The 72089-nt window shown below is 43.7% G+C and overlaps 1 protein-coding gene across 4 annotated transcripts; it reads left to right on the top strand.

The window, feature by feature from the left end:
• The first annotated feature begins 45701 nt into the window (after positions 1–45701).
• LOC103630463 (protein MALE DISCOVERER 2) lies at positions 45702–51535 on the top strand. 4 transcript variants are annotated; one of them, XM_008651514.4, is made up of 8 exons: positions 45702–46514; positions 46613–46748; positions 47965–48036; positions 48947–49090; positions 49173–49648; positions 50019–50209; positions 50294–50426; positions 50615–51535. In XM_008651514.4, the coding sequence occupies exons 1-8, from the start codon at positions 46424–46426 to the stop codon at positions 51175–51177; spliced, it is 1806 nt and encodes a 601-aa protein (XP_008649736.1). In that variant the 5' UTR covers positions 45702–46423; the 3' UTR covers positions 51178–51535. The 4 variants fall into 4 exon arrangements, with proteins under 4 accessions (XP_008649736.1, XP_008649735.1, XP_008649737.1 ...); XM_008651513.4 differs by having other exon boundaries at positions 45910–46514; positions 49167–49648; XM_008651515.4 differs by having other exon boundaries at positions 45911–46514; positions 49167–49183.
• The last annotated feature ends 20554 nt before the right edge of the window (positions 51536–72089 follow it).

Genomic DNA, 72089 nt, shown 5'->3' with positions numbered 1-72089 from the left:
GCGCGGTGCGCGTAACTGCCCAGCGGTTACAAGCGCTCCTCCACTTTCGCCCAAACCAGCGGGTGAAAGAGCGGACCGCCATGCAGGCGGCATGCAACCGCACCAAGGGGGCGCACCCTTTCGACTTCGACGCGTCCAGCATGGAGGCCCAGGCCCACACGTCATGTAACCGGCGCGCCGGTTACTACGTGCGAGAAACTGCACCGCCACTCGCGCTAGTGTCGCGCCTTCTCGACTGCAGAACCAGTGCCGCGACTCGAGGCGACCCTGCGCATGACCCGACAGTGCCAACCGAGCACATCGGTCACGGGTCAGTTAGCCGCGGGAGAAGGCGCGACGATCGATACGGCCAGAAGTGGGCCAGCAGTAATGGCGGTGGCAGGCGGGCGGAAGCAGCAGTCAAGTCGTCAGCAAGCTCACGTCCCCTCCTGGGACAGCGAGAGAACACTCTCCCACAGCGTGAAGACGACACGCCCGTGTTCCGTTCCTCGAACGGCTCGCGCACGCACAACGGACGCCCCGCGAACCACTCATCCCGTCGCATTAACTCTGCGGCAGGACAGGCGGCCCCTTTGGCAGGCGAAGCAGGCGACGCTTCACCTCCGCCATGATGACCGCGTCAAAAAAGGTGCGCCACGTCATTCGATTTCATATCCTTTTCCACTTCCTCTTTCTCTCTCTCGCTACAGGGACCGGGAAAGGGGATACTCCGAAAGGGATCCTTCTCCGCGAAGGAAGTGGGCCCCGAGCCCCCCTACTGATCAGAGGTTCGAAGGCTGGCCCCTCGGAAGGGTTCAACAGCCGCCTCAGAGCACTCGGGCTCCGCGCCCACTACTGGTCGGAGGTTCGAAGGCTGGCCCCTCGGAAGGGTTCAACGGCCGCCTCAGGCAACTCGGGCTCCGCGCCCACTACTGATCAGGGGTTCGTAGGCTGGCCCCCGAAGGGTTCGACAGCCGCCTCAGACGCAGAGCGAAGGATGACCCTGGGTACGTTCGATACATAACCAAGGCTCGGGCTACGCTCCTGAGGTACCCTAGGACATTTCCGAGACCGACGGGAATGATTTTGTAACAGAATCCCACCAGAGGGAGGCATCGAGCCCTCGGACCCCGTCAAAAGGGGACCGGGTCCGGCAAATCACCCGCAAGTACTTTTGGAGCGCGCCTCCGGGCCACTAGCCGACCCCTAACGAATGGGGCCCGGGCGTCCACTCGGATTACCCGTTAGCAACTCACTGGAGACACCATGTTCGGCGCAATCCGAGGGCAACATGGCGCTTCCCCCCTCCTCCTTGCGGAAAGGCGACGCAGGGGCGTATGTAAAAAGCCGAGTCTGTCCTTGACCGTCCTCTCGCTCTGTGCGGAGGCTCGGGGGCTGCTCTCGCAAACCCGGCTCCGGCCGAACCGTTGACAGCGTCAACATACCAGCCCGAGAACTTGGGACTCGACTGTGCACCCGGGCTACGGCCAGTTCGCATGAGGGAACAACCAGACCGGCCGAACCATCACAAAACACGCTAAGACCTCGAAGGAGTCAAACCACTCCTCTGAGGCCTCGAGGGCTACACCCGGCGGGTGCGCTCGCGCGCACCCACCGGAACGAAACGCAACTGAGAAAGGCCGGTCCCCTTGCAAAAAAGTGCGACAAAAGCCTCCAAGCGAGTATCAACACTCCCTTCGAGGCTCGGGGGCTACTGCCGAGGACCATAATTAGGGGTACCCCAAGACTCCTAATCTCAGCTGGTAACCCCCATCAGCACAAAGCTGCAAAGGCCTGATGGGTGCGATTAAGGTCAAGGCTCAGTCCACTCAAGGGACACGATCTCGCCTCGCCCGAGCCCAGCCTTGAGCAAGGGCAGCCGACCCCGGAGGATTCACGCCTCGCCCGAGGGCCCCCTCAAGCAATGGACACACCTTCGGCTCGCCCGAGGCCCAGTCTTCGCCGAGAAGCAACCTTGGCCACATCGCCACGCCGACCGACCGTATCGCAGGAGCATTTAATGCAAGGATCGCCTAACACCTTATCCTGACGAGCGCTCTTCAGTCGACAGAGCCGAAGTGACCGCAGTCACTTCGCCGCTCCACTGACCGACCTGACAAGAAGACAGCGCCGCCTGCGTCGCTCCGACTGCTGTGCCACTCGACAGAGTGAGGCTGACAGCAGCCAAGTCCGGCCTCGGGCGCCATAGGAAGCTCCGCCTCACCCGACCCCAGGGCTCGGCCCCCGTCTCGGCCTCAGACGATGGACTCCGCCTCGCCCGACCCCAGGGCTCGAACTCAGCCTCGGCCCCGGAAGACGATGGACTCCGCCTCGCCCGACCCCAGGGCTCGGACTCAGCCTCGGCCCCGGAAGACGACGAACTCTGCCTCGCCCGACCCCAGGGCTCGGACTCAGCCTCGGCTCCGGAAGACGACGAACTCTGCCTCGCCCGACCCCAGGGCTCGGACTCAGCCTCGGCTCTGGAAGACGACGAACTCTGCCTCGCCCGAGCCCAGGGCTCGGACTCAGCCTTGGCCTCTGACGACGGTCTCCGCCTCGCCCGACCCGGGGCTCGGACTTGAAAGGGAAATGTGCCTTTGGGCCATTTCTAAGTATTTTGGTGATTGAGTGCCAACACAAGTGCTTAAATGTGAATCTATACCCATGGATGGACAAAGTGAAAATCAAGAGTAAAGGTATGTTTCTAAGCCTTAGTACATTGTTTTGAAGACTAATGTATTGTGTCTAAGTGCTTGAAACAGGAGAAATCAAGTCAGAGAAAAGTTGGATGTGTACAGCCACAAGGCTGTTCGGTCTGGAGCACCGGACTGTCCGGTGGTGCACCGGACAGTGTCCGGTGCGCCAGGCTGCCTCGAGCGAAGTGGCCGCTCTCGGGAATTCGCCGACGGCGTACGCCTATAATTCACCGGACTGTCCGGTGTGCACCGGACTGTCCGGTGAGCCAACGGTCGGCCGGGCCAACGGTCGGCCGCGCGATCTGCGCGGGACACGTGGCCGAGCCAACGGCTAGAAGGGGGCACCGGACTGTCCGGTGTGCACCGGACATGTCCGGTGCGCCAACGGCTCCAAGTCTGCCAACGGTCGGCTTCGCTAATTAAGGAAGGAAATCGAGCACCGGACAGTGTCCGGTGTGCACCGGACTGTCCGGTGCGCCCGACGACAGAAGGCAAGGATGGCCTTCCAGATTTGTTCTCAACGGCTCCTAGCTGCCTTGGGGCTATAAAAGGGACCCCTAGGCGCATGGAGGAGCACACCAAGCAACCTTAGAGCATTCTTGATCATCCACACTCAGTCTTTGCGCATTCGTTTGTCATTCTCAGTAATTCGAGCTCCGTTCTAGTGAGAACTTTGAGATAGTCTTTTGAGCTCGAGTCTTGGCCGTGTGTGTGCGCATATTTGCTGTGGATTTGTGTGTGTTGCTTCCCTCCCTTACTCCGTATTTCTTTGTGAATCTCAAGTGTAAGGGCGAGAGACTCCAAGTTGTGGAGATTCCTCGCAAACGGGATATTGAAAGGAAAAGCATAACACTGTGGTATTCAAGTTGATCATTGGATCACTTGAGAGGAGTTGAGTGCAACTCTCGTCCGTTGGGACGCCACAACGTGGAGTAGGCAAGTTTTGTACTTGGCCGAACCACGGGATAAACCACCGTGTCTTCTCTGTGTTGATCTTTTGTGGTATTGTGTTTTGTTGAGACTCATCTCTAGCCACTTGGCGATTATTGTGCTAACACTTAACAAGTTTTTGTGGCTATAAGTTTAAGTTTCACAGGATCACCTATTCACCCCCCCTCTAGGTGCTCTCAATTGGTATCAAAGTCGTTCTCTTCAAGAAGGGACTAATCGCCCGAAGAGATGGATCCTAAGGGGAAGGGAATCGTGATCAACGACAAGGAGAAGGAGTCCTTCGTCAACGAGCCGAAGGATGACAAGCCTACTGACTCGGGCTCAGGCCACAAGCGTAAAGATGGGAAGAAGAAGAAGACAAGGCGCATCAAGGAGATCGTTTACTACGACGATAGCGATGAGTCTACTTCTTCCCAAAAGGACGACGACAACGACTACAGGAAGACGGTCAATTCGAACTTTTCATTTGATTATTCTCGTATTCCACATAGTTCAAATTTGCATTTGCTTTCCATTCCTCTTGGCAAACCTCCACACTTCGATGGGGAAGACTACGGATTTTGGAGTCACAAAATGCGTAGTCACTTATTCTCTCTCCATCCAAGCATATGGGAGATTGTAGAGAATGGAATGAAATTTGATAACTCGGATAGCCCTATGCTTATAAATGAACAAATCCATAAAAATGCACAAGCTACTACTGTTCTATTAGCATCTTTGTGTAGGGAAGAGTACAATAAGGTGAGCGGCTTGGACAACGCCAAGCAGATATGGGACACCCTCAAGATCTCTCACGAGGGGAACGACATCACCATCCTCACTAAAATGGAGTTGGTGGAGGGCGAGCTTGGACGATTCGCAATGATAAGGGGAGAGGAGCCAACCCAAACTTACAACCGGCTCAAGACCCTTATCAACAAAATAAGAAGCTACGGAAGCACGCGATGGACGGACCACGACGTCGTCCGCCTAATGCTAAGGTCCTTTACCGTTCTTGATCCTCATCTCGTAAACAATATTCGTGAGAATCCCAGGTACACGATGATGACGCCCGAGGAGGTACTCGGAAAATTCGTAAGCGGGCGGATGATGATCAAGGAGGCGAGATATGTCGACGACGCTCTAAACGGTCCAATCAATGAGCTCGAACCACCTCCTCCGGGACAAGTTGTGATCTTGGACCTATCTCCGCCCGGGTCCGGGTTCGATGTTGTCAGCCTCAAGGATCAAAATTCATGAAGAGAAAAAAAATCTTAGGCAACCCCTTAGCGAAAATACTTTCGACAGCCTCTGATTCCGTTTTTAGAGTCTTGAGCCAATTATATCAAAATTGGCTTGAGCTTTGGGGGCTTGTGAGGGATGGATATCCCCTAGGTCATCAAGACAATGACTCGCTTCATGGGCCGCCTAAAAGACCCCCGATGGCCCATCCTGGTGACACATCGTGGGCCTTGACCGGAGGTAACTGAAGTCGGTTCTGACTCCACGCGTCAGAACAATAAGGTTAATCGAATGCTGCAAGACTCGGTATGCGCACGCAGATAGGCGCGAGTTCCATTGTAAGGGCCACTGTGATACTAGAGGATCTGTCACACCCGGCTTTAAGGAACAAAGCCAGGTGCATCTCATACATGCGCCAAGAAGACAACATATATAATAACAGAGTGTATAGAGATAAATGTCATAAAACATCAGAGTATTTATTACATAGCGGAAGACTTATTACAAAATAAAAGAATAAACATAAAACGAACTAAGGATTGTTGGCGCCAATGTCAACTGAGAAACGCCACCTAGATCAGATCAAACTCCTCGCCTTGTGGCTCCTCCTGAACCACCTGCTCTTCTCCTATGGGGGGTGAGACAGCAAGGGTGAGCTCACACATGATCATCGCTCAACAAGTTGTGGGGAATAATGTGACATGAACTCACCAAAGGTGGGAGCTCATGGAGTGTAAGGCTTATCAAAGAGAATGGTTAAAGTTGAACATTGCTTTTAATGTTGGTCAAACTTTTATTAGCAATTACTAGATGTAAGTAAATACCAAACCTTAAATAAAGTAATAGAACAAATTAATAATAAACCCATGCATATGCAAATGACAAAATTGAATTTAGGTTCCATAAATTAATCATCAGAGAGTCCTGAGCTGCTCATGACCGTGAGCTTGGCTAGTATACCAGTTTTACACTCTGCAGAGGTTGAATCCTTTACCCACAAGTCATGTTACCCATCTGCCAAGGGGTCGCGACTCCCATACACCTCTACCTAGGAAGCGCGGCAGGGCAACACTACGAGGCCTTTACAAAGTTCCACTAGCTTCCGAAAACCCGCTATAGTTTATAGGAAGCTCCAATGCAGGGTTCTTGCCTGACCGACATCGCAGCAAAATCAACCAAGGACCTCCCTACACTGACCACTCCCCTACTGCCCTTGCCCCTTTTGGGTAAGGTAGTCTTCCACTAGCTTTCCTAATTAGTCAGCCAAGGGCATCCCATTAAACCCTTGTGGTGGCACGTGTTTCTCAAGTTAAGCTCTATGTTCCAATTAACATTAATGATCTTAACATGAACATAAATAGAATAACAAAAGAATTGGAACATAGATATGATAAATGATTATCCCCAAAACCATGTAAAGCAATAGCAAACTACCCAAGTGATTCAGGGGTAAACAAGGTAATGAGATAAACAATCTAGGGTAACCTATTGGGTCCCATCAAAATTAACCTATGCATGAATAAATGATATTAAAGAACATTATTGGGTAAAAAGTGGTCAAGGGCACAACATGCCTTCAATGAGCTCCTGCTCAGCTACTTCAACCTGCTGCTCACCAGGATCCTGAGCAACGGGTTCTTCTACTCACCACAATACAAACAAGCACAGTGTATATAGAGAAATTAACATCACACCAAACATGTAAACAAAATATACAGAAATATTCTACACATTAAAATAAAATCCTAGGAACATGAATCACAATTTTTGGAGTTATAGATTTTAAGTTATGAATTTTCAAAGGTTTCATGTGTTTTAAATAGGATTAAGTGAGAAATAAATTTTCTTACTGTTTTCATGACAAAACAGAGGCTCTAGGTGTTAGAGAATAAAATTACAAAATTTTAGGAACTGGAATGGAGTAATTTGGAGTTAGTATGAATTTTCTATGAATTTATAAAGTTCTAGTAATTATTTTCATGTTAGAAATCCATTTTTCTATTCATTTATTCGATTTAAACTATCTCTGGACTGGGCCTCATTTACCAGAAAGGTCAGGGGGCTCGGGGTAAGAATCCCCAGACACAGAGAACAGTCCACAACGGACGGCGGGTTGATTATAATAAAACAGAGGGTCTCTTTTGACTAATGTGCCCGCGAAGGGGTACGGTTTGATCCCGGCCGTTGGATCAAACTTGGGCGCGCCAGATTAGACTGCTGTATACGCGAATCGGTAAGCAATCTAAGCCACAGGATCCAACTCCGACGCCTACGATTTAATGAGACCAGGTTTAATCCGAGCCGTAGGATCGCAGATCTACGGTCACAGCGTGCCCGGCCAAAACGGTACGCAACACTTAATCTCAGTCGTTGGCTAGAATCGTACGGTTCCTGTTCTTTGCCCCAAATGCGACAGCTGAGGTTGGAGGCACCGCCGACCCTCACGGCGGCGAAAACCCCGGCGATGGCCACCCGGCCAAACACACGGTCGAACTCAAATTGGAACGATGCTAATCGCTATCCAGTGTACATAGAACATGTGAGACAGACTTGTACCGGAATGAATGGCGCGAAGCTCCCTGGCCGCGGCAGAGGGTGTCCCACGGCGGAGCAGGAGTTTCCGGTGAGCAATTGCCGGCAGACACACGGCGCTCACACACTACCGTAAGGTCCTACAGGTTCTAGGGGGGTAAAGGGAGTCAGCTGGAGGGGCACTTACCCAAGGTCGGCGCGTTGGTGGAGCTGCCCGCGTCACGCAGCGACCGCACGGTGGAACTCCAACCCCGGCGAGAAATGTCGCCCTCCCAGGTCACTCAGTCGCCCGGGCACGCCTTCTGCTATCCTCCTGGTGCCACGTGATGGCCACGAATCCCGCCCAGGTGCAGGACCACCCGCGCGACGTCCGAGCGAATCAAGCAACGACGGCGGCGCTTCTCCCAACCCTCTGATTTTGGAGCTTGCACGACAGCGGTGGTCTTCGGTTCCTAAGCGCGGAAGCTATGCAAGCGAGGCAGCTAGGTTTACGCCGCGAGGATCCGGCACCCTTATATGTGCGCAGGAGCCCAGTAACGCAGGTCTTCCATGCCGAAGAACTCGGCATCCGTTGCGCGAGGAAAGGGGAAGGTGCGCGCACGGCGTGCGGTTCGTTGAGGGAGGTGCTGACGTGTGGGTCCGGCGAAGCAGAGACGATGGCGCGTTCAAGTGGATTCCCAGGCGCGTGTGGTATGACTGGCCAGTGGGCCCGCCATGTCGGCACCAGCGTGGACGAGGGAGCCTGATGATGGGCCATGCGGTGGGAAAACGGAGGTTGGGCCGAAAAGGGGAGCCTGAGGCCCAGTTGGCTTCTTTTCTCTTTTTCTTTTATTTATATTTTCTGTTTTCCCCATTATTTCACCAATTGACAGATTTATACTTAGATTACATGGCGCCATAAAGAAGTTTCAAATTTGGAGATATATTTATATATTATTTATATTCTTATATCATTTCTCTCTTTCTTCCTCTTATTTTAAATTCTTGAATTTCCCTTTGATTCTTAAATTCTACTTTGGACTTGGGTATATTTCACATTATTCTATATTGTCACAAAATGCACACAAAATAAAATTCCAGCATGATGCATATTTTCGTGACTTTTATGTTATTAATTATTTGTTTTTGCATAGGGTGTTCACATGTGACGATGCATAAGGGTCAAACTCACATAAGGAGAAATTGTTTCTCTATTTATATTATTTCTAACAAATTACAAATTGGGTGTTACAAATCCTACCCCCCTTAAAAATAATCTCGTCCTCGAGATTTAAGAAGATCTAGGGAAAAGGTGGGGAAAATCTATGTGAAGCTCTTCTTCTCTCTCTCCTAGGTTGCTTCATCTTCACCGTGGTGACTCCATTGCACTTTGCACATCTTTATCACCTTGTTTCTTGTAACTCGAGTCAATGTATCCAAAATCTTGATAGGATACTCCGTGTAAGTCAAATCACCCTGAACACTGAGCTCTTCCATTGGTAACTGTTCCTCAGGGACACGGAGACACTTTTTAAGTTGAGACACATGAAATACATTGTGCACATCCGATAGACTTGCAGGTAACTCGAGTTGGTATGCCATCTCCCCAACTCGCCTAAAGATCAAGAATGGTCCAATATAATGAGGGGACAATTTGCCCTTAACTTTGAATCTCCTCATTCCACGAAGTGGTGACACCTTGAGATACACATAATCTCCTTCTTCAAATTCTAGTGGTCTCCTTCTATTATCAGCATAACTCTTTTGCCTGGTTTGAGCCACCCTCAAATTCTCTCGAATTATACGGACTTGTTCTTCTGCTTCTTGAATCAATTCAGGCCCAAAGAACTGTCTTTCTCCAGTTTGATCCCAATACAAAGGAGTTCTACATTTCCTCCCATATAAAGCTTCAAAAGGTGACATCTTCAAGCTGGCCTGGTAGCTATTATTATAAGAGAACTCAGCATAAGGTAGACTCTTATCCCAACTTCCTCCATGCTGAAGTGCACAAGCTCTCAACATATCTTCCAATACTTGATTAGTCCTTTCAGTCTGTCCATCAGTCTGAGGGTGATAAGCCGTGCTAAAATTCAACTTTGTACTCATGTTCTCATGAAAGCTTCTCCAAAATCTTGAGGTAAACTGTGAACCTCGATCAGACACGATCTTCTTCGGTACTCCATGCAAACACACAATCCGAGCCATATATAACTCTGCTAGATGAGAACCTTTATAAGTAGTCTTGACAGGAATAAAGTGAGCCACTTTAGTCAATCTATCCACAATCACCCATATAGCATCATATCCTTTCTGGGTGCGAGGCAATCCAGTAATAAAATTCATACCAATCTCTTCCCACTTCCACTCAGGTATCTTTAGTGGGTGCAGTAGTCCAACTGGCCTCTGGTGTTCAGCCTTAACTCTTTGACATACATCGCACATAACCACATGTGTAGCCACATCTCTCTTCAATCCATACCACCAATACTTCCGCTTCAATTCCTGATACATCTTGCTACTTCCAGAATGATTAGAATAATCCGAGTCATGGGCCCCCTTTAAAATAGTCTCACGAAGGCTTTCGATATCAGGAACACATATCTTGTTCTTGAACCACACAGTGAATTCCGGACCTCGACCTTTAGTAATCAGATCCCTAATCTCTTGTATCTTAGCATCACCAATTTGTCCTTCTGCGGATTTCTTGCTCCAAGGTAGGTTCCACATCAATAGTAACTCCTTCAGTGTGAGCAACTATCCCCAGGTTAAGTCTCCTAAAATCCTCAACAATCTCATCGAGTAGCTGGGCAACAACAGCTGAATGAACATGCTCCTTTTGACTCAAGGCATCTACAACCAAATTTGCCTTGCCCGGGTGATAGTGAATCTCCAAATCATAATCCTTAATAAGCTCCAACCAACGGCGTTGCCTAAGGTTGAGATCCTTCTGAGTGAATATATACTTCAAACTCTTATGATGTGTGTATACTTGACACTTGGTTCCCATAATATAATGTCTCCAAATCTTAAGCGCATGCACAACGGCTGCCAGTTCTAAGTCATGAGTGGGGTAGTTCAACTCATATTTCCGCAATTGACAATACGCGTAGGCAATCATATGTCCTTCTTGCATAAGCACACATCCAAAGCCTTAGCCACATGCATCACAATAAATGTCAAATCTCTTCTGTAGATCTGGCATAACCAACACTGGTGGTGACATCAACCTCTTCTTTAATTGATCAAAACTATCTTGGTACTTCTCGTCCCACTTGAACTCTCTTCCCTTCTCCAGAAGTGAAGTCATGGGCTTGGCAATCTTAAAGAATCCTTCAATAAATTTCTGATAATATCCTGCAAGTCCCAAGAAACTCCGAATCTCCGTAACTGTAGTGGGTATGCTCCACACCACTATCTCCTTGACTTTAGCACGATCCACTGATATCCTTCCATGATATGTTCAAGGACTGGCATCTCGTCAATCCAGAACTCGCATTTGCTAAACTTGGCGTAGAGTTGATTATCTCTTAGCTTCTGTAGCACCAATCTCAGGTGTTCCTCATGATCACTTTCACTCTTAGAATAGATAAGAATATCGTCGATAACTACTACGACGAACCTGTCCAAATACTCCATGAACACCTTATTCATCAAATTCATAAAATAAGTTGGTGCATTAGTTAATCCAAACAACATAACGGTGAACTCATATAATCCATATCGGGTTGAGAAAGTTGTCTTGGGAATATCCGATGGCCTAATCTTCATTTGGTGATAACCCGATCGGAGATCAATCTTCGAGAATACCCTTGCACCTCTCATCTGATCAAATAAATCTTCAATGCGGGGTTGGATACTTGTTCTTCATAGTGACACCATTAAGGGACCTTTAATCCACGCACATCCCTTGCAATCCATCTTTCTTTTGTACAAATAGAACCGGCGCTCCACAAGGTGAAGAATTCGAACGAATGTACCCAGCCTCTTGTAATTTCGTTAATTGCTTCTTAAGTTCCTTTAGTTCTTCTAAGGACATCCTGTATAGTCGTTTAGATATAGGAGCAGCCCAGGTAAGGGATCAATGACAAACTCAACTTCCCTATATGGTGGCATCCCTGATAACTCTTCTGTGAAGACATCCGGAAAATCTCTAACTGCATGGATGTTGTCACCCACAAACTTCTTATCTACTAAGAATGCCGCTAATCTGATGGTGGTAGTTACTGCAACTTCAACTTCAAATCTTTGTCCTTTGGAATTGGTGAGTTCTACGATTCCCTTAGCACAGTGTATATACCGCCTTTGCCTTTCTTAACCATGACATACCAAGGATCAAGTCTATAGTGCTCTCTTCTAACACTATAGGGGTAGCCCATCTGGGTTAGAAACACAGGATAAGAAAGGAAGAATTGTAGACAAGGTGAGTAATTACGAGGAATGTTGCTACGGGGGATTTATTAGCTAAGTAGATTAGTGTGTTATCCACTAAAGCTAATTCATTACCTTATGTTGGTACATGCTAAGATGTCCATATATAATATATCAATCAATCAAAGAAGCAAATCAGACATTTAACATCAGAACAATCAAACAACATTTTTAAAGAAAATAGTTTTAAATTTTGTCTTGGGTTCCCTATCTCTTAAAAAGATCATAGTGGTAGGATTCCAAGGTGTGAAATCCATCTTGTCTTAGAGTAGAAAAGATAAGATTAATCAAAGTAGAGTAGCAAAAGGTGAGACAAGATCAAGATGAGATGAGTATGGAATGAATCAAAGTAAGGTAAGTAGGAAAGGTTTGTCCATTTCTATCTAGGTTTCGTCCTACAGTCAACATTTCCTCTGATACCACTTCTGTCACACCCAGCTTTAAGGAACAAAGCCAGGTGCATCTCATACATGCGCCAAGAAGACAACATATATAATAACAGAGTGTATAGAGATAAATGTCATAAAACATCAGAGTATTTATTACATAGCGGAAGACTTATTACAAAATAAAAGAATAAACATAAAACGAACTAAGGATTGTTGGCGCCAATGTCAACTGAGAAACGCCACCTAGATCAGATCAAACTCCTCGCCTTGTGGCTCCTCCTGAACCACCTGCTCTTCTCCTGTGGGGGGGGGGGGTAAGACAGCAAGGGTGAGCTCACACATGATCATCGCTCAACAAGTTGTGGGGAATAATGTGACATGAACTCACCAAAGGTGGGAGCTCATGGAGTGTAAGGCTTATCAAAGAGAATGGTTAAAGCTGAGCATTGCTTTTAATGTTGGTCAAACTTTTATTAGCAATTACTAGATGTAAGTAAATACCAAACCTTAAATAAAGTAATAGAACAAATTAATAATAAACCCATGCATATGCAAATGACAAAATTGAATTTAGGTTCCATAAATTAATCATCAGAGAGTCCTGAGCTGCTCATGACCGTGAGCTCGGCTAGTATACCAGTTTTACACTCTGCAGAGGTTGTACCCTTTACCCACAAGTCATGTTACCCATCTGCCAAGGGGTCGCGACTCCCAAACACCTCTACCTAGGAAGCGCGGCAGGGCAACACTACGAGGCCTTTACAAAGTTCCACTAGCTTCCGAAAACCCGCTACAGTTTATAGGAAGCTCCAATGCAGGGTTCTTGCCTGACCGCCATCGCAGCAAAATCAACCAAGGACCTCCCTACACTGACCACTCCCCTACTGCCCTTGCCTCTTTCGGGTAAGGTAGTCTTCCACTAGCTTTCCTAATTAGTCAGCCAAGGGCGTCCCATTAAACCCTTGTGGTGGCACGTGTTTCTCAAGTTAAGCTCTATGTTCCAATTAACATTAATGATCTTAACATGAACATAAATAGAATAACAAAAGAATTGGAACATAGATATGATAAATGATTATCCCCAAAACCATGTAAAAAAATAGCAAACTACCCAAGTGATTCAGGGGTAAACAAGGTAATGAGATAAACAATCTAGGGTAACCTATTGGGTCCCATCAAAATTAACCTATGCATGAATAAATGATATTAAAGAACATTATTGGGTAAAAAGTGGTCAAGGGCACAACTTGCCTTCAATGAGCTCCTGCTCAGCTACTTCAACCTGCTGCTCACCAGGATCCTCAGCAACGGGTTCTTCTACTCGCCGCAATACAAACAAGCACAGTGTATATAGAGAAATTAACATCACATCAAACATGTAAACAAAATACACAGAAATATTCTACACATTAAAATAAAATCCTAGGAACAGGAATCACAATTTTTGGAGTTATAGATTTTAAGTTGTGAATTTTCAAAGGTTTCATGTGTTTTAAATAGGATTAAGTGAGAAATAAATTTTCTTACTGTTTTCATGACAAAACAGAGGCTCTAGGTGTTAGAGAATAAAATTACAAAATTTTAGGAACTGGAATGGAGTAATTTGGAGTTAGTATGAATTTTCTATGAATTTATAAAGTTCTAGTAATTATTTTCATGTTAGAAATCCATTTTTCTATTCATTTATTCGATTTAAACTATCTCTGGACTGGGCCTCATTTACCAGAAAGGTCAGGGGGCTCGGGGTAAGAATCCCCAGACACAGAGAACAGTCCACAACAGACGGTGGGTTGATTATAATAAAACAGAGGGTCTCTTTTGACTAATGTGCCCGCGAAGGGGTACGGTTGGATCCCGGCCGTTGGATCAGACTTGGGCGCGCCAGATTAGACTGCTGTATACGCGAATCGGTATGCAATCTAAGCCACAGGATCCAACTCCGACGCCTACGATTTAATGAGACCAGGTTTAATCCGAGACGTAGGATCGCAGATCTACGGTCACAGCGTGCCCGGCCAAAACGGTACGCAACACTTAATCTCAGTCGTTGGCTAGAATCGTACGGTTCCTGTTCTTTGCCCCAAACGCGACAGCTGAGGTTGGAGGCGCCGCCGACCCTCACGGCGGCGAAAACCCCGGCGATGGCCACCCGGCCAAACACACGGTCGAACTCAAATTGGAACGATGCTAATCGCTATCCAGTGTACATAGAACATGTGAGACAGACTTGTACCGGAATGAATGGCGCGAAGCTCCCTGGCCGCGGCAGAGGGTGTCCCACGGCGGAGCAGGAGTTTCCGGTGAGCAATTGCCGGCAGACACACGGCGCTCACACACTACCGTAAGGTCCTACAGGTTCTAGGGGGGTAAAGGGAGTCAGCTGGAGGGGCACTTACCCAAGGTCGGCGCGTTGGTGGAGCTGCCCGCGTCGCGCAGCGACCGCACGGCGGAACTCCAACCCCGGCGAGAAATCTCGCCCTCCCAGGTCACTCAGTCGCCCGGGCACGCCTTCTGCTATCCTCCTGGTGCCACGTGATGGCCACGAATCCCGCCCAGGTGTAGGACCACCCGCGCGACGTCCGAGCGAATCAAGCAACGACGGCGGCGCTTCTCCCAACCCTCTGATTTTGGAGCTTGCACGGCAGCGGTGGTCTTCGGTTCCTAAGCGCGGAAGCTATGCAAGCGAGGCAGCTAGGTTTACGCCGCGAGGATCCGGCACCCTTATATGTGCGCAGGAGCCCAGTAACGCAGGTCTTCCATGCCGAAGAACTCGGCATCCGTTGCGCGAGGAAAGGTGAAGGTGCGCGCACGGCGCGCGGTTCGTTGAGGGAGGTGCTGACGTGTGGGTCCGGCGAAGCAGAGACGATGGCGCGTTCAAGTGGATTCCCAGGCGCGTGCAGTATGACTGGCCAGTGGGCCCGCCATGTCGGCACCAGCGTGGACGAGGGAGCCTGGTGATGGGCCATGCGGTGGGAAAACGGAGGTTGGGCCAAAAAGGGGAGCCTGAGGCCCAGTTGGCTTCTTTTCTCTTTTTCTTTTATTTATATTTTCTGTTTTCCCCATTATTTCACCAATTCAAATTTAAATCCTAATTTAAATTCAAACTTGTGACAGATTTATACTTAGATTACATGGCGCCATAAAGAAGTTTCAAATTTGGAGATATATTTATATATTATTTATATTCTTATATCATTTCTCTCTTTCTTCCTCTTATTTTAAATTCTTGAATTTCCCTTTGATTCTTAAATTCTACTTTGGACTTGGGTATATTTCACATTATTCTATATTGTCACAAAATGCACACAAAATAAAATTCCAGCATGATGCATATTTTCGTGGCTTTTATGTTATTAATTATTTGTTTTTGCATAGGGTGTTCACATGTGACGATGCATAAGGGTCAAACTCACATAAGGAGAAATTGTTTCTCTATTTATATTATTTCTAACAAATTACAAATTGGGTGTTACAGGATCCAACACGATCGTAGCTGGTAGTGGGATAGGCTCGCATGAATGCTCTGATCTGTACAAGGATATCTCCTCAGTCAGCTATATAAGGCTTAAGGGGGAACCCCTACAAAAATGTTAGACTCCACTAGATCACGAGAGAACCTTCATCTTCTATCTTTAGCAATCACCTGTAATTCTTGAACCTAGAGCAATACAACCTCTAGAAATCCACAGGATGTAGGGTATTACACCTTACAGCAGTCTAAACCTGTATAATCCAATGTGTTCCATCGTGCACTGCATGAACCATTGAGCTAAGATCGATGTCGCCTTCCTACCAAAAGCACTGCGTGGTACGCCCTGTAGTGCATCGTTGGTACCAAACACCGACAGCAGCACTAGCACCTTCTTCATCCAGCCAGAGCTCCTTGAAGGACTCTTCTAACTCATTCTACACCACAACATGTTGTGCCCATTGTTGGCCTAGCTCCCAATCCTGGATGCAGACCAACATCTCCACTGTCTCTGCGCTCAAGTGCTATCATCGGTCCTCAAGAATCCTGCCAGACAGACAAAAAGTAGACTCCGAAGAAGTAGTTGAGGCAGGAATAGACATAATGTCTTTAGCCATAATTGAAAGAATTGGATAGGTTAGTTTATGCTCATGCCACCAATTTAAGATATCAAAATCACCCTCATAGGATGCCACATTGTCACTATCAAGGTAAACATTTAGCTCACAAAGACTAGGAAAAATAGTTTCATTTGAGTTCTTTAATTTTACATCATATAGATTAACCAAGTCTATAGAAGTTGTAAACCTAGATACTCTAACATATGTAGGGTTGTGAGCATGCTAAATGTAATCATCCCAATCATCTGTGTCGGCTTGAGGATCATATTCACAGTTTCTATAAGACCAATCGGGGTACAAAGCTGTTTCCTTTTGGTGCCTAAGCAAGTGTCTAGTGCTAGCATTAGAATTAGCACTCAACTGAGCCTTGCAAAATTTGCAAATACCAATAATGCACACCTTCTTACCATTATGGTTTTCTGTGACTTCAGTGAAGTCATCCCAAACAACAGATCAACGCTTACCAGTGCTGGAAGAAGCCAATGAATCAATTTCATGTTCATTAGAACCCACAACATCACAAACTGAAAGGGAAATGGCCTTAACCATTTTCTATAATTGATTTTGGTGCTTGACGACCATCACAAATCTTTTGGACTAACTAGCTTTCCTAGTTGATTAATTCTCAGGTGCATAAGTCCATCTATCTCAATTCTAAGTCGACTGTCTAGAATACCGTAGATTATTCCGGACAAGAGAAGCTTTTTGGAGAATTCACCTCTGCCTGGACCGTCCAAGCCCTTACGACGGACCGTCCGTGACACCAAGAGGTGGTTGGTGGCCATAAATACAACCCAAACCACCTCCATTCACTTCAATCAAGCATCCAATTCATTCACATTCAATACAAGAGCACTCACTTCATTCCAAGACACATTCAAAGCTCCCAAGCTCATCCAAGTGCCATAATTGTGACTAGTGACCATTAGTGATTAGTGCCTCGGAAAGTCTAGAGAAAGTGTGATCTTGTGTTCACTTGTTGCTCTTGTTGCTTGGTTTTTATTATTCATGTTTTTGAAAGGGAAATAGGGTCAAACCTTTTCCTAAATGATTTTGGTGGTGAAATGCCCAACACAAATAATTGGACTAACTAGTTTGCTCTAGATTATATGTTCTACAGGTGCCAAAGGTTCAGCACAAACCAATAAAAAGATTAAAGTTAGGGTTCAAAAGAAAGGAGAAAAAGAAACCGAAGTAAACCCTGGTCTGGCGCACCGGACTGTCCGGTGTGCCACCGGACAGTGTCCGGTGCACCAGGGTGGATCGACTTCAAACTCTTCACCTTCGGGTTTATGAGGCCATGCTCCGCTATAATTCACTGGACTGTCCGGTGTGCCAGCGGAGCAACGGCTCCCAAGCGCAACGGTCGCCTGACAACTGAACAGTGCGCGGACAGTTCGTGCAGAGTCAAAGCAGCGCCAGAAGGCACACCGGACAGTGAACAGCGATTGTCCGGTGCGGCATCGAACTGTCCGATGGCCCAAGCTGTTAGAGCTCCACGGTCAAAACCGTCAGAACCCTAACGGTTGGGTGACGTGGCTGGCGCACCGGATAGTGTCCGGTGCGCCCATCGACAGCAGCCCTCCCCAATGGCTGTTTTGGTGGTTGGGGCTATAAATACCCCCGAACCACCACTATTCAAGGCATCTAAGTTTTTCAGACTTCACATTCAATACAAGAGCTAGTGCAATCAATACAAGACACAATTCAATAGAATCAAATCCTCTCCAAGTCCCAAATCCACTCTAAGCAAATAGTGACTAGAGAGAGAGTTTTGCTCGTGTTCTTTGAGCTCTTGTTCTTGGATCGCTTTCTTCTTCCTCCATTCTTGTTCTCAAGACATTTGTAATCAAAGCAAGAGACACCAAGTTGTGGTGGTCCTTGTAAGGGTCTAAGTGACCCAGTTTGATTAAGGAGAAAGCTCACTCGGTCTAGGTGACCGTTTAAGAGAGGGAAAGGGTTGAAACAGACCCGGTCTTTGTGACCACCTCAATGGGGAGTAGGTTTACAAGAACCGAACGTCGGTAAAACAAATCATTGTGTCATCCGCTCTATTTCTTTGGTTGATTTGTTTTCGCCCTCTCTTTCAGACTCGGTTTTATTTCTAACGCTAACCCCGGCTTGTAGTTGTGCTTAAAGTTTGTAAATTTCAGATTTGCCTATTCACCCCCCTCTAGGCGACTTTCAATTGGTATCAAAGCCCAATACTTCATTAGAGTCTAACAACTCGAAGTGATGTCGGGAGGATCCGCCAAGAGGGAGATGGAAACGACCACAAGCCACGAGAAGGCTCCATCGAAGGAGTCCATCGCCAAAGGAAGGGAGGAGTCACCTCCCGCGTCAAGTCGCTTCAGAGTGGCAACAAGAAGAAGAAGATGAAGAAAGTGGTCTACTACGAGACTGACTCTTCGTCGCCTCCACCTCCGGCTCCGACGCTCCGTCCGTTACGTCTAAGCGCCATGAGCGTAAGAAGTTTAGTAAGATTCCCCTACACTATCCTCGCATTTCTAAACACACTCCTTTACTTTCCGTCCCATTAGGCAAACCACCGGTTTTTGACGGTGAAGATTATTGTATGTGGAGTGATAAAATGAGACATCATCTAACCTCACTCCACTCTAGCATTTGGGACATTGTTGAGTTTGGAGCGCAAGTACCATCCGTGGGGGATGAAGCATATGATTCGGACGAGCTCGCCCAAATCCGCATTTTGACTCCCAAGCCACCACTATACTCCTCGCCTCTCTATGTCGAGAGGAGTATAATAAGGTGCAAGGGTTGAAAAGTGCCAAAGAGATTTGGGACATACTCAAGACCGCGCACGAGGGAGATGAGGTGACCAAGATCACCAAACGGGAGACGATCGAGGGGGAGCTCGGTCGATTCATCCTCAACCAAGGAGAAGAGCCACAAGCAATGTACAATCGGTTCAAGACCTTGGTCAACCAAGTGCGCAACCTCGGGAGCACCAAATGGGATGACCATGAAATGGTCAAGGTTATTCTAAGATCACTCGTTTTTCGCAATCCTACGCAAGTTCAATTAATTCGTGGTGATCCTAGATATAAGCTAATGTCTCCCGAGGAGGTTATAGGAAAGTTGTGAGCTTTGAGTTGATGATCAAAGGCTCCAAACAAATCGTAGAGCAAGGCGGCACCTCCACACCCGAGGTGCAACCCATTGCATTCAAAGCGACGGAAGAAAAGAAAGAAGAGTCTACGTCAAGTAGGCTCCCCATTGACGCCTCCATGCTCAACAACGAGGAAATGGCGCTCATCATCAAGAGCTTCCGCCAAATCCTCAAGCAAAGGAGGGGGAAGGACTAGAAACCCCGCTCCAAGAAAGTGTGCTACAAGTGTGGTAAGCCCGGTCATTTCATTGCTAAATGTCCTATATCTAGTGATAGTGACAGGGGCAACGACAAGAAGGGAAGGAGGAAGGAAAAGAAGTACTACAAGAAGAAGGGCGGCGATGCCCACGTGTGTCGGGAATGGGACTCCGATGTGAGCTCCACCGACTCCTCCTTCGACGAGGATGCCGCCAACATCGTCGTCACCAAAGGCCTCCTCTTCCCCAACGTCGGCCACAAGTGTCTCATGGCAAAGGACGACAAGAAGAAGAAGGTAAAATCTAGAGCCTCCACTAAATATACAACATCTAGTGATGAGGGTAGCTCTAGCGATGATGAGGATAATTTGCTTGCTCGTTTTGCCAACCTAAACATGCAACAAAAATAAAAAATTGAATGAATTGATAGGTGCTATTCATGAGAAGGATGAACTCTTGGATACCCAAGAGGAATTTCTTATTAAGGAAAACAAAAAGCATGTTAAGATGAAAAATGCTTATGCTCAGGAATTAGAGAAATGTGAAAAATTAACTAGTGAGCTTAGCATTTGCCATGACATTATCTCCAACCTTAGAATTGAAAATGCTAATTTAATCACTAAGATTGAAAAGAAAAATGTTTGTGATGATTCAATTGCCAATCTTAAGAATGATAATGCTAGTTTAATTGCTAAGATTGACAAATTGAATGAATCAATTTCTAGCCTTAAAATTGAGAATGATAAATTAATTGCTAAGGATTTAAATGTTTGCAATGATTCTATTTTCTGTCTTAGAAATGAGAATGCTACTTTATCTGCTAAGATAGAGGAATTAAGATCTTGCAAACCCTCTACTTCTACTGTTGAACATAGGGATGGATCCGGATATTTATTCGGATGTCATTTTTTTTGGTCTTCTTTCTTCGATTGTGAACAACTAACATATAGAATTTGCTATGTAAATTTATATTCTTGTTTTTAGCATTAAGACTATTAATCTTCACAAAAAATAAACATTAAATTCATTCTATATCTTTTTAAATAATTCATATAAAATTCGGATGTCTATCCGAATACGGATTCAGATGTTTTTTCACCTTTTTGTTATAGAGAGAAAATAATGTACATAAAAAATTATACAAAAATTTATTTAAATACTTCGTAATATTCTTAATAACATTGCCAAAAATTAACTTTAAATTCTATGTATATCTATGCTAAAATATTAGATTTGTCATACAAGTCGGATGTTTTAGGAACATCCCTAGTTGAACATATTTCTATTTGCACTAGATGTAGAGATGTTAATGTTGATGCTATCCATGATCACTTAGCTTTAATTAAACAACAAAATGATCACATAGCACAACTAACTAGTAAAATCAATGAGCATGAGATAGAAAATAAAAAATTTAAATTTGCTAGGAGCATGCTCTATAATGGGAGACGCCCTAGCATTAAGGATGACATTGGCTTCCAACAGGGAGACAATGTCAAGCTTAATACCCCTAAGAGATTGTCCAATTTTGTTAAGGGCAAGGCTCCCATGGCTCAGGATAACGAGGGTTATATTTTATATCCTGCTGGTTATCCTGAGCACAAGATTAGGAGAATTCATGCTAGGAAGTCTCCATCTGTTTCCCATCATGCTTTTATGTATAAGAATGAGGCATCTAGGCCTAGGCATTCTACACATGTTAAAATGCCTAAAACGAAATCTCCTATTGTATCAAATGAGCCTAATGTTTCATTTAAGACTTTTGATGCTTCTTATGTTTTAACTAACAAATCAGGCAAAGTAGTTGCCAAATATGTTGGGGGCAAACACAAGGGCTCCAAGACTTGTGTTTGGGTACCCAAGGTGCTTGTTTCTAATGTGAAAGGACCCTAGACCGTTTGGGTACCTAAGAACAAGGCCTAAACTTGTTTTGTAGGTTTATGCATCCGGGGCTCAAGTTGGATAAATGATAGCGGGTGCACAAACCACATGATAGGGGAGAAAAGAATGTTCTCCTCCTACGAGAAAAACGAAGATCCCCAAAGAGCTATCACATTCGGGGATGGAAATCAAGGTTTGATCAAAGAACTTGGTAAAATTGCTATATCTCTTGACCATTCTTTTTCCAATGTTTTTCTTGTAGATTCTTTAGATTATAACTTGCTTTCAGTTTCTCAATTATGCAATATAGGTGTTACTGTCTTTAGAAGAAGTGATGATTCAATAGCATTTAAGGGAGTATTAGAGGGTGAACTATACTTGGTTGATTTTAATAGAGCTGAACTCGATGCTTGCTTAATTGCTAAGACTAATATGGGATGACTTTGGCATCGTCGACTAGCCCATGTTGGGATGAAGAATCTTCACAAGCTTCTAAAGGGAGAACACATTTTGGGACTAACCAATGTTCATTTTGAGAAAGACAGGATTTGTAGCGCATGTCAAGCAGGGAAGCAAGTTGGTACCCACCATCCACACAAGAACATCATGACGACTGACAGGCCGCTTGAGCTACTCCACATGGATTTATTCAGCCCGATAGCTTACATAAGCATCGGCGGGAGTAAGTATTGTCTTGTAATTGTGGATGATTATTCTCGCTTCACTTGGATATTCTTTTTGCAGGAAAAATCTCAAACCCAAGAGACCTTAAAGGGATTCTTGAGACAATCTCAAAATGATTTCGGATTAAGAATCAAGAAGATAAGAAGCGACAATGGGACAGAGTTCAAAAACTCTCAAATTGAAGGCTTTCTTGAGGAGGAGGGCATCAAGCATGAGTTCTCTTCTCCCTACACACCACAACAAAATGGTGTAGTGGAGAGGAAGAATAGAACTCTACTGGACATGGCAAGGACCATGCTTGATGAGTACAAGACTCCAGACCTGGTTTTGGGCGGAAGCAATCAACATTGCTTGCTACTCCATCAACCGGCTCTACCTTCACCGAATCCTCAAGAAGACATCATATGAACTCCTCACCGGTAAAAAGCCCAATGTTTCATATTTTAGAGTCTTTGGTAGCAAATGTTTTATTCTTGTTAAAAAAGGTAGAAAATCTAAATTTGCTCCTAAGGCTATAGAAGGCTTTTTACTTGGTTATGACTCAAACACAAGGGCATATAGAGTCTTCAACAAATCCACTGGATTAGTTGAGGTTTCTTGTGACATTGTGTTTGATGAGACTAATGGCTCTCAAGTAGAGCAAGTTGATCTTGCTGAGCTAGATGATGAAGAGGCTCCATGCGTCGCGCTAAGGAACATGTCCATTGGGGATGTGTGTCCTAAGGAATCCGAAGAGCCTCCACAAGCACAAGATCAACCATCATCTTCCATGCAAGCATCTCCACCAACCCAAGATGAGGATCAAGCTCAAGACAATGAAAAAGAAGATCAAGACAATGAGCCACCTCAAGAGGAGGATAATAATCAAGGGGGAGATGACAATGATAAAGACAAGGAAGACGAGCAAGAAGTTCAGGGTCAAAGACCGCCACACCCAAGAGTCCACCATGCGATACAACGAGATCACCCCGTGAACTCCATCCTCAGTGATATTCATAAGGGGGTAACCACTAGATCTTGTGTCACTCATTTTTGTGAACATTACTCTTTTGTGTCTTCTATTGAGCCACATAGGGTGGAAGATGCATTAAGAGATTCAGATTGGGTGTTGGCAATGCAAGAGGAACTCTACAACTTCATGAGAAATGAGGTATGGCATCTTGTTCCACATCCTAACCAAAATGTTGTAGGAACCAAGTGGGTTTTCCACAACAAGCAAGATGAGCATGGTGTGGTGACAAGGAACAAAGCCCTGAAAGGGAATTAGGCTTACACCTTTCTCCTAATTGATTTTGGTGGTTGAATTGCCCAACACAACTATTTGGACTAACTAGTTTGCTCTAGATTATGAGTTCTACAGGTGCCAAAGGTTCACAACAAACCAATAAAAAGACCGAAAAAGGATTCAAATATAACAGAGCAAAGTCAGCCGAAGTGTCCCCTGGTCTGGCGCACCGGACTGTCCGGTGCACCACCGGACAGTGTCCGGTGCACCAGGGACTCCAACTCTGAACTGCTCACCTTCAGGAATTCTGGGAGCCACTCCGCTATAATTCACCGGACTGTCCGGTGTAGCACCAGACAGTGTCCGGTGGCGCACCGGACTATCCGGTGTGCCAGCGGAGAAACGGCTACTTTAGCGCCAACGGTCACCTGCAACTGCATTCAATGCGCTACAGTGCGCGCAGAAGTCAGGCACGCGCCAGAAGGCGCACCGGACATTCTACAGGACCTGTCCGGTGCACCACCGGACTGTCCGGTGGCCCAGAAGACAGAAGCTCCAACGGTCAGAATCCAACGGCTGGGTGACGTGGCAGGCGCACCGGACAGTGTCCGGTGGCGCACCGGACTGTCCGGTGCGCCATGCGACAGCTGCCTTCACCAAACGGCTAGTTTGGTGGTTGGGGCTATAAATACCCCCAACCACCCACCATTTATTGCATCCAAGTTTTCACACTTCCTACACCTTACAAGAGCTATAGCATTCAATACAAGAGACACCAAAGAGATCAAATCCTCTTCCAAGTCCAAAGATCATTCCCAATCAAATAGTGACTAGTGAGAGAGTGACTTGTGTTCATTTGAGCTCTTGCGCTTGGATTGCTTCTTTTTCTCATTCTTTCTTGTGATCAACTCAATTGTAACCGAGGCAAGAGACACCAATCGTGTGGTGGTCCTTGCGTGGACTTTGTGTCCCGTTTGATTGAGAAGAGAAGCTCACTCGGTCTAAGTGACCGTTTGAGAGAGGGAAAGGGTTGAAAGAGACCCGGTCTTTGTGACCACCTCAACGGGGAGTAGGTTTGCAAGAACTGAACCTCGGTAAAACAAATCCTTGTGTCTCACTCTTTATTTGCTTGCAATTTGTTTTTCATCCTCTCTCTCGGACTCGTTCATATTTCTAACGCTAACCCAGCTTGTAGTTGTGCTTAAGTTTATAAATTTCAGATTCGCCCTATTCACCACCCCTCTAGGCGACTTTCAATTGGTATCAAAGCATGGTGCTTCATTAGAGCTTAACCGCTCGAAGTGATGTCGGGAGATCACGCCAAGAAGATGGTGATCGGTGGTGAGAAGACCGCTACAAGCCACGGGAAGGCTCCATCGAGGGATTCCGCCAACAAGAAGAAGGATGGATCCCCTTCACGCATTCGATCGCACAAGAGTGGCGAGAAGAAGAAGAAAATGAAGAAAGTGGTCTACTACGAGACCGACTCTTCCTCGCCCTCTACATCCGGATCCGACGCCGCGTCTGTCACTTCTAAGCGCCAAGAGCGTAAGAAGTATATTAAGATCCCCCTACGCTATCCTCGCATTCCTAAGCATACTCCATTACTTTCCGTCCCATTAGGCAAACCACCGACATTTGACCGTGAAGATTATTCTAGGTGGAGTGATATGACGAGATATCACCTAACCTCACTCCACAAAAGTATATGGGATGTTGTTGAGTTTGGTGTACAGGTACCATCCGTAGGGGATGAAGATTATGATGAGGACGAGGTGGCCCAAATCATGCACTTCAACTCCCAAGCCACCACTATACTCCCCACCTCTCTAAGTCGAGAGGAGTATAACAAGGTGCAAGGATTGAAGAGCGCCAAGAAAATTTGGGACGTACTCAAGACCGCGCACGAAGGAGACGAGATGACAAAAATCACCAAGCGGGAGACGATCGAGGGGGAGCTCGGTCGCTTCAGGCTTCGCCAAGGGGAGGAGCCACAAGAGATGTACAACCGGCTCAAGACTTTGGTGAACCAAGTGCGCAACCTCGCGAGCACCAAATGGGATGACCATGAAATGGTCAAGGTTATTCTTAGATCACTCATTTTTCTTAACCCTACGCAAGTTCAATTAATACGTGGTGATCCTAGATACACACTAATGTCTCCCGAGGAAGTAATAGGAAAATTTGTGAGCTTTGAATTGATGATCAAAGGCTCAAAGAAAATCATCGAGCAAGATGCCTCCTCCACGCCTGAAGCACAACCGGTCGCATTTAAGGCGACGGAGGAGAAGAAGGAAGAGTCTACATCAAGTAGACTCCCCATCGACGCCTCCAAGCTCGACAACGAGGAAATGACGCTCATCATCAAAAGCTTTCGCCAAATCCTCAAGCAAAGGAGGGGGAAGGACTACAAGCCCTGCTCCATGAAAGTTTGCTACAAGTGTGGTAAGCCCGATCATTTTATTGCAAAGTGTCCATTATCAAGTGATAGTGACAGGGGCGACGACAAGAAGGGAAAGAGGAGAGAAAAGAAGAGATACTACAAGAAGAAGGGCGGCGATGCCCATGTGTGCCGCGAGTGGAACTCCGACGACAGCTCCACTGACTCCTCCTCCGACAAGGACGCCGCCAACATCGCCATCACCAAGGGACTTCTCTTCCCCAATGTCGGCCACAGGTGCCTCATGGCAAAGGACGGTAAAAGGAAGAAGGTAAAATCTAGATCCTCCACTAAATATGCATCCTCTAGTGATGATGATAATTCTAGTGATGAGGAGGATAATTTGCGCACCCTTTTTGCCAACCTAAACATGCAACAAAAGGAAAAATTAAATGAATTAATTAGTGCTATTCATGAGAAGGATGAACTCTTGGACTCCCAAGAGGACTTCCTAATTAAGGAAAACAAGAAGCATGTTAAGGTTAAAAATGCTTATGCTCTAGAAATAGAAAAATGTGAAAAATTATCTAGTGAGCTAAGCACTTGCCATGATATCATTGCCAACCTTAGAAATGAGAATGGTAGATTAATTGCTAAGGTTGATTCAAATATATGTGATGATTCAATTTCCAATCTTAGAGATGATAATGCTAGTTTACTTGCTAAGATTGAAAAATTGAATTCTTCCCTTGCTAGCCTTAGGATTGAAAATGAAAAATTGATTGCTAAGGCTAAAGACTTAGATGTTTGCAATGATTCCATTTCCAATCTTAGAAGTGAAAATGACATTTTACATACTAAGATTGTTGAACTAAAATCTTGCAAACCCTCTACATCTACCGTTGAGCATGTTTCTATTTGCACTAGATGTAGAGACATTAATGTTGATGCTATTCATGATCACCTAGCTTTAATTAAGAAACAAAATGATCACATAGCTCAACTTAATGCCAAAATTAATGAGCATAACTTAGAAAATGAAAATTTTAAATTTGCTAGAAGCATGCTCTATAGTGGGAGACGCCCTGGCATCAAGGATGGCATTGGCTTCCAAAAGGGAAACGATGTCAAACTTAATGCCCCTCCTAAAAGATTGTCTAATTTTGTTAAGGGCAAGGCTCCCATGCCTCAGGATAACGAGGGTTACATTTTGTACCCTATCGGTTATCCCGAGTAGGGCTGGACGAAAAACTCGTAGCTCGTTAACTCGCTCGACTCGACTCGATAGTGGCTCGACTCGACTTGACTCGTTTATAATTTGTAACGAGTCGAGCTTGTATTTCAACTCGTTATGATAACGAGCCAACTCGAGCTGGCTCGTGAGCTGACTCGCGAGCTAAACGAGTTGGAGTAATTAGTCAAATCACAATAATCTCTGATCCAAAATAGTTAATCTTGTACTCTACTATAGTTAATCTTGTTCTTTGTTGAGTGTGGAATCTTAAGTTGCAAAGTCTATTCTTTTTTCTAAATAGATCACCTTCTTTTCTTTTGCTACATGTTTTTATATCCGTTCGTAGACACTAGACATGGTATTATCGCGTTGGCTCGCGAGCTAAACGAGCCAGCTCGAGTTAGCAAACGAGTCGAGCCGAGTTGGTTCTTTAGCTCGTTAACAAAACGAGTCGAGCCGAGCCAGCTCGTTATCTTAACGAGCCAGTTCGAGTCGAGCCGAGCCGAGCCGAGCCAACTCGATATCCACCCCTAATCCCGAGCACAAAATTAGGAGAATTCACTCTAGGAAGTCTCACTCTGGCCATAATCATGCTTTTATGTATAAGGGTGAGACATCTAGCTCTAGGCAATCAACCCGTGCTAAATTGCCTAAGAAGAAAACTCCTGTTGCATCAAATGATTCTAACATTTCATTTAAAACTTTTGATGCATCTTATGTTTTGACTAACAAATCTGGCAAAGTAGTTGCCAAGTATGTTGGGGGCAAACACAAGGGGTCAAAGACTTGTGTTTGGGTACCCAAAGTTCTTGTATCTAATGTCAAAGGACCCAAAACCGTTTGGGTACCTAAAATCAAGAACTAAATTTGTTTTGTAGGTTTATGCATCCGGGGGCTCAAGTTGGATCATCGATAGCAGGTGCACAAATCACATGACAGGGGAGAAGAAAATGTTCTCCTCCTACGAGAAAAACCAAAATCCCCAACGAGCTATCACATTCGGGGATGGAAATCAAGGTTTGGTCAAAGGATTGAGTAAAATTGCTATATCACCTGACCATTCCATTTCCAATGTTTTTCTTGTAGATTCTTTAGATTATAACTTGCTTTCAGTTTTGCAATTATGTAAAATGGGTTACAACTGTCTTTTTACGGATACAGGTGTTACTGTCTTTAGAAGAAGTAATGATTCAGTGGCATTTAAGGGAGTGTTAGAGGGTCAGCTATACTTAGTAGATTTTGATAGAGCTGAACTCGACACTTGCTTAATTGCTAAGACTAACATGGGCTGGCTCTGGCATCGCCGACTAGCACATGTTGGAATGAAGAATCTTCACAAGCTTCTAAAGGGAGAACACATTTTGGGACTAACAAATGTTCATTTTGAGAAAGACAGGGTTTGTAGCGCAGGTTAGGCAGGGAAGCAAGTTGGTGTTCATCATCCACACAAGAACACCATGACGACTGACAGGTCACTCGAGCTCCTACACATGGACCTTTTTGGCCCGATAGCTTACATAAGCATCGGCGGGAGTAAGTACTGTCTAGTTATTGTGGATGATTATTCTCGCTTCACTTGGGTATTCTTTCTGCAGGAAAAATCTCACACCCAAGAAACTTTGAAAGGATTCTTGAGACGGGCTCAAAATGAGTTCGGCTTGAGGATCAAGAAGATAAGAAGCGACAACGGGACAGAGTTCAAGAACTCACAAATCGAAGGCTTCCTTGAGGAGGAGGGCATCAAGCATGAGTTCTCTTCTCCCTACATGCCACAACAAAATGGTGTAGTGGAGAGGAAGAATCAAACTCTATTGGACATGGCAAGGACCATGCTTGATGAATACAAAACTTCAGATCGGTTTTGGGCGGAGGCGGTCAACACCGCATGCTACGCCATCAACCGGTTGTATCTACACCGAATCCTCAAGAAAACATCATACGAACTTCTAACCGGTAAAAAGCCCAATGTTTCATATTTTAGAGTCTTTGGTAGCAAATGCTTTATTCTTGTTAAGAGAGGTAGAAAATCCAAATTTGCTCCTAAGGCTGTAGAAGGCTTTTTACTAGGATATGATTCAAACACAAGGGCATATAGAGTCTTTAACAAGTCCACTGGACTAGTTGAAGTTTCTTGTGACATTGTGTTTGATGAGACTAACGGCTCTCAAGTAGAGCAAGTTGATCTTGATGAGCTAGATGATGAAGAGGCTCCATGCGTCGTGCTAAGGAACATGTCCATTGGGGATGTGTGTCCTAAGGAATCCGAAGAGTCTCCAAATGCACAAGATCAACCATCTTCCTCCATGCAAGCATCTCCACCAACTCAAGATAAGGATGAGGCTCAAGATGATGAAGGAGAAGGTCAAGAAGATGAGCCGCCTCAAGAGGAGAGCAATGATCAAGGGGGAGATGCCCATGATCAAGATAAGGAAGATGAACAAGTTCCAAAACCGCCACACCTAAGAGTCCACCAAGCAATCCAACGAGATCACCCCGTGAACACCATCCTCGGCGTTATTCAAAAGGGGTAACTACTCGATCTCGTGTTGCTCATTTATTTGAACATTACTCTTTTGTTTCCTCTATTGAGCCACACAAGGTAGAGGAAGCACTTCAAGATTCGGATTGGGTGGTGGCGATGCAAGAGGAGCTCAACAATTTCACAAGGAATGAGGTATGTCATTTAGTTCCACGTCCTAACCAAAATGTTGTAGGAACCAAGTGGGTTTTTCGCAACAAACAAGATGAGCATGGTGTGGTGACAAGGAACAAAGCCCGACTTGTGGCCAAGGGATATTCACAAGTCGAAGGTTTAGTTTTCGGTGAAACCTATGCACCCGTAGCTAGGCTAGAATCAATTCACATTTTACTTGCCTATGCTACTTACCATGGCTTCAAGCTTTACCAAATGGGCGTGAAGAGTGCCTTCCTCAATGGACCAATCAAGGAGGAGGTCTATGTTGAGCAACCTCCCGGCTTTGAAGATAGTGAGTATCCTAATCACGTTTATAAACTCTCTAAGGCGCTTTATGGGCTCAAGCAAGCCCCCAGAGCATGGTATGAATGCCTAAGAGATTTTCTTATCACTAATGGCTTCAAAGTCGGAAAGGCCGATCCTACTCTATTTACCAAAAAACTTGCAAATGATTTGTTTGTATGCCAAATTTATGTTGATGATATTATATTTGGGTATACTAACGAATCTACATGTGAAGAATTTAGTAGGATCATGACACAAAAATTCGAGATGTCTATGATGGGGGAGTTGAAGTACTTCTTAGGATTTCAAGTGAAGCAACTCCAAGATGGCACCTTCATTAGCCAAACGAAGTATATTCAAGACATTCTAAACAAGTTTGGGATGAAGGATGCCAAGCCCATCAAGACACCCATGGGAACCAATAGGGATCTCGACCTCGATACGGAAGGTAAATCCGTAGATCAAAAGGTATACCGGTCGATGATAGGTTCTTTACTCTATTTATGTGCTTCACGACCGAACATTATGCTTTCCGTATGCATGTGTGCAAGATTCCAAGCCGATCCTAAGGAAGCTCACCTTAGGGCCGTAAAACGAATCTTGAGATATTTAGTTTATACTCCAAAGTTTGGCCTTTGGTACCCTAGGGGATCCATATTTGATTTAATTGGTTATTCGGATGCTGATTGGGTGGGGTGTAAAATTAATAGAAAGAGCACATCGGGGACTTGCCAGTTCTTGGGAAGGTCTCTGGTATCTTGGGCTTCAAAGAAGCAAAATTCTGTAGCTCTTTCTACCGCCGAAGCCGAGTATATTGCCGCAGGCCATTGTTGCGCGCAATTGCTTTGGATGAGGCAAACCCTTAAGGACTATGGTTACAAATTAACCAAAGTTCCTCTTCTATGTGATAATGAGAGTGCAATCCGCATGGCGGATAATCCCGTTGAGCATAGCCACACTAAACACATAGCCATTCGGTATCATTTTCTAAGGGATCACCAACAAAAGGGGGATATCGAGATTGCATATATTAACACCAAAGAACAGTTAGCCGATATCTTTACCAAGCCACTAGATGAACAAACTTTTAACAAACTTAGGCATGAGCTAAATATTCTTGATTCTCGGAATTTCTTTTGATGTTTTGCACACATAGCTCAATAATATACCTTTGATCATATCTCTTTCATATGCTATGACTAATGTGTTTTCAAGTATATTTCATGCTAAGCCATAGATTGAAAGGGAAAAGGGGTCTTCGGCGAAGACAAAGGCTTCCACTCCACTCCATCAAATTACTCATCCTTCGCCGTCGCTCCGCGCCGCTCTCCAACTTTGGTATAATCTTCACTCATATGTTATTTACCATAGGGAGAGAAAGTACTAAGGGCTTATATTTCACTCAAGTATCCGTTTTTGGCGATTCATGCCTAGGGATGGCAGTGGGTAAGGTACCCAGTGGGCACACGAAGCCATACCCATACCCACTAGGAAAAAATTGACCCATACCCATACCCACTACCCATCATGGGTACAAAATTACGCCATACCCATACCCACCATGGGTAGCGGGTACCCATCGGGTACCCATACCCATTAACATTACGATAGACATGATCATTTGAATCGCAAAAATAAGTACCATCATAACAAATGTATCGAACCCAATATAATTTTATCACAGGTTCAACAATATTCAACATTAAATGGCAATATCATGCCTTCAAATCACACAAAACATAGCATTGATTCTACAAAACTGTGGACAAAACATAGCATTCATTTTATATGAGACATATAAATCCGGACCCACGTGTCATATATTAGCGGGTTCCCCATCGGGTAGCGGGTATGGGGCAACAGAGAACATACCCATGCCCACCATACCCGATGGGCATAACAAATGACCCAATAAAATACCCATGGGTATCAAAATCCGCCATACCCATGCCCTAATAGGGTTTTTACCCATCGGGTTTCGGGTTTCGGGTACCCATTGCCATCCCTATTCATGCCAAAGGGGGAGAAAGTATTAGCCCAAAGCAAAAGGACCGCACCACCACCAATTTTCAAAAATTTGAGTTAAGAAAAGATTTTTCAATTGGTGATCTTTCAATTTGGTATCTTATTTTTTATAGAATTTCAAATTGGTACAACCCTTTCAAAACTAGTATCTAAAACCCTCTTGAACACTAAGAGGAGGACTTTATTGAGGGGGAGTTTTGTCTAGTCAAAGGAAAAGCATTTGAAACAGGGGGAGAAAATTTCAAATCTCGAAAATGCTTCTCAAAATCTTATTCATTTACCTTTGACTATTTGCAAAAAGACTTTGAAAAGAGTTTACAAAAGAACTTGCAAAAATAAAACATATGGTGCAAGCGTGGTCCAAAATACTAAAAATGAAGAAACAATCCATGCATATCTTATGAGAATTTATTGGTTCAATTCTTAATAACCTTTGCACTTACATTATGCAAACTCGTTCAATTATGCACTTCTATATTCGCTTTGGTTTGTGTTGGCATCAATCACCAAAAAGGGGAAGATTGAAAGGGAATTAGGCTTACACCTTTCTCCTAATTGATTTTGGTGGTTGAATTGCCCAACACAACTAATTGGACTAACTAGTTTGCTCTAGATTATGAGTTCTACAGGTGCCAAAGGTTCACAACAAACCAATAAAAAGACCGAAAATGGATTCAAATATAAGAGAGCAAAGTCAGCCGAAGTGTCCCCTGGTCTGGCGCATCGGACTGTCCGGTGCACCAGGGACTCCAACTCCGAACTGCTCACCTTCGGGAATTCTGGGAGCCACTCCGCTATAATTCACCGGACTATCCGGTGTAGCACCAGACAGTGTCTGGTGGCGCACCAGACTGTCCGGTGTGCCAACGAAGCAACAGCTACTTCAGCGCCAACAGTCACCTGCAACTGCATTCAATGCGCTACAGTGCGCGCAGAAGTTAGGCACACACCAGAAGGCGCACCGGACAGTCTATAGGACCTGTCCGGTGCACCACCGGACTGTCCGGTGGCCCAGAAGACAGAAGCTCCAACGGTCAGAATCCAACGGCTGGGTGACGTGGCAGGCGCACCGGATAGTGTCCGGTGCACCATGCGACAGCAGCCTTCACCAAACGGCTAGTTTGGTGGTTGGGGCTATAAATACCCCCAACCACCCACCATTCATTGCATCCAAGTTTTCACACTTCCTACACCTTACAAGAGCTATAGAATTCAATACAAGACACACCAAAGAGATCAAATCCTCTCCCAAGTCCAAAGATCATTCCCAATCAAATAGTGACTAGTGAGAGAGTGACTTGTGTTCATTTGAGCTCTTGCGCTTGGATTGCTTATTTTTCTCATTCTTTCTTTTGATCAACTCAATTGTAACCGAGGCAAGAGACACCAATTATGTGGTGGTCCTTGCGGGGACTTTGTGTCCCGTTTGATTGAGAAGAGAAGCTCACTCGGTCTAAGTGACCGTTTGAGAGAGGGAAAGGGTTGAAAGAGACCCGGTATTTGTGACCACCTCAACGGGGAGTAGGTTTGCAAGAACTGAACCTCGGTAAAACAAATCCTTGTGCGTCACTCTTTATTTGCTTGCGATTTGTTTTTCACCCTCTCTCTCGGACTCATTCATATTTCTAATGCTAACCCGTCTTGTAGTTGTGCTTAAGTTTATAAATTTCAGATTCGCCCTATTCACCCCCCTCTAGGCGACTTTCAAGCCCGACTTGTAGCCAAAGGATATTAACAAGTCGAAGGTTTGGATTTCGGTGAAACCTATGCACCCGTAGCTAGGCTTGAATCAATTCGCATATTACTTGCCTATGCTACTTACCATGGCTTTAAGCTTTACCAAATGGACGTGAAAAGTGCCTTCCTCAATGGACTAATCAAGGAAGAGGTCTATGTTGAGCAACCTCCCGACTTTGAAGATAGTGAGTACCCTAATCATGTTTACAAACTCTCTAAGGTGCTTTATGGGCTCAAGCAAGCCCCAAGAGCATAGTATGAATGCCTAAGAGATTTTCTTATCACTAATGGCTTCAAAAGCGGAAAAGCTGATCCTACACTCTTTACTAAAACCATTGCAAATGATTTGTTTGTATGCCAAATTTATGTTGATGATATCATATTTGGGTCTACTAACAAATCTACATGTGAAGAGTTTAGTAGGATAATGATTCAAAAATTTGAGATGTCTATGATGGGGGAGTTGAAGTATTTCCTAGGGTTTCAAGTGAAGCAACTCCAAGAGGGCACCTTCATCAACCAAACCAAGTACATTCAAGATATACTTACCAAGTTTGGAATGAAGGATGCCAAGCCCATCAAGACACCCATGGGAACTAATGGGCATCTCGACCTCGACACGGGAGGTAAATCCGTATATCAAAAGGTATACCGGTCAATGATATGATCTCTACTCTATTTATGTGCATCTCGACCGGATATTATGCTTTCTGTATGCATGTGTGCAAGGTTCCAAGTCGATCCTAAGGAAGTTCACCTTAGGGCCGTGAAAAGAATCATGAGATATTTAGTTTATACACCTAAGTTTGGTCTTTGGTACCCCAAGGGATCCACCTTTGATTTAATAGGTTATTCTGATGCTGATTGGGTAGGGTGTAAAATTGATAGGAAGAGCACATCAGGGACTTGTCAGTTTTTGGGAAGATCCCTGGTGTCTTGGGCTTCAAAGAAACAAAACTCAGTAGCTCTTTCTACCGCCAAAGCCGAGTATATTGCCGTAGGTCATTGTTGCGCGCAGTTGCTTTGGATGAGGCAAACCCTTAGGGACTATGGCTACAAATTGAGCAAAGTCCCTCTCCTATGTGATAATGAGAGTGCAATCCGGATGGCGGATAATCCGTTGAACACAGCCACACTAAGCACATAGCCTTTTAGTATCACTTTTTGAGGGATCACCAACAAAGGAGGGATATTGAGATTGCTTATGTTAGCACCAAAGAACAATTAGCGGATATCTTTACCAAACCATTAGATGAGAAAACCTTTACCAAACTTAGGAATGAGCTAAACATTCTTGATTCTCGAAATTTTGATTGATACTTTGCACACATAGTTCATTTATATACCTTTGATCATATCTCTTTTATGTCTACGACTAATGTGTTTTCATGTGTATTCCTATGCTAAGTCGTAGATTGATAGGGAAATAGAGTCTTCGGCGAAGACAAGGCTTCCACTCCACTCTATCGGTATTATTTACCCTTCGCCGTCACTCCGCACCGCTCTCCACTTTGGTATAATCTTCACTCATATTTGTTTGTACCATTGGTGAGAAAGTAAAAAGGGCTCTCAAACGACTCCGTTTTTGGCGATTAATGCCAAAGGGGGAGATAATATAGCCCAAAGCAAAAGGACCGCACCACCACCAATTTCAAAGTTTAAAAAGAAGTTTTCAATTGGTATCTTATGATGAAATATTTAAAAGAGGATTTTTCAAATTGGTATCTAAAATATTTGGTCTTCCTTCAATTGGTAAAACCCTCGTGAACACTAAGAGGAGATTTTCATCCAGGGGGAGTTTTGTTTAAGTCAAAGGAAAAGCATTTGAAACAGGGGGGAAATTTTTCAAATCTTGAAAATGCTTCTTGCAATCTTATTCATACACCTTTGACTATCTGTAAAAGGACTTTGAAAAGATTCTCCAAAAGAATTTGCAAAAACAAAACAAGTGGTGCAAGCGTGGTCCAAAATGTTAAAAAGAAAGAAAGCAATCCATGCATATCTAATGGAAATATAAATTGGTTTAATTCCAAGCAATCTTTGCACTTACCTTATGCAAACTAGTTCAATTCTGCACTTATATATTTGCTTTGGTTTGTGTTGGCATCAATCACCAAAAAGGGGAGATTGAAAGGGAAATAGGGTCAAACCTTTTCCTAAATGATTTTGGTGGTTGAAATGCCCAACACAAATAATTGGACTAACTAGTTTGCTCTAGATTATATGTTCTACAGGTGCCAAAGGTTCAGCACAAACCAATAAAAAGATTAAAATTAGGGTTCAAAAGAAAGGAGCAAAAGAAACTGAAGTGAACCCTAGTCTGGCGCACCGGACTGTCCGGTGTGCCACCAGACAGTGTCCGGAGTGCCACGGGACTGTATCTGGTGCACCAGGGTGGATCGACTTCAAACTCTTCACCTTCGGGTTTCTGAGGCCGCGCTCCGCTATAATTCACCGGACTGTCCGGTGGGTCACCGGACTGTCTGGTGTGCCAGCGGAGCAACGACTCCCAAGCGCAACAGTCGCCTGACAACAGAACAGTGCGCGGACAGTTCGTGCAGAGTCAAAGCAGCGCCAGAAGGCGCACCGGACAGTGAACAGTGACTGTCCGGTGCGGCACCGGACTGTCCGGTAGCCCAAGCTGTCAGAGCTCCAACGGTCAAAACCGTTAGAACCCTAACGGTTGGGTGACGTGGCTGGCGCACCAGACAGTGTCCGGTGCACCCATCGACAGCAGCCCTCCCCAATGGCTGTTTTGGTGGTTGGGGCTATAAATACCCCCAACCACCACTATTCAAGGCATCCAAGTTTTTCAGACTTCACATTCAATACAAGAGCTAGTGCAATCAATACAAGACACAATTCAATAGAATCAAAGCCTCTCCAAGTCCCAAATCCACTCCAAGCAAGTAGTGACTAGAGAGAGAGTTTTGCTCGTGTTCTTTGAGCTCTTGTTCTTGGATCGATTTCTTCTTCCTCCATTCTTGTTCTCAAGACATTTGTAATCAAAGCAAGAGACACCAAGTTGTGGTGGTCCTTGTAAGGGTCTAAGTGACCCGATTTGATTAAGGAGAAAGCTCACTCGGTGTAGGTGACTGTTTGAGAGAGGGAAAGGGTTGAAAGAGACCCGGTCTTTGTGACCACCTCAACGAGGAGTAGGTTTGCAAGAACCGAACCTCGGTAAAAAAAATCACCGTGTCATCCGCTCTATTTCTTTGGTTGATTTGTTTTCGCCCTCTCTTTGAGACTCGGTTTTATTTCTAACGCTAACCCCGACTTGTAGTTTTGCTTAAAGTTTGTAAATTTCAGATTTGCCTATTCACCCCCTCTAGGCGACTTTCAGTTTTTCTCATCTCCTAAACTCTCAAGTGACTTGTAAAGCTAGCAAGAGACATCTAATTGTGTGGTGATCCTTGCGGGGTCTAAGCGACTTTCGAGATTAAGGAGAAGCACTCAACCGCCCCAAGGGATCGTTTGAGAGAGGAAAAGGGTTGAAAGAGACCCGACCTACGTCGCCTCCTCAACGGGAAGTAGGTTCTTTGAAACTGAACCTCAGGAAACAAATCGTTGTGTTCATCTTGTTGATCATTACCTTACGATTTGATTCTTCCTCTCCCCTCTCTCTAAGTTCTATTGCTTACAATCTTTTTGAGTTAGCTCCCAAAGTTATCTTCATCGATTGAGCAACTCATAGCAAGAAGAACTCTCTTTCACACTCTGATTTTGTTATTACTCATTTCTAATCCTAACCCCAGGTGAAGTTCGTGTTCAAAGTTTATAATTTTCAGGTTTCACCTATTCACCCTCTTTAGGTGACTTTCACTAACTGGCGCTGCCTCCTCCTAGTCGACAGGAACATCACTTCTACCGACACCGAACAAGACAACAACAACATCTTCCATGTCGTCAACGTCATCAGGAAGCTGCCCTAACTCAACGAGCTCATCGTTATGGTTCTAGGGTACTACACGTTGTCATCGTCGTCATCCATGCCCCCCTCTCGACAACGTACCTCAACGACCCGTGCGGCTCCAGCACGATGAAATCGACCAGCAACCTGCCAAAACCAAGCAGAAAGGATGAGGTAGAGGAAGCCAGAAAGTATGAGGTAGAGGAAGCCAAAACCAAGAAGAAAGGATGAGGTACATACCTGCCAAGCCGGAGCCTAGAGCCGGAGTGGCGGTGATGATGACACGCGACGGGCGACGGTAGCAACACCATAATAAACGATGAGACTAGTTCAACGAGGACCATTGACGATATAGCAGTGTCGACGACTATCGATATTTTGAACCTGCTCCGACAAGTCAATTTGTTTGTGCACGTTCCGTGGTCCAGATGGTGCGTAGAGTGGGCGCGAGATTTATATTAATTTGGGCATAACGTCCCTACATCCAGTCTTCGGTGGCTCACGCTACCAACATCTTTGTTGCTCAAGGATCGTAGTACAGGTTACAAGCGGGAAAGAGAGAGGAGCTCCCAAGTATCTTATGCATGGTTAGACCTAAGGACTACATACCTGGTGCTCTCTACTAAACCTTGGGCATCGTGGTGGTCCGCTCCTTGGCTTCGGCCTCCGTGGTCCTTTGGGTCTTTTTCTAGTGTGGTCGTTCGTCTGTGTCCGTCTTCATCTCCCTATGTGCGTCCGTGGTCGACCTGCCCTTTTTATAGGCCAAGGTGGCGGTTGACTATCAGCTGTTTTTCAAGGAAGGAGCTACGACGCTGGTAAACGAGGCGTTCTACCTCAGTAAAGTCGTGCTTGTATTTATATCCCAAAAGTGAGGGTAACACCTGAATTTTGAGGGTAGAGAAAAGAAAATTTATATCCCAAAATTCAAAGTTTTACAGCTTGTATGTTGCCTTACAGAGCGGAGGAAACAATGTTACGCTCTTCAAAATGATAAAGGAAAGTTTTTACAACAAGCCTAGCGAAATTGACTTCAAGTCGAAGCATATGTGGCGTGCTCTTTGCTATAAAGCAAAGTGGTACATGAGGCACAGTGATGACGACCCTAGCGATGAGAGCGAAAATTTTCATCTCAATTTGGATGGCGATTATAGCTCTGCATAACCAAACATTATCGACGAAACACACCCTATTGACCATGATAGGGCAAGAGCTCAACACAAAGGAAAAGGCCAACAACTAGTATCAACGAGTCCTATATTATTGAGAATAACATGTTGAACAAGCTGTATAAGATCGACCAAAAGACAACTCATTAAAAATTATTTGAGAAGTTCAACAAATTGCTGGATCACTCCATCGCCGACATGGATGATGGTATAAAAAGAATCCACAAAATTAGCCTTAAAAAGTTGACCAAACAATCTATACTACTATATTAAGGCTGCAAGGGGTAGGCTGCCACCTCCTTGTTCTGCCTTCTGTGAATCTACAACGTCCATATATGGTCATCAAATCAGGACCGTACATCCGTGCGCCTCGGCCCTCCACCCGCCTGATCCGCCAACAATCACCGTCCCCGTCTCCCAGCCCGAGCTGCTACCACTCCTTCCGACGCAACCGCCGACTCATCCGCCGCCAGCAGACTCATCCGGGATCCGTGAACAAACCCCCACCCCATCCGCCGCCAGCAGCCTCATCCGTCCATGAACAAACCGACCCCATCCGCCGCTAGCCGCGTAGGCCCATGGCGCCCGAAATCCTCATCTTGAAGCCACGAACAACCTCCCATCCGTGCGCCTCACGCTCTGCTCCATCACGTCGCCGCGCTCTGCAAAAGAAAGCTTCGCGATCTACTCCATCACGCCGCCACTCCACGCGCTCCCGCGAGCACGCCATGAGGCGTCGGACACTCGATGTTTTCACTCCTCCCTTCTCCCTCGCAATGGAACCGAGAGCCGAAAGCATCGATCGTCTCATAGCGTGCTTGCTGCCGTGGAGGTTGAGCCAGCACTCGAGCGGTTGTCTGGAGGCGAGTAGGCGACGCACACAACGGTAACAGATCCAGCCCAGGTCAAGGTGAGCCCCTCAACCCCTGATCCGACATGAAGCACAGAGCGTCTCATGGGCGTGCTCGCTGCCGCGGAGGTCGAGCCAGCACTCGAGCGACTGTCCAGAGTTGACGCGCGCGGCGGGAACAGATCCGGTACCGAGGGCGCCCACGCCGATGAGGTGCTGGTTCTTGACCGTGAAGGTGACCACCACGGCGGGGCAGGTGCAGTGCAAGCAGAACGATTGGTTCTAGGCCAGCGACTGTCCAGAGTTGACGCGCGCGGCGGGAACAGATCCGGTACCGAGGGCGCCCACGCCGATGAGGTGCTGGTTCTTGACCGTGAAGGTGACCACCACGGCGGGGCAGGTGCAGTGCAAGCAGAACGATTGGTTCTAGGCCAGGTTGGTGGGGCGAAAGTGGAACTCCACCTCCCGGGTGCGCGCCACCCACGCCGCGCCGACGTCGACATCTACGTAGAGTCGGCTGTGCTGAAGGCAGTGCACGCGCAGGGACTACTGAATCTTCTCCATGGCATGTCTGTCATCAATAGAACATGTGCCGCTATTAGTCACTGACTCATTATGCACAAGATCACAACACAAGGTTTCCAGTTCACTCTATTTTCTTTCGAAGTCTGGTCCTTTTCGCCATTTCATTAGATTATGTAGTACTAAAAAAACATTCTGATTTTTTTGCTTCTTTCGTTTTTATAACCGCATCTGCAAAGTAAGCGTTACTCCCCATGTATCCAGTGGTCGACCAGATCACTAGATCGGGCAGATTGCACGCTGGGATTCATGATCCGTCGTATGGTAGGCATGGGGGTGAGATCTGAGCGCGGAATGAATGAACGATTGGTGATTCTGCAGGTGCTGAAGGCGAGCACGGAGGAAGATGGGGCTCATGTTCGGGAAGCTCTTCAGCCGGCTCTTCACCAAGAAGGAGATGCGAATCCTCATGGTCGGTCTCAACGCCACCGGTAAAACCACCATCCTCTAGGGGAGATCATCACAACCATCCCCACCATCGGTGAGCCCTAGCCTTGCCTTTTCAACATTGTTTGATCATTTTGGAGTCGATTGTGAAGAATGCTCTGTTAAATGATGGATCTGTACGATGCACCATCTATCCATACCTGATTGGTTGGGGGTCTGCATATTCAGTTTGATGGAACAAAATGCAACTAATATCACCCTAGAGAACACAATTCATTGTCTTTTATTTTTAATGTTGATGTTTCATGGATTCTTTGAGGTCAGGAGGAAGGACACAGGTGGACGGCGTCAACCGTGGGTTCCGACGAACCTACAAGCTCGGCCTGCCATAAAACCGGAGATAAGATCCGCGAGAGGAAGCTGATCCTGGCGATATAGGGTTCAGGTCTGCATCCCTGCTCGTCTACGATCTTGTCAGTTTTTTTTTTCTCTCAGAGGCTGTGGGTGGCATTTTGGCGCATGTCTCGTCATATAAATGACCGCAAACTTTCTGTTTCATTTGTGGACCTGAGTAAAATTTCCACACTCCCCTATATGTTGCTAGCATGACTGCACAAGCACCATAGTACACATCATATAAATGATGGTTAGTATACTTGCTTGGTCTACAGCTAATCTGCATTTGTCTGTCTTCAGTATGTGTCTGCAAAGTTTCTTTTTCATGTTTGTTTTCTGCTTACCACAGAATGGGAAAATACAATGTTTGCATGTCATATTTACTTGATAGGAGACAATGGATATGAAAGGGGCTGTGGCGATAATAACTTGAGTTTGAATTACATCACATGATGATGCCTTGTATGGCTTTTTGAGCTTGCAGTTCACATTGCATACTTCATTCATGTTCATAACAATTACTCTATAGTACGACCTATGGATCTTTAAATGTGAGCTTCACATTTGTCAATGTCAGATGTATTCAAGGTGATCTTCCAGTTTTTTGCACTCCAGTCACACTCTACATGGATTTAATTATGACTTCATTTAGACAGCACTAAACTTTCAAAAGTAGGAATAAATAAAATAAGAAACATTCACGAGGGTGGGGGACTTGGTGTCAACACATGCTGTGTTTGATAGGACGCCGATCATGGATGCCATCTCTTGGAATCTCATGATCTCAGGGTATGCAGTAAGTGGCAATGTTGAGTCTGCATGGTCACTTTGATATTATGGATCGAAAGGATGTCATTTCCTAGACTGCTATGGTCTCTGCTAATGCAAAGATTGGGGATCTAGATTCAGCTAGAGTGTTGTTTGATCAGATGCCTGATAATAACTTTGTTTTGTGGAATGCAATGATTAGAGGGTACAACCACAACTCGAGGTATAATGAGGCATTGTGCACATTTCAGCAGATGATGCTTGAGGGAAGATTCATGCCTGATGAAGCAACATTAGTAAGTGTTGTCTCAGCCTGCACTCAGCTAGGCAGTGTTGAATACTGCAACTGGATCAGTTCTTACATTAGTAAAAGCAACACTCATATAACTGTTGCATTAGGAAATGCACTCGTAGTTTGCAAAATGTGGAGATGTAGGAAGACCGCGGTTAGTTTTTAATGAAATGAAGACAAGATATACCATTACATGGACAACAATGATATCTGGTTTTGCTTATGTGGCAGGAGGTTCCACTGTCCCTATTCTCTTGCATTTTTACAGGTGCCTTGTGCTCCGAGCATGTCAGCAGGTAGAGGTCCAGGATTAGTGGAAAACCTTGTTAATATTTTCTACAAGCATCTGTGTGGAGCTAATTTAGATAGTCAGGTATCATTCTATTTTTGATTCATCGAGTGACCTACAATCTTACACAAATATATGGTAAAAATAAAACTTGTTTTGACACAATATTTTACTAATGGTGCAGCATGTACATTGCTATGGACAAACTCACGAATATATCACACAACATTGTACATGCTACGGTTCCAATAGTGGATGTCGAAGTCAAATAGATTTTTTTTTAAAAATATTTATAAAAAATCATCCAATATTTTTTATATCGTAAAATGTGGTTTAATCTTAGATAAATACTAGCAGTTGCCCGTGCTTTGCTACGGTTGTTATATCTTTACTACTTATTAAGTTAGTAAGGGTAGTCTGTCATTTCCTATTTTGTCATTCTCATTCATTGTTCTGCCTTTTCATTCCCACCTCCCGCACAGCCCACGCCTATTTTCATTCTCATTCTCATTCCCCGCAGAGCCCACACCAGTTCTCATTCCCCCCTCCCCGCAATAGCCTACACCCATTCCCCTTCCCCCGCACAGGCCACAACCATTCTCATTCTCCCGCACAGTCCACGCCTAGCTAAAATAAAAAAAACATGGCCACAAGGGGATTTGAACCCACGCCCCTCAAGCCAATGCGAGCAGTAGCTACCGCTACACGACATGTGTATTTCTGTCTACATCTACGACAGGAAAAATATCTACTACAATTCTCTCCAAGCCCACCTGCTACCATTGCACAATGTGCAGTAGTAGATAAATCTCACTAAGATTCTTGAATTATATTTTTGGATAGAGAGAGTAGTATTTAAATAAGAGCCTTGTATATGTTTGAATAATGTTTTCAACTTAAATTCCTTTTTTGCATGCGTGGCATTTATTCTCCGTAATATTTTTCCACGGATCTAACTTGTGAGTCATTTTCATAAACCCGTGCCAAGGATGAACCCACGTTTATTATTTGGAAACCCCGAACAAAAACCATTAGCAGGAGGCGCTTGCGTTGGCGTCGCTCATCGACGACGAGAAGAAGCTTGGCGACTGTCATTTCGACCTCTGAAAGTAGTCCTACGTGGTCGCATGCGCCGCTATGGACGACAAGCTTCGGCACAGCCGTCGCTTGGACGCGGTACAGAGCGGCTGCACTGCGTTGTCCATCGTTAAGCAGGAGGACCTCATGGTCATCACCAATGTCGGTGACTCTCGGGTTGTTCTGGGCACCGCATCCGATGATGGCGCCATCACGACCGTCCAGCTCATCGTCCACCTGAAGCTCAACCTGCCACGTAAGTCGCTACTGATCGACCATGAATTCTTGTGCGCTGGGACGACGACTCTTGCTGATGTTGTGTGAGTGTCCTCGAATATGATGTATGCAGAGTAGTAGCGCGTCCGGTGGTGCAACGACCAGGTGTACTATCTCGCCGATGAGCCTGAGGTGCACTTCGTCTAGCAGCCCAACCAAGAGTCATCGGGACACGCCATGTTACACGCGTTCGACGACTACTATTTCAAGTAATGTGGCTTCATCTCGGCGCCAGAGGTGACGCAGAGGAGGACCGACAGCAATGACCAATTCATCATCCTCGCCACCGTCCGTCGGGGTAGCTTTTGTGCCGGCCTGCCTTTAATTCTCTTCGCAATCACATTCTCTTGCCTTTTTGTTTAAGCAATCGTGTATAGTGGTAATATACGAGTGAACTTCTTCTGACAGGTGTGAGACGTGCTCTACAACTACGAGACCATGCAGATTATGGCATATATAGAAGTCTGCATGGTACTGATGGTTGCAATGTAGTGATGAAACAACTAGATTAAAATAAGAAAATTTATGTACGGCCAGGATCACAAGTGGATTATAAAACTTTTATAACAGTATAATACACATTTTGTATATAAGTTATCATGGTATTATATGATCCCGTAGCAACGCACGGGTACTCACCTAGTTAAAATTAGATAAGAAGATGCATAAAAGGCGGAAGTGGAAAATTATGGATATTGTTATGTTTACAAACAATGTAATTTTTATACTTAAAAGTTTGTATTTTTATTTGTTTTTATGAATTATGTATTTTTTGCTCAATTACATACCCGGACGATTTTTTATTTTTTAAAACATTGTGTTTTATTTCATACAAGTCTATAAAAAATCACGAACATCTAAAATATCAATTTAGTTTTATTAAAATCTTATTGGAAATGTTGTCATTGTATTTATTTGAAAATTTGATGTTAATATTTTTTTATAAAAACTTAATCAAAGTTCCATAACCTGTGCATAGGATAAAGCTAAATTAAACTATGATTTGAATTGAAAGGAGTAATTCACAATTCGTGCACCTAAAGAGATGCTTTTGCCTAGGGATGTGCAAATAGTAGTGGTTTGGACACAGTGGCGGAGGACACACCAAATTTGAGGTACGTCGAATTTTATACGTAAGTACATACATAAGATCTATGTTTCCCTGTAGATTTTATATAGTCCTCCATTTCGCCGCAGTTTATAAATTAATTAATCTAAATACTAAATTAGCTAACTGATTAGACAAATAAAACTAGGGAAAAACAAGGTAATATTGAAGTAAATATCGTCATTGCACTATACACCAATAAACTAAATTTTAAAGAAGTAAAATTAAAGAACTAGGGAACAAGCAACTAGAGCTGCGGATGGCCCTCACCTGAGCGAGGGATTTTCTAGATCGTTCTAGGGCTTGGTTGTATGGGTTACAAGCACACATGATAGGCGATAGACAACATAAACATATTGTATTTTACCGCTGTGCGTGGCAGCATGGCAGTCTCGAGAACTAGGAGTGGAAAATCGACAGTATGATTGATTCATGTTCGATGTTCCATATCGCAGGATGATAGGGCCATCGATCGTCGATAAATTATAGGTCAGTATAGAGCATGTTGGTTATGTTATAAAAAACACATGGGCTATAGAGATAGTAACATGTACATTGACTGACCCAAACAAAAGCTTGATGAACGGTTTGGTTTAACTAGCCAGTGGTCAAGTTTTCTTATTTTTTTAGTTTAGACGCACACGGCGACACAGATTCTCTAATAAAAAACAACACTCGGTAACTCCATGTCTCCATGTGAGCCGAAATCAAGGTACGGCGAGTGCTATACCCTATACCTTCCCACACTGAGTTCTCGTTACTGTTTGGGTATGATGACAACTTTGTAGAAGAATATAATTTTTTTTCTCTAAAATACCCATGCACAGAAAAGACGAGTAAATTTTACTTGCAGAACCACACCTGGACACCGGCTTTCCCAAGGAATACGACCGCTTCCCGTTTGCAAAATTCCCCCGTCGGTACTCAACAACCATTGAGCAATGTCTAGAGTAATTTAAGTACGATTTAGAAGAACGAACTGACCAATCCAACAAGTGACTTGGCTTGGCCAAGGATCACTCCAATTGTATATTTAATGCATATAATTCTTTAGAGCGAAAGGAATTGATCAACTGAAGGCTGAACCCGCCCTTTCTCCGCAATCGACTTGCGTTTCTGCACACTTTCGTGTGCCGCGTGCGCCTCCAGCTCCATGTGACGTCGGATACCGCGTTCCGTTCCACTTCCCACCTGTATTTTACAACCCCCTAGTTCTTGCCTCTCCTTTTGTTGTCTGCTACTAGTAGAGTACTGGTACTGGTCGCGATTTTTCCGCTAAAGAAAAGCACCGGATCCATTTTCCTCTCGGGGGAGCGGATTGGGTAGTTGCCTGCTTATTGACTAGTTCTTGGCGTGGCGGCTAACTATTGTGAATTTTGTTTTAGTCTGTCCTGTTGGCTTCTTCCTTCCGCTTCTCCTTTCTGGCCGCCGAAGGCAAACCACGCGGCTTGTTCTTATTGAATCCATCAAGGACGCAGGAAAGATAGGATCTTCGGCTCCGATTCTCGGAGCAACAGCGCGACCGCAGCGGGTTTTGGTGCTTCCTTTCTTTAGGGTTGTGTCCTTGCAGAAGTTGCTCTGTGGAATGGGGACCTGTGGGAGGAGAGTTCTGGGGGTATGGTTTTTCTTCTGGTTCTTGTTGACACTTGAGCAGTGCACATCCCTGAATCGTGAAGGTATCTATCGTGTTGTGCTTTGAATCGCTTGCGTGGATGGTTGTTGCCCGACCTTTGTTTTTTACTCTGTTTAGGGTTGTTTCTTTGCTGAACTGCAGGTGCTGCTCTGCTGAGATTTAAGGCGGCGATCGAGGCAGACCCATATGGTGCTTTGTTGGACTGGAATCAAGAGAGTTTGAGCCCCTGTACTTGGTTTGGTGTGGAATGCTCCGATGATGGACTAGTCATGTCTCTGTAAGTTGTTCTGTTTTTTCACAGCAAAAATTAAGTACACAAGAAAACTCATTTGTTCATATATTAGTGAACTATATAAATCGATCTGTGATGTTGGGGCTGTGACCATAACTTAGTGCTTGTTTGGCTGCACTTGTATCCACCTCAATTCATATGTGTTAAGGGCTTGTTCGGTTAGGGAGGGGTGGATTGAGGAGGATTGGAGGGGATTAAATCCCTTCCTATTCGGTTTTCAATTGGGGCTTGTTCGGTTTGGGAGAGATTGAAGAGGATTGGAGAGGATTAAAAACCTTTCTAGTCAAAATTGAATAGAAGGGGATTTAAATCCCCCAATCCCCTCCGATCCCCGTGCAACCGAACAAGGCCTCAATCCCCTCCAATTCCCATGCAACTAAGCGGGGTGGTAATGGATCACGATCCAAATATTTCTTCACAATTTGTTTGAGCCCTTAAATAATTTTGGTTCAAAAATGAATAGAAATATAGCCCGATCCTAATCCGATCCGTCCCTTAAATTTTGTAGTGTAAAATCTAGAGCCCATTACCACCTCTACATGCAACCGAACAAGGACTAAGGTAGATTAGAATCTAGATCCACATGTGTTCGGGTGGATTATGGTGGAAATCAAACTTATACTCCAATCCGCTTCAACACACGCGGATTTAGCTGAATATGTGTGCATCCAAACAATCTTTAGTTGGTGGGAGGTATCAGTGTACACCGCATCCCTCAAATTAGACCTAGTTCCTATAATATGTAAAAGAGTAACCTCGAATTCACTAGTTTAAATGGCAAGTTACGTTTATGTAGAGGGAATAACTAAAACTGTCATTTTGTGGGTATCTAGTGCCGATCTGTTTTTGGATGGGCAATTTAATGACCATCCTGATAAGAAGGATCTTTCATAATTTCATCGGTCAAGTTTTGTTGATCCTTCACTTGCTTTCAGGGAGTATAATATTGGATCCGCATCATATCAAGCTTAACTGTTATTTCAAGAACTAGGAGTGCAACATGATTGGTTCTGCTGTAACATTATGTGTGCACGTGCTGTTAAGGATTGTACATAATCCTTATGCGTTCCTGTTTTCTATAGTGCAAAGTAGCAGTGATTGTTTTATTATTTTATAATTAGAGCATAACACCGTGTGTCTATTCTGATTGATCATTCCTATTCTGATGTGTTCTCCTAAATTTGAGTATGCAATTATGCAGGAGCTTAGCAAATCTTGGTCTAAAGGGCGTTTTGTCTCCAGAGCTTGGAAAGCTTATGCAAATGAAATCTCTGTAAGCACATTCTGTACTTTCTTCAGAAGTGCTTTGGTTTTCTTCATACACATTGACTTAGAAACTTTTAAAAGGCACGCCTTTTATTAGTTGTGAATTTTGATGTGCTCAAGACATTAAGCATGTTCAGTTATCAATTCAGGAATTTCATCTAGCATGTTGGTTTTGTTTCTGAGTATTTACTCAGATACAACACATACGTTTCTTTTGATGTGCTTACTGTAGTGAACTTAGAAGAGTTTAGTTGAGAACAGTGTTTTAAATTGCCAGCTAAGGGCTAGTTTGGTAGCCTCAAAACCGGAGAGGATTGGAGGTGAATAAGAAGGTGATTTTAGCCCCTCTAATCCCATCCGGTTTTTTGTCTCCCAAACTAGCCCTAAGACCTTTAGCGCTCTACCTCCAGAAATAGCAAATACCCAGCTATAGCGCGCTAATCGCCAGCTAAGACATTTAACGATCTACCTCCAGAAACAACAAATAGTCGGCTATAGCAGGCTATAGCTGCAGTTAACAGCTGAATTGTATATTGAAAAAATAGCTAAATCATCCTCAAACAGCTATAGCCGGAGATTTAGAACCTTTGTTAAAACTTAAGACAAATGGGAACCTTAAAATAGATTTGGGAAAAAAGGGGAAAATAAGCTGTTGCCATACGAAAAACCACTTACGAATCTTTTCGTTGATGACTTTTTTAAATAAAAAATCATGGCTATTCTTGCTCTTCACTGCACCAACTCTGATTTGCAAATTTGATGCTTAAAGAACTTCCTGTCATTAGCTGGTGTTCAAACTCTGTCTGATGAAAAGTGTTGAATCGAAAACATCTTATTTGTACAGATTTCTATCTGCAGTTTTGTATTTGCCTTAATTTTGTTGGAATATCCTGATTTTATTTTGTTTTTCCATACAGAATTTTGCACAACAACTCATTCTATGGTACCATACCTAGAGAAATAGGAGACCTGCAGGATCTAAAAATGTTGGATCTGGGATATAATAATTTCAGTGGATCAATTCCATCAGAGCTACAACACATATTATCGCTAGAATTTCTGTAAGTGAGATCTTCACCTGGAAAGTGTTTCTCTCAGATTAACTTTCATTACCTGACATTGATTTCGTTTTTGGAGGTGCAGATTTCTTGAAGGTAACAGACTTTCTGGGCGTTCACCAGTTGGAGTACACCAACTCACTAGGATATGTGAACATGAAAATCAAGTACCTACCACTACCACAAGGATTGTTACAATCAAAATCAGAAGACTGTTAATGAGCAAACAAAAAGATTTTAAAATGGTCAATATTACGGGGCATCCAATAAGATTTCCATTGAATTCTCCGGCAGCACCATCTCCTTCTGATCCCATTCCACCCCCTCCCGCACCACCATCTCCTTCTGAACCCATTCCACCCCCTTCTGCACCACCAAGCCAAGAGAACAAGAGCAAAAGTTCTGCAACACTATATGCATCGATTGGAGCAGTTATTGTTTTTTTTATGGTGGCCTCGTCAGCACTATGTTTCTTTTACTACTGCCGCAAGAAGACTAGCACTGTTGTACCTTTGTCTGCAAACAGTTCAAGCAGGCAATTGCAGACCACTACCATGGAAGGTTGCTTGATGTGCTAATATTTTGCTATGCATATTTGTTCAATGATTTTTTTTCCTGAAAACCTGGCACGAGCTCTGCCTCTCAATTAAGGAAGGAAAGAGGTTTATGTACAGGTTCGCCTGAAGGCCTGAAATGCCCCAAAGTGCTCACACAGAAAACAGGAAACACACAATCCCCTCCCTTTGGGGATTAGACTAAATAGCCAAATCGGGTTACTAAAGACCCTAGTTCGCACATTTGCTCAATGCTCACATTGCTGTAGTGCTTTGCATTCCTGTAGTTTGCATATGCTTTAGGTGTACGCTGCAATACTGCTTGCTTCAATGCACAAATAGAACCTGTGTTCCTCTTCTAACCCCTGTTTATGCAGGGATAACTTTATTCAGACGATCTGAGCTTGAAACAGCCTGTGAAGGTTTCAGCAACATAATTGACACACTACCTGGATTTACACTGTTTAAAGGAACTCTCCCATGTGGAGCAGAAATAGCTGTGGCGTCTACATCGGTGGCTTATGCAGGAGGTTGGTCCGCTATAGATGAAGCACATTACATGAATAAGGTATGTAGTTGGATTTTCTGTTCCATTTCTTTTCCAAACTGTAAGATATTGGGTTTTGAGCACGGTTATGCTTTTCATTTCTAGGTTGGAGCTTTGTCAAAGGTAAACCATAAGAATCTTTTGAACCTTGTGGGTTATTGTGAAGACGAAAAACCATTCATTCGGATGATGGTGTTCGAGTATGCTTCAAATGGATCACTATTTGAGCGCTTGCATGGTGAGTTTTAATTGTGGGTTGCCTTTCTTTTCAGGGGTATGTTGTGGGGTACTGCAAAGCTGCAAAAGCCTTGTTATCTGTTATTAGCAGTCTTCACACAAGGGCTCATGATGTTAGCAGTTGTGACAGGAAAATTCATATAAGCAGGTTTACAAATTCTAATTATCATCAAAACATTGTTGTTGCAGTTAAAGAAGCGGAGCATCTGAATTGGCAGTCACGCCTACGGATAGCTATGGGAGTACTGTACTGCCTGCAGTATATGCACCAGCAGAACACTCCTGTAACCCTAAAGAATCTAAACAGTTCATACATATACTTGACTGAGGACGATGCCGCAAAGGTTTCAGACATCAGCTTCAGCGTTGACAAGAGAGAAGATGATGAGTATGATGCTCCTGATGAGTATAGCACAGTGTATAAGTTTGCTTTGCTACTGCTTGAGACCATCTCCGGAAGGCGTCCATATTCTGAAGACGATGGCCTCCTTGTTCTATGGGCACGCAGATATCTCACCTGCGCTAGCCCGGTGATGGGTATGATTGATCCAACGCTAAATTCAGTCCCCGAGGAGCATGCCAGAGCATTATCAGAGCTGATTCGGTTGTGCCTAAGTGAGGACCGAAGGCAGAGGCCGACAATGGCAGAGGTCACCAAGAGGATGCAAGAGATCACTGGGATCACTCAAGATCAGGCGATTCCGAGGAACAGCGCACTTTGGTGGGCAGAACTTGAAATCATGACATCATGAAGCCTGTCGACTGTGCAACTGACTTGCCCCGACTCTACAGCTCAGTCCATCTTCTATGAGAACCGTAGGAAATTGTACAGTTTACCCTTTTTTAATACAAAGATACACAGCTCTTCTGTGTCGAGAAAAAAAAATGTGTACAGTTTAGTATTTTTAAGCGGGGCATAAGTTGTACAGCAGTACAGGTATACCCAGGGTCACAATTCTTCCGTTCTTTTTTTAACCAAATATTTATTTTGTTATTTGTTCCGGGGTCAATTCTTTCATTCTTTTTGTAGCCAAATATTTATTTCATTATTTGTTCTATGGAAAGCAAAACAATCTGAGAAAGCCTGCAAAGTATTTAGGCAGGGCATAAGTTGTACAGGTATGCCCGGGCACACAATTCTTTTGTTTTTTAACCAAGTATTTACTTCATTATTTGTTCTTGGAAAGCAAAGAAATCCAAGAAAGCCTGTGAAGTACAAGGATATGCCATTTGTGCTGTGAACAGAAAACAACTGGAACCTACTGTAGCTATTAACTGAAACAGTCGCAGCCACAGCAAGCTCAAACGACCAGCATTGCTGGATCCATTTTATTGAAATGGCAATCGCTGGTTTGTCTTTTTTTTTTCTTATATATAAACCCAACTGCGCTTATTATAACCACTGATTTGTTACTGAAGCCATAAGTGAAGTGGAAAAATCACTATCGAAAGATCCCTGTGCAAATGGGCTCTCACGTCGATCACAAGTGCCATCAAGCATTGCTCTGCCTCGCGCTGCTGAGCCACGACTGGACGGCGGCGGAAGCGGCCGCCGTTGAGCGCAGCATGGAGGCGTCCTGCTTGTGCTTGCTTCTTGTAACATCCCTGGTGAGGGTGTTACGATAACTAAAACCTTGTCATGTCATCATATGTACTTGCATTAACTGCTTGATACACCTATAATTCATTCACTAGGTTAAAAAGTTTCAATGAATATGGTGTTGTGTATTAGAGTATAGGGCTCAGATTAAGAACTTTGCTTAAGACATGGGAAGAGAAGTCAGTCTCTTGAGCAAGTAATAAGTTGGCTTGGAATTTAAAGTATTAAAGGTAAAACTTAGGACCTAGAGCAACTTTGCTTTCAAAGGAGGGTTAAGTGGAAGAATTAATTGAGGAACTGGATTAACCTTAAAAAACTTAAGTGAGATTTTAAAACCTTGCTTGGAAAAGTGAATAAATTTCTTATTTAGAGATTCCCAAGTTGTGTGGAAGATTTTGGAGTTAAGTACAAAAATTCAGTTTTGGGTTCATTTTGGAATTGCTGAAAATAATATAAACTAGTCAAATTTGAACCCTTGTAACTTATGATCTAAAACCATTTTGAAGATGATCATTATAACAAAGTTATAGAGCTACATGAGGAGTATAAGTTTGGTTAAGTCATATAGCTCTAAAACTATTTGGAACTTGGAGTAAAACTCGTCCAAAATAGAGCTGTCACATATTGTCAAATTCAGACTTGAGTAAATTCAGATTCTGAATTTCTGTGTTTGATGCAAATTTTGGGCTAGTGTGGTTTGGAATCCAGGAGGTTTTGGTTAATGATGACTATACCAAACATGTAAATCTATGATAGTAGAACAATTCTTATTAAGTGACATAATCCCAAAACTATATTCTATTGGTAGAAAAGATAGTTCAAAGGTTGATTGACAGATTTTCCAGTTTTCAGACTTAAAACAGTAGTCTGAACCTGAGTTTCAGTATTTTGAGCTGTTTTTGGAGCTCAATTGTGCCTAATCCATGAGGTTTTGGGCTGCAGAGTATATAGAGGAATTGAAGACCATAAGTTGGGGTACAAATGTCTTTAAGAGTGATGGATATGATCCTACACAATAAGTGTAGAAAATGTTGACTGAAAATGGGTTGTTGAGTTGCTGGTGACTGAAATCAATTCAGTTAACAAAAACTGAAATTCAGTAAATGGTGCCAAATTTGGATATCATTTGTGATCAATCCAAGTAGTTTTAGAGTAAAGTTTCTATAGCAACATTGGAGCCCATAGTACAGAGAACAAGTTTCATAAAGAGGGTTGGACTTGGTTTTACATAAACCATGGAGTAAAATGCACTCAAACTTCCTCTATCAGATTGGCTGTGGGCTGTTTCAGTTAGGCTGAAACTGCAGTTTTCGGTGCCTTGGGGCTCCAGTTTGGTGCCCATAACTTGTGTTCTTTGTAGTTGCAGCCTTGGGGTGTTGTACAAAGGTGATAGAGCTATAGTTGGAGTATAACTTTGGTTAAGAAAGGTTGGTTGGGTGTTGAGGGGAATTGTAAGATATCTGGGCCTGAGCAAAGAAGAAAGCAAAAGGGAGCAACAATGCTAATGAACTGGATTCAGTGTTTGTTGGCAAACTGAAGAAGAATCTCACTACCCTGCTGAACTCCACTTATGTGATTAAGTTGCCATATGAATAAATATTAGTAGGGACGTATTAGAGAATAGCCTGCTGCAAAACCCTCTGTCAGGCTTAGTGGGGTGCTGTATCAGATTCCAGAAACTGGGTTTTTGTGAGTTTTGCTCAACTTTGGGATGCTGTAACTCTTGCTCTGTGGGTCTTTAGTGTAGAAGTGTTATACCATGTTGGAAGACCTATGTGTAAGGAACATGTTTTATTAACCAAGTTTACCTTGCAGCCATATGGAATTGTGAGATAGCAGGGCTACAACAGGGAGGCCTAGAACTAAAATGGAGCAGTGAGCAGTGGCAGTTCAATAGGGATCAAAAATATCTGCAGTAAAGATCTGTATCCACTTTCGATTCCAGCTACTTCTATGTCAGTTATGGATAGGAAGAAGCTTTGCTGTGGGAGAGGAAGTAACATGGGATATGCCTTGCTTCCGTGGATAGAGATAAGGTTGTAGTTCAGGGTTAAGGATCTAGAGACTGCTCCACACTATAATATCTAATTTGGACTGTTTGGTGGGGGGTAAGCAGTAAAGTCTTGTTTGTTGGAATGAGCTGGACAGCAGAAAACCTTGTGACCTTACTCTTCTGAAATATCACACCGTGGATCCCTGTTGTGCTTAGCCACAGGTGGAGAATTCAGCCACTCTTTCTCCTGTCTTTGTTCACTAGACAAAAGAGGATATTTTGAGTTGTGGAGTCGACCAAGTTCATTATTTGGGCTGAGTTTGTAAACTTGGTTGGAGCTGTACTTGTAAGCCACGTGTGGTGGCCATGTGGTGCTGGCACCATAGAAAATACTCTCCACTACGTATGCGCTGAACTCAGAGTTGTCTGTCCTTATCAGTTGCACTAGGGCTTGGTTATGTGAAGTTTTTCCCTACCCTCAACCTCTAGCCAAAGTAGCTGCGTGTGCGTTGTAGTTCCTGTGTCCACGATAGTTTTAGCTCCCCTCCTCAGCCACTAGATCGATCTGCCCTTGTTCATCACAGCCAACTCCTGTGTCTGGTGACCACAACAGCAATCCTTCAACCTCACCATGGCCAGGGTTCGTGGAGATTGTCTTGGCCGTGTTGTGCCCGTTCTTTGTTCCTCACAGGTCAGTGAAGCTCACACCATTTACTGCTTGAACTCTACCACTATTGGTTGCCTGAAACTAGGTGTGAAATTTGCTCAAACATAGGCTGTCAGATTTCTGGATCCCAGACTTAGTGCAGTAGGCTGAAACTAGGTTTTAGTGTGTTGAGCTCAACTTTGGAGCTCTATTGTGCCCAGTCTATTTGGTTTTGGTCCAAAGTTTTGTAGCAAGTTTGAAGACCATAGTAAGATGAACAAAATTACTAAAGGGAGATGGGATTGGTGCTACACCAAATTGGGAGTAAAACATGTCCAAATCTTCTATGTCAGACATAATGAATGCTGATTCAGAACACAAAAAAATGGGGCTGCAGTGGTTTTGGCTCTACTTTGGTGCTTCATAAAAATTGTTCTGAATGTTTTCAACCTAGGGGTACTATACCAAAGTAGTAGAGCTATATCTAAGGAATAACTTTGGTAATGTGAACATGGTCTGTTGCTGTGTAAAAATTGGAGAAAAGGTTGGCTAAAGTTGGTCTGTCAGGCTGGACACATAACTTAATTTTTATTCAGTTCTGAGAACTGAATTGCAGCAGGATGCCTAGTTTGTAATTCATTTGTGACTGATTCATGGGGTTTTGGATTAAAGTTTCCATAGCAAAGCTGGAGACCATAGTAAAGAGAGTAAGTTTTGTAAAGTGAGGTGGACTTGGTTCCACATAAATTTGGGAATAAAAGTGGCCAAAAGGTGGACTGTCATGTGTTGGGATTCAGACTTGGAATAATATTTAAGTCTGAATTTGTGTGTTTTTATTCAATTTGGGCCCTTGTGGTAATTAATCCAAGAAGAATTGGGGTAGGAATTCTATAGCAAAGTGAAAGACCATGTTATAAGGAACAAATCCCTTTAAGCAAGTTAGGCTTGAATCCACATAAAGTACAAAATAACGGTTGTCCAAAATTGGACTGTCAGAGTGACTGTGACTGAATTTTATTCAGTTAGCTGAAATAGCATTTCAGTGTGGGTTAGTGCTTTGGAAAGGAGATAAGTTTATCTAGGGAAGAGATGAAGTTGCTTAAGAAGTTTTAAGCTTTTGGAGGAGATATAAGTTGGATTAATTCCCTGGTTTACCTAAGTGAATTCAAATTGGTCACTTTTATGAAGTACTAGGTTGTGTAGAAGTATGTGTATACTTGTCATGTACTTATTTAGGAGTATTTATGTTTCCCCACCTCTCCTTGTGAGAGTTTGCATTTCATATCATAACATAAGCATACATGTATTTGTAATTGACTTGTAGAACACCTAGAAGAAGTGGTGTTTGAAGGAGTCTACTCCAGTGCCTGCTCATCAAGTGGATAGAGCTATCTAACTAAAGATTGGGTAGAAGGATCTAGAGCCTCTTCTCTGCAACAAAGACAAGCCCCGGTGCATGCAACCCCTTCCTTGTGTTTTAAATGATTTTTACACACTTTAAGTCTAGTGATATGTGCACTAGGTTTATAGGAGTTGCTTGGAAACCATTTGCTGCATTGACTACCTTGATATCCATTCCTGTTATAGGTACTTCTTTGGAAGTATCAACTATTGTTTACAAAAATGCTTAGCTCTACTTAGATCTTGTGGATAGAGGTTGTCTTTTGCATTAATGCCTAGCTCAGGGGTTATCCTGAGGAAAGATGGCTTCTACCTGCAAGAATATTTTCATCGGGAGCATATGGTGGGATCTTACTGCAAAGTTCCCTATAATGCTCTTTTCATCCTAAGGAACACAAAACAATCCTAAGGGTGGAAGTACTTAACTCGAGACTTGGGCTAGGAACAGGTGATGTTCTACCCAGGTTAATTAAGGATTGGATGTGTATGTAGGCCTGTATGATCAAGGACTATCTTAACTAGCCACATGCCCTGGATATGGGACAGGGTAAGCTTGAACCCGTCTATTCCATACATGAAAAGACAATCGCGCACTGGGAGTGGAGAGATGGCGAGAGTGACACGTACCCTCCTAGCAACGGACCGCCTAAAAGGGGTGGTGTGCTCTCGGGTGGCGCGAACCTGTTCATGCAGTGGAGGATCCGTGGGAATGGTAGACATATGCAAGAGTTACGAGAAATATATGTCGTGTGGTTAGAGATCCTCAGCTGAGTAAATCGATTCGGATCGTCGTTATATCCTCGGAGAGTGGAGACTTGATCGCTGCCCTGCAACCTAAGTCAGGATGTGAACATTATGAATAAAAATGATGTTGTATTGATGAGATGGTGAAATTAGACTAGATGCAACCAGAGTCTATTAATATTTAATCTGGCGTTAAAATATTGAAAGTAAGGACTCACTTTAGTAAGCTATTTCTGCAAAAGTATCTACGTTGATTCTTGCTAAAGCCTTTTTCCTTGATTCCTATTTAACCAGCATATCCTTGAGAGTCTTTTTTCTTAGTCGGGTAAGACTTGCGAAAGTACACTCCGTACTCAGGGTTTTCGAACCCATATTGTTGTAGGTGATGAGGAGTATTCCAGGAGTTCCTTTGGCTGGAGGGTGTTTCCAGTTCTGGAGGAGGATTAGTTAGGCTTGTGTATAAGCTTTGTAGGGTTCCTACCTTCCTGCTATTGTAATGAGTTATGCACTTTGAGTATATCAGGACTTGTAATAAATATAACTCTTCCTATGTAATAACCTTCAGTTTTAGAAATAAAAAGAATGTTTTGTAAAGTCTTCCGCTCTTATCTCCGAAGTGTGTGTATCGAATGCGATTACTGTAATATGCATGTATGGTGGGAGATCCTTGGGATGATGAGTTCAAGTTGTTGAACTCGTGATAGCCTTGTTAAGTTACCTGGTACACGTGCATAGCCATCTGAGGCCATCAAGACAAGGATTGGTGCACGTGGGCCCGATAAGTTGGGAGGGCTGCCACACTTCTCCGTTCCCTGCCGATCCTTGGGCTGACTCAGCTGTCAGCTGTCCATTGCAGATCAAGTCAACCTGCTCAGTGCCTTCCTTGCGTCCGCGCAGTACCTCTTGCTCGTAGCAAGCTCCAAGCAGCGCCATGCCCCACCCTGGATTCGCCCACTCCTTGCCACTGCAGATTGAGATCCTCTGCAGTCGACTGCAGAGGCTTCCAGGCCCGCTCTTCTCGTCGTACCAATGCTACCCGCGTAGATGATCAAGATTACATTTAGAGACAACTTAAAGGGCAAAGTCAAATGGTTGGGAGAAATTGTAATGTTAAATGATCACTCAATTCTAAATGTGCTTCTAGTCGCTTCAACTTACTATCCATTAGATATAATTGTAGGATTTTGGCTTTCAATGTTTATTCACCAATAAAGTTGTGTGTAAAAAGGATAATGATAGGTTATATTCAAAAGGTTTAGATATAACAACCTATATCTAATAGATTTCACTTTCGAATATGCAAATTTGAAATCATGCATATTAACCAAGTCATCACTTGGGTGCTTATAGTATAAATGGCATGCTGAAGCTATCAAAGAAAAAAGATGGCTAGAGGTTTGATGTCAACGTCAATACCACTAGAGCTCCTACTAAAGATGTCAACGGGGCCGTTACACATTACCCGATGGGTAATTATTCCATTACGGGACATGTTTGGTCGTAATTTTATACTTGTGGGTCTGACGGGAGAAAAAGAGGACCTAGCGGGTAGAGCGGGTTTGGGTACGTACTCATTAAACCTATACCTGTGTACCCATATGGATATAAAATACCTAGAATATAATAAACAATTCTCTAAATTTTTAATTTTTAGCCTAGCTCAATAATTGGTCCTAGGCTCCTGTCTCCTAAGTACAACTAAACGCTACATGGTCCTTGAGCCACACGACAGCAGTAGGCAGATAGCCAACCAAAACTGTAAAGCACATCCAAGGCTTGAAGCGTGTGTGCTGTGACTCTTCGTTACTACGCAATCCAAGCGACCAACCACACCCACACCTAGAAGCCAGAAGGTCGAAAATTGTCGCTTGGCGCTCACTAGTCGCCCTAAACCAAGTTGGGCAGGCAAGCGCAGGCTCCACCACTTCTAGACAGGTATGTGTACCTGTTGGGTATTGAATACCTAATGAGTTCGGATATGGGTGAGGAATTGTACTCGCGCACGGGTACAAATATTGAAGCGAAGAATTTTTAGTCTAACAGGACTAGGGCTGGAGTAGCAAAACCCAGCGAGTCTTCACTCGTTGCCATCTTTAGCTCCTACATATGGATTTATTTGGACCTACATCATATGCAAGTGGGAGCCAACATGTGTTATCATGCTTATATATGTTCTTCCTTCTAGACAAGACTGAAGTTGTATCAACATTCAAGAAGTTTGTCAAAAAAGCACAAAATAAATTAAAGATAAGAAAATTAGAAGCGACAATGGGAAAAAGTTTAACAACACAAACATAGATCAATGTTGTGGTAAAGTTGAGATCAAGCGTGAAGTAGCTGCAACATACACCTCAACATAATGGTGTTGTGAAAAGAAAGAACCACATATTGACCACTCATATTAGAAGTCTAGAACAATGCTAGATGAGTAGAATACACTGGAGAGATTTTGGGACAAAGCTATTAACATAGCTTACTGTGACAGCCCTCCCAAGTTATCAGGCCCACATGCACCAATCCTTGCCTTACTGGCCTCAGATGGCTGTGCACGTGTACCGGGTAACTTAACAAGGCTATCGAGTTCGCTAACTGGAACTCATCATCCCAAGGATCTCCCACATAACAGGTATATTACAGTAATCACATTTGATACACACATATTGGAGATAGAGCGGAAGACTTTTACAAAGTACACTTTACATTCCAGAACTCAAGTTTTACATGGTAGAAAGAGATGTATTTATTACAAGTCCTGATAGTACTCGAAGTGCATAACTTATTACAATAATTGGAAGGGTGAAGCCTTTCCATAAGATATATACATAAACATTCTAAGCTTCAAGTCGTCCACATGAAGTAACTAACCCAAAGATAAGGGAATAAAACTTCTCCTACAAAAACAACAAGGGATAAAACCCTGAGTACGCAATTACTCAGCAAGACTTACCCGACTAAAGAAAAGACTCTCAAGGGTATGCTGGCTTTCGGGAATCAAGGTAAAGCTCATCAAAGTTCAAGGACTCATTTTGCACAAAAGCTTACTAGAAGTGGGTCCTTAAGCCAAGTTTTATTTCACAAGTTAGTTTATTACCTGAATCTTCTAGCCTGAATCTAGCAATTTCCTAATCTAGACCATTCACTTGACCTACACTAGGTTGCTTTTAAAATCCAAATTTTTGTTTCACTTGTTATCTACGATGAAGGGCAGCGATCCAGTCTTCATATCCGAGAAGTAACGGCGATCCGAATCGATTAATACCCAGCTGGGGATCTCCAACCACACGACATATGTAGCACTTAACCCTTGCATATGTCAACCATTCCCACGGATCCTCCACTACATGAACTGGTCCGCGCTACCCGGGAGCACATTACCCTACCATCCAGCCTCTTGCCAGGAGGATAACTGCTACTCCCACCATCTCCCACGCCCAGTGCGCGGTTGTCATTTCACGTATGGAATAGCCGGGTTCAGGCTTACCCATGACGAGGTATGTGGCCAGCTAAAAGGTCCTAGATCAACAGGCCTACAATCGGTACGGTCCTTAATCGACACAGACGAAGACACTACAGCCAGACTCCGTTCTGGTGCAAGTCAACCGCCCGGCCTCAAGTTTACTTATACTATTTCTCAAAACATTTGGCGCCTGACAGAGGGGCCATGCCTGGATAATGAATTTATCACTGCAGATGATGCCTTCATTATCCCAAGCAAATTTTCTTTTGGAAAATTGAGTCATAGATCAAAAACATTTTTTAATCTATCCGCAGATTAAGCATCTCTAGCTTTTATAAAACAGGTGACAAGGTATGGTAATCAATTCTTTCAAGGAATGGTAATGCATCAAGTGTTTAATCAATCAACTCCTATCACCTAATGCATCATATAAGTGATAAAAATTTTATAAATACAAGGAAGGTGGTAAATGCACCGGGGCTTGCCTTATTGCAGGAGAAGATCTAAAACCTTTCTACTCTGGTAAGCAGTTAGATGAAACTCCACCACTGGATCAGCAGGCACTGAAGTGAACTCTTTCTTCAGACACCACTTCTTCTAGGTGCTCTACAAGTCAATTAGAAGTATATGAATGCTCATGTAATGCGATGCTATGCAAACTCTTACAAGGGAGATGTGGAATGCCAATTACTCTTAAGTAAACATATATAGTTATTATACCCATAGTTTTAGGTTACCTAATATCGGCTTAAAGTGGTCAGGCTAAATTTACTTCAAAGTAGCAGATAACATATACTCTAGACTCAACACCATGCCATAAGCATCCTAGACTCAACAATAATTATGCAGGAACTCTTACTACTATTTTATGTGACACGGGTATTTGCACCGAGGTCCTTTCCCTTTAGTTTATTTATAACTCCGGTCCAAAACTGCATGCAGGCGACAAACCCATGTCCAAACCTGAACCGCGCGCAAAAACCAATGGTCGATGAACTTTCCCAGCGAAGGTAGGCTTCGTGAACCAATTCCTTAATGGATCGGTCAGACCTAGTTCCGAAATCGTATTGATATCGTGCCTAATCTACCCTGCCCGAGACATCCAGAGCTTTATTATTACCAACGGAATACATAACAGGTGATTATATATATTAATAGCATCACGCTTGACCGATTATGATAATAGAAGGTATCAGCGGCATGCTCACCAATTTCGCAGGACACGACCTTTATCCAGCGGTCTCAGGCCGAGCGGCTCGCAGGTGCTCACTAGCTGAGTTGTAGACGAAGCAGCCTGAAATGTCTGTTTTTATGGGGCGCCCCAGCGATACGGCTGGACTTCAGATAATGGTGCACGCGGCTCACCCTTTCCTATCCACGTACAACTAGCTACAGTGAGGGAAAGTCTATAGAGTATGCTGAGATTTTGACAGAGGCACACGGTTACGGCTGAGTCACTGGTTTGGGGAGATTTTCCTTTTCTGCTTTTGACGCCACTGTCTTCAGAGTGTGCACCGCTCAGCATTAGAAACTCCTAGGCCCCTTTCTAATTCATGTCTAGCCATATCCAACCCCATCCGAAACTGGACAACTCAGTGGAATACAGTAGGGAGGAAAAGAAAATCCTTTCTGGAGTTTAGATCTGTCAAGACTGAATCTGTATTCCAGCATCCACCTGACGACTCATGTTTATGCCTTTTTACTTCGTTATTTTATATGGCCACCAGATAATGTTCCTTAACCAAAATCATTTACTAATGTATGATCTACAACTTTACTATGAAGACCACGGGTCACAACCGCATGGACCTAACACAACAGGACTCTAAAGTTGGGTGGTTAACACTAACTCGGTTTTTAGAACCCGCCCAGACTGACACACCTTTCTAGAGGCAACTGTTTCTACTACATTATTATAGCACCAAATAAAAACCACTTAAAGAGATTTGTTCCTCAACACAGGGTCTCCCATCTTGCTACACGGTTCCCACTCGAATCACCCTAGAGTTGTTAATACAAATGCTTAAATATGGCTAACTCCTGCTGCAGTTTAGCACTTAACTATTGGGTTAAGTCTGAACCTAAAACCTGATAATCCCCTTCTAGAGAGCTTTTCCTTCACGTTGGGACGTGGGATCAACTCAAGCCCCTAGAAGGAACCTTGTACTCCTATATATGGTCTACCAATTCCCTGAAGGTTGCCTGGTCCAAAATCGTATGAATTTGCCACAAGAACTCTCTGAAGTTGAGGCAATTTACTGAAATTCAGACTAGTACACTATTCCCCAACTGAAAACCTTAGAAGTCTGACAGCCTATCTTTTAGCATTATTTACTCCAGTTTTTATGGAGTACCAAGTCCATCTCCTTTAAACAAAGTTGCACATTGATAGACCCTCTACCATTTTGATATAATGGTCCTAAGCTAAAACCCAATGGACTGAATAATAAAAGGGCTTCAAAGTTGGCTTAGGTATAAAAGTTCAGAACCCAGAATTATCACTAAGTCTGAATTCAGATTTAGCACATTGAATCTTTGAACTACTGTTACTGTCTGTTCCAACTAGTTTTAGTGGCATTACCCTTAATCAAACTTGCACACCAAAGTATGGGCTTCCACTTTGGTACAGCACTCATAGCCCAGAACTACATAGATCAGCCCTTAAGGAGTATCCCAAATCTGCTTCAGACTGAAACATCAGCAGGATTGAATTTTTATCTTAAGTCTGATTTTCTAAACTGAACACTGCATCTTTAGGCTCCTTTTTCTACCAGTTCCATTTAGATTTAGGGCTTCAACACTCAATAAAAGTTGTTCCCCTATAGTTACTGTACAAGTTTACTATAGCAACCTTTTGCCAAAAGCCCACAGATCAAAAGATACATGGGCCCAAAATCAGGCAAACCAAACTATTTTCAGCTGCACTAAAACTGTACCAAATCTGAAATCTGCAAATTACTCCAAATTTCTCTCAAAAACTTGAAAAATCTTCACACATGAAAGTTGTTTAGTTTGAAACACTCTACAACTTTGGTATATGGTCTCCTAGCAAATTCTTTCTAGATTTAAAATTCCTCTTTTGGGCTACTTTAGTGTTTCATTTGAGATTGCTTTTCTCCAGTCAAGTCTCTCATCTTTTGTCCATCACTTAAAAGTAAGGTTGCCCTTTAACTCAAGGCCCAACTTTGATACATAGTTCCCATGGCCAAAGCATTTTTAGCTTAGGGGCGGTTTACTTGCACTTGATCTCTCATTAACTCTGAAACTTCTCTAGGTCTCAACAAGACAACACACTATCTTTGTTTCGAAGTTTTTAGACCTAGTAGATGCAGTCTAGGTGTATCAAGCAAGATGATGATGATGCATATGATGTCATGTCAATGTTTTAGTTCTCGTAACACCAGGGGTGTTACAGCCTTCCCCCCTAAAAAGGAATCTCGTCCCGAGATTAAAACTCTGGGCTCAGTAATGAAAAAGGAAATGCGTCACGATCTTATTCCATATTTGTCCTTACAAGACAGTGGGTGTACCCATGTTGGTCTACATCAAAGACAAAATACACAGGGCCTACGATTTACAGGAATCTAAAAACTGAGGAAAATGCTCCATTAGATAGTCTTCTGATTCCCAAGTAGCCTCATCCACGGAGTGTTGGTTCCATTGTACTTTGTAGAACTTGATAATCCTTCTTCGTGTGATTCGATCTTTCTGATCCAGAATCTGAATAGGATATTCAGAGTAAGTTAGATCAGGTTCAAGGTTGACATCTGAAACTTCAACCACTCTTTCAGGGACTCGGAGACATTTCTTCAACTGAGATACGTGAAACACATTGTGCACTGCTGAAAGATTCTCTGGTAATTGTACCTTATAAGCCACTAGTCCACATCGTTCAAGCACTTGAAATGGACCAACATAGCGGGGCGCAAGCTTTCCTTTGACACCAAATCGAGCCACACCCTTCATTGGTGACACTTTTAAATACACATGATCACCAACGTGGAAAATCAAGGATCGACGTCTCCTATCAGCATAACTCTTTTGACGAGATTGTGCCACTTGTAAATTTCGTTGGATCACTTGAACTTTTTCTTCCGCTTCTTTTACTAGATCAGGCCCAAAGAAGTATTTCTCTCCTGGTTCTGACCAATTTAACGGTGTCCTACACCTTCGACCATAAAGAGCCTCAAAAGGTGCCATCTTTATGCTTTCCTGATAACTATTATTATATGAAAACTCAGCCAAAGGCAAACATTCATCCCATTTAACCGAATAAGCAAGCACACAAGCTCTTAACATATCTTCCAAGATTTGATTCACCCGCTCAGTTTGACCACTAGTCTGCGGATGATAAGCTGAACTGTGAATTAACTTGGTACCCAATGATTTGTGCAACTCTGTCCAAAACTTGGCAACAAACTGTGGACCCCGGTCCGACACGATGGTCTTGGGTACACCGTGTAGACTTAAAATGCGAGCAATATACAACTTAGCATATGCAAGCACCGAGTTGCTTTTGTTCACAGGCAGGAAATGAGCTAATTTGGTGAGACGATCCACAATCACTCAGATAGAATCATACCCTCGTGAGGTTTTGGGTAAACCAACAATGAAGTCCATACTGATATCTTCCCACTTCCAGGTCGGAATGGGTAAAGGTTGTAATGGCCCGGTAGATTTCAAATGGACGGCTTTCACTCGTTGACAAATGTCACACTTAGCTACATACCGAGCAATTTCTATTTTCATCTTAGTCCACCAAAACCTTTGCTTCAGATCTTGATACATCTTATTGCTTCCTGGGTGAATGGAATACCGAGACAAATGAGCTTCGTCCAGTATTTGTTGACGCAATTCAGGTACCTTTGGAACTACCAAACGGTTTTGGAACCAAAGAACACCATCTTCATCAATTCTAAAACATGTAGCTTTTCCTGCTTTGACTCGTTCCCTGATATGAGCTATTCCCTCATTCATCTTTTGAGCATCAATAATTTGGCTTTGGATAGTTGATTCAAGAACAAGATTAGCTAAGGTTCCATGCTGAATTATCCCCAAATTCAACCTTTCCATTTCCTGACACAAGGTCATAGTTAAAGGCTTCACCGAAAGACAATTACATTGGGACTTCCGGCTGAGAGCATCTGCCACGACATTAGCCTTGCCAGGATGGTAATGGACTTCTAAATCATAGTCCTTGATCAACTCAAGCCATCTCCTTTGCCTCATATTTAGCTCAGACTGGGTAAATATGTATTTCAGACTTTTATGATCAGTATATATGTGACATGTATTACCCAGCAGATAATGGCGCCAAATCTTAAGTGCATGAACAACAGCAGCCAATTCAAGATCGTGGGTTGGGTAATGCTCTTCATGACGCTTGAGTTGTCGTGATGCATAAGCAATCACACGACCTTCTTGCATAAGTACACACCCTATGCCAATGCCTGAAGCATCACAATAAACATCAAAGGATTTCTCAATATCAGGCTGCGCCAATACTGGTGCGGTAGTCAACAACTTTTTTAGTTCTTCAAAAGCTTTGTTGCACTCAGATGACCACACAAATTTGATATGATTCTTGAGCAACTCAGTAATAGGCTTAGCTATCTTGGAGAAATCTGGAATAAAACGACGGTAATATCCCGCCATTCCAAGGAAACTTCGAACTTGGTGTACTGTAGTGGGTGGTTTCCATTCCAAAATGTCCTTGACTTTATTTGGGTCGACCGCAACACCTTCGGCAGACAAGATATGACCCAAGAATGGAATTGTGTCCAACCAGAATTCACATTTGCTGAACTTGGCATATAGTTGGTGTTCCCTTAGCCGTGTCAAAACGACACGCAAGTGCTCTGCATGTTCTTCTTTGGTCTTGGAGTATATCAAGATGTCATCAATAAATACCACCACGAACTTGTCAAGTTCGGGCATGAACACTGAGTTCATCAAGTACATGAAATGAGCTGGAGCATTGGTCAAACCAAAAGACATCACCAAATATTCATAGAGACCATATCGAGTAGTGAAAGCAGTCTTAGGAATATCTTCAGGTCGAATTCTTATCTGGTGATAACCTGATCTAAGATCAATCTTAGAGAACACTTTAGCTCCAGAAAGTTGATCAAACAACAAATCAATACGAGGGAGAGGATATTTGTTCTTAATGGTCACCTCGTTAAGTGGTCGGTAATCAACACATAACCGGAGGGTTTGATCCTTCTTTTTCACAAAAATAGCAGGACAACCCCAAGGTGATGAACTTGGGCGAATGAACCCTTTGTTGAGCAAGTCCTGCAATTGAGTCTTTAGTTCTGCTAATTCCTTAGGTGGCATTCTGTATGACCTTCTAGATATAGGTGCAGTACCTGGCTGCAATTCGATCACAAATTCTACATCCCTTTCTGGAGGCAAACCAGGCAAATCTTCGGGGAATACATCTGGAAACTCCCTAACAACAGGTATATCCTTCACCTCTTTAACAGTGATAGCACACACTTGTTCAACTGCTCTTTTCCAAGTTAGCAACTGGATTAGCAACTTAGAATTGCCATCAGGTGAATCCAATTGCACTGTTCGTTGCAACGTATCAATAACAACTCTATGTTGACGTAACCAATTCATACCAAGGATGACATCAATGTCCTGATTCTTAAGGACGATTAAGTTAGTAGGGAAAATATATCCCTCCAAACTTATGGGTATTCTCTCCACCATTTCCTTACTATAGATACGACCTCCAGGGGATTGTATACAAAAAGTATCTTTTCCAATTTCCAATGGTAGCTGATGTTTGACAACAAAAGCTCGGTTGATGAAGGTATGGGACGCGCCTGAATCGAATAGAGTCACCGCAGGATGGTTGGCAACAGGAAATACACTCATCATAACTGGAGCACCCTCCGGAATAGCATGGGCATGAGTAAGATTAACCTGTCCCCACCTAGGTACAACTCTGCTCCTCTTTCTAGTATCTTGTCGGTTACACCGAGATAACTTGATCAGCGATTGCAGCTTAGCCACTGATTTAGGGAAACGACAGTCTTGAGTAGAGTGTCCTGACTTTGCACAATTCTCGCATGAGTTAGTGTTGTCTAAGATAGATTTAGATCGAATGTCTGGGACATCCGGCTCAGGTGGAATGAAAGGACTGACAATATGTTTTTCACATAACTGAGGTGAGCTAGTCAGCTGGGGTGGAGAAAAACGAGGACAATAAACTTGTTGATAAACAACCCTCCGACACTGTTTGATTTTAACAGATGATTCCTCTGCAAACTTCTTTCTTTTAGACTCCTGATGAAGCCGAATCTTGTTATCACCCAAAACAGCCTGACTGACCACTTCATTATATCTTTCAGCCGAACTGGTTGCCATCAAGCACTGAAGTTTCTTGTTGAGGCCACGCAGAAAGTAGAACTTTTTCTTTTCATTGGTATTTACAAAATCCAAGACGTACTGGGATAGGCGAGTGAACCTTTCAAAATATTCCATTACACTCTCTTCTTCGCCTTGCTTCAAATCTAAGAACTCATTGAATTTGATTTCCATTAGGGCTTTCGGAATATAATGCGCTCGAAATACCTCACGGAACTCAGCCCAAGAAATTTGATGTCCCTCTGGCTGCAGCGCAAGGTATTCTGCCCACCAGGCCCCAGCTTGGCCCTGGAGTTGTTGTGCTGCACACTGAGTTTTCTGAACATCATCACAACAGATGAGTCCCAACTTCTGCTCAACGGTACGAAGCCAATCTTCTGCCTCCAACGGATCTTCTGCTCTAGAGAACACTGGCGGTTGCGTGCTAAGAAACTCTTTATAGAGGATAGCAGCATTAGAATCATGACGATTATACTGAGTTGGTGTTGTAGGCTGGGCTATTTGCTGAAGAACAACGCTCACATTCACAAGCTGAGCCATAATATCATCCAAAGTTGATGTCGGAGATGGATTGGGTGCATCGATATTCCTTTGGGAAGTACCAGCACCATGATCCTTTCCAGAACGAGTCCTCATTCTACCAATTAAAAAGGCAACTTAGCTTTTAGTCTTCACGAATAGGAAAGAGCAAGATAGAAAAGTGAAGATAGGCAGCATGAACAAGGTGGACAAAACTCGCACTAAACGATTACCCAGGGGGTTTAACTTAAAGTTGTATGTCATGATGCATGCTCGGCCTACTCGTCCTCACAATTCTTGCCAACTCAGTGGCTATCACGTTCTATAGCGGTGGCATACCTACTCACTCCGTCATTGATCACTAGTCGCACTTTCCTAGTGTTTAGTTAGTGTACCTGCAAAAAAAATTCTCCGAGGTTGTGGGTTAGTGGTTAGTATTTTAAACTAGGCCACCTTATAGTCCTTAATTTCAACCACATACTATTTGCACTTCAACTATCAGGCTTTGCTTATATATTCTTAAGTTTTCCAAAATTATTTGGACTCAAAATCACTTTGAAGTGTGCCAAAGGATTACTTTAATATCCATACTAATGGGGGATCGCTCCGATACCACGCTGTGACAGCCCTCCCAAGTTATCAGGCCCACATGCACCAATCCTTGCCTTACTGGCCTCAGATGGCTGTGCACGTGTACCGGGTAACTTAACAAGGCTATCGAGTTCGCTAACTGGAACTCATCATCCCAAGGATCTCCCACATAACAGGTATATTACAGTAATCACATTTGATACACACATATTGGAGATAGAGCGGAAGACTTTTACAAAGTACACTTTACATTCCAGAACTCAAGTTTTACATGGTAGAAAGAGATGTATTTATTACAAGTCCTGATAGTACTCGAAGTGCATAACTTATTACAATAATTGGAAGGGTGAAGCCTTTCCATAAGATATATACATAAACATTCTAAGCTTCAAGTCGTCCACATGAAGTAACTAACCCAAAGATAAGGGAATAAAACTTCTCCTACAAAAACAACAAGGGATAAAACCCTGAGTACGCAATTACTCAGCAAGACTTACCCGACTAAAGAAAAGACTCTCAAGGGTATGCTGGCTTTCGGGAATCAAGGTAAAGCTCATCAAAGTTCAAGGACTCATTTTGCACAAAAGCTTACTAGAAGTGGGTCCTTAAGCCAAGTTTTATTTCACAAGTTAGTTTATTACCTGAATCTTCTAGCCTGAATCTAGCAATTTCCTAATCTAAACCATTCACTTGACCTACACTAGGTTGCTTTTAAAATCCAAATTTTTGTTTCACTTGTTATCTACGATGAAGGGCAGCGATCCAGTCTTCATATCCGAGAAGTAACGGCGATCCGAATCGATTAATACCCAGCTGGGGATCTCCAACCACACGACATATGTAGCACTTAACCCTTGCATATGTCAACCATTCCCACGGATCCTCCACTACATGAACTGGTCCGCGCTACCCGGGAGCACATTACCCTACCATCCAGCCTCTTGCCAGGAGGATAACTGCTACTCCCACCATCTCCCACGCCCAGTGCGCGGTTGTCATTTCACGTATGGAATAGCCGGGTTCAGGCTTACCCATGACGAGGTATGTGGCCAGCTAAAAGGTCCTAGATCAACAGGCCTACAATCGGTACGGTCCTTAATCGACACAGACGAAGACACTACAGCCAGACTCCGTTCTGGTGCAAGTCAACCGCCCGGCCTCAAGTTTACTTATACTATTTCTCAAAACATTTGGCGCCTGACAGAGGGGCCATGCCTGGATAATGAATTTATCACTGCAGATGATGCCTTCATTATCCCAAGCAAATTTTCTTTTGGAAAATTGAGTCATAGATCAAAAACATTTTTTAATCTATCCGCAGATTAAGCATCTCTAGCTTTTATAAAACAGGTGACAAGGTATGGTAATCAATTCTTTCAAGGAATGGTAATGCATCAAGTGTTTAATCAATCAACTCCTATCACCTAATGCATCATATAAGTGATAAAAATTTTATAAATACAAGGAAGGTGGTAAATGCACCGGGGCTTGCCTTATTGCAGGAGAAGATCTAAAACCTTTCTACTCTGGTAAGCAGTTAGATGAAACTCCACCACTGGATCAGCAGGCACTGAAGTGAACTCTTTCTTCAGACACCACTTCTTCTAGGTGCTCTACAAGTCAATTAGAAGTATATGAATGCTCATGTAATGCGATGCTATGCAAACTCTTACAAGGGAGATGTGGAATGCCAATTACTCTTAAGTAAACATATATAGTTATTATACCCATAGTTTTAGGTTACCTAATATCGGCTTAAAGTGGTCAGGCTAAATTTACTTCAAAGTAGCAGATAACATATACTCTAGACTCAACACCATGCCATAAGCATCCTAGACTCAACAATAATTATGCAGGAACTCTTACTACTATTTTATGTGACACGGGTATTTGCACCGAGGTCCTTTCCCTTTAGTTTATTTATAACTCCGGTCCAAAACTGCATGCAGGCGACAAACCCATGTCCAAACCTGAACCGCGCGCAAAAACCAATGGTCGATGAACTTTCCCAGCGAAGGTAGGCTTCGTGAACCAATTCCTTAATGGATCGGTCAGACCTAGTTCCGAAATCGTATTGATATCGTGCCTAATCTACCCTGCCCGAGACATCCAGAGCTTTATTATTACCAACGGAATACATAACAGGTGATTATATATATTAATAGCATCACGCTTGACCGATTATGATAATAGAAGGTATCAGCGGCATGCTCACCAATTTCGCAGGACACGACCTTTATCCAGCGGTCTCAGGCCGAGCGGCTCGCAGGTGCTCACTAGCTGAGTTGTAGACGAAGCAGCCTGAAATGTCTGTTTTTATGGGGCGCCCCAGCGATACGGCTGGACTTCAGATAATGGTGCACGCGGCTCACCCTTTCCTATCCACGTACAACTAGCTACAGTGAGGGAAAGTCTATAGAGTATGCTGAGATTTTGACAGAGGCACACGGTTACGGCTGAGTCACTGGTTTGGGGAGATTTTCCTTTTCTGCTTTTGACGCCACTGTCTTCAGAGTGTGCACCGCTCAGCATTAGAAACTCCTAGGCCCCTTTCTAATTCATGTCTAGCCATATCCAACCCCATCCGAAACTGGACAACTCAGTGGAATACAGTAGGGAGGAAAAGAAAATCCTTTCTGGAGTTTAGATCTGTCAAGACTGAATCTGTATTCCAGCATCCACCTGACGACTCATGTTTATGCCTTTTTACTTCGTTATTTTATATGGCCACCAGATAATGTTCCTTAACCAAAATCATTTACTAATGTATGATCTACAACTTTACTATGAAGACCACGGGTCACAACCGCATGGACCTAACACAACAGGACTCTAAAGTTGGGTGGTTAACACTAACTCGGTTTTTAGAACCCGCCCAGACTGACACACCTTTCTAGAGGCAACTGTTTCTACTACATTATTATAGCACCAAATAAAAACCACTTAAAGAGATTTGTTCCTCAACACAGGGTCTCCCATCTTGCTACACGGTTCCCACTCGAATCACCCTAGAGTTGTTAATACAAATGCTTAAATATGGCTAACTCCTGCTGCAGTTTAGCACTTAACTATTGGGTTAAGTCTGAACCTAAAACCTGATAATCCCCTTCTAGAGAGCTTTTCCTTCACGTTGGGACGTGGGATCAACTCAAGCCCCTAGAAGGAACCTTGTACTCCTATATATGGTCTACCAATTCCCTGAAGGTTGCCTGGTCCAAAATCGTATGAATTTGCCACAAGAACTCTCTGAAGTTGAGGCAATTTACTGAAATTCAGACTAGTACACTATTCCCCAACTGAAAACCTTAGAAGTCTGACAGCCTATCTTTTAGC

Source organism: Zea mays, chromosome 6 (genome assembly GCF_902167145.1).
Source record: "Zea mays cultivar B73 chromosome 6, Zm-B73-REFERENCE-NAM-5.0, whole genome shotgun sequence".
Taxonomy (NCBI): domain Eukaryota; kingdom Viridiplantae; phylum Streptophyta; class Magnoliopsida; order Poales; family Poaceae; genus Zea; species Zea mays.
The sequence above is the reverse complement of the archived record's forward strand: the minus strand, read 5'-3'. Positions and strand labels throughout refer to the sequence as shown.

What these genes read in the sequence shown, in the direction of transcription:
- LOC103630463 (XM_008651513.4), top strand. Translation starts at nt 46,424, where the DNA reads ATGGGGACCTGTGGGAGGAGAGTTCTGGGGGTATGGTTTTTCTTCTGG. An exon ending in GCAGACCACTACCATGGAAG is followed by an intron (nt 49,649 to 50,018) that starts GTTGCTTGATGT and finishes CTGTTTATGCAG; the next exon opens with GGATAACTTTATTCAGACGA. An exon ending in ACTATTTGAGCGCTTGCATG is followed by an intron (nt 50,427 to 50,614) that starts GTGAGTTTTAAT and finishes TTGTTGTTGCAG; the next exon opens with TTAAAGAAGCGGAGCATCTG.